Genomic DNA, 72,089 nt, shown 5'->3' with positions numbered 1-72,089 from the left:
TACTGTAGATAGCTATCAACTTAAAATACCCCACAACTAAGTTTCCTAGGTACTATAGATAGCTATCAACTTAGAATACCCCACAACTAACTCCACTTACTGAAACGTACCTAAAGTACTTTCCTAACTAGATAACGTCAGGTAGTCCTAGTTGCATGAACAAACAACAATAATCGTAGCTAGCCTTGTAGCTGTGTTATTGTACTAGCGTTAGTAGTGTAGGACTGAGGTATTAACCAGCTACATGGTTAAGAACTTGTTGTGTTTATTATATTTACTGCTAGTGCAGTTAACTATCGAGCAAATTCATTTCGCTAAATATAGCCTAATTGTTTAATCGCAACTGTCATTATTTCAAAAACTAATGTAAAAACTAGCCAGCTCTAGCCTAGCTAGTTAGCTAGCAAGTTGTTTGCAATGGCTAGCTATCTCAAGTTAGCTGATGGTCTAGTTAATACTTACAGTGGGGACACGACATGCAAGGTATTTACGATAGTCCAAATACAACACGTATGTCGTATGTATGTGACTGTAGTGCTTCAACCATTAATCATCACTATAGTTATTAAATGCACGGCGACAAAGGCATAGAAGCCATATTGCTATCTCCCTGTCTTTGTTTTTTAGCCTACCCGGAGCTCGTCAAAATCCGCCATTTTCCCCCATATTATCCTGGTTATTTGTTCATTCGTTTCGGTTACACGGGCAGCATTGGCGGCTTATCCGGATTCAATCCGGTGAAAACATGGACAAGACAAGCATGTTGTTTCGCTGCTGATTTATCTTCATAATTTTGTATTTTGGTAATTTGAAAATATTTGCAATAAAAATACATAAAGTTATGGCTATAGGTTATACTTCTTCCCTTAACTCCTTATCCGTTTGGCTGACCAACATGAGACATCATAAACCAGTCCTATCAAAACAAGTGGACCTGCGGATTCCCACCACCAGATATATTTCCGGTTGACCCAGTATTTAAACAAACTTCACTTAAGAGAACTGTACCCCAAACTCTTACTGGAATTTCAAGGAATGTTCTGTAATCATGCAAAAACTATGTAGAATCATGCTTTCAGTATAATCTATATTTTGATTGTTAGTGATTTAGAAGATAGACATAAGGTAAGGCAGGTAAGGTAAGTAGGTCTATTATTTTACAAATCAAAGTCCAAGTACTTTCATATCACCACAAGAGGGAAGTATTTTACAGGGCAGTCATAGATCCAGGTAGGCTGCCAAGTGCAACCATCCATCATCATCATCCTCTTACTAAAATGCCAAGAACGTCTGTCCAGTGTTTCATTTACATTTACATTTAGCAGACGCTCTTATCCAGAGCGACTTACAGTAAGTACAGGGACATTCCCCCCGAGGCAAATAGGGTGAAGTGCCTTGCCCAAGGACACAACGTCAGTTGGCATGACCGGGAATCAAACTGGCAACCTTCGGATTACTAGCCCGATTCCCTCACCGCTCAGCCACCGACTCCCACAGAATGTGATTATATTTGTGGCGGTAATTTTTTAACACGTTATGAGTAGCATCACAAATATGTGATCGTTCAAAAAATAAATTGACCACCTCCGTATACATTATTTATAAGCCAATTTATTTTTCGCTAGCTAGCTAGTATATCGGATCTGGCGAACTGCTAACCCAATCAGCATCCTCCTAGTCTCACCTGGCGATGACGATAGAAAAGGCGGCAACATTCATGCGCATGCGACTGTTTCTATGACTGTGTCATAAACCAATTCCAAATGATCAGGCGACGGTGTGTTAAAGTTGAAATGCTGTTCGCATTCGCCCCCCAAATATAGCCCTTAAAAGTATACATCTTTCTATAACAAACTCATTGAAGACTCGGATTCTGCGAAACGTTGCCTCTATCGAAAAGTACAACAGGCCATCGGTCTCTACACCCAAACAAATGAGCAAAAGTGAGAGGAGTAGCTAGCTCTAGCTTGTTGGCCTAATTCTGTGATGTAGCTGCTCTAGACTACAACAACTCACTACGGTTTAGGCCTGTATATTACAGCAATTTGATGTACATGTTAGTGAATTAATGCGTTTACGGCAGCAAAAAACGCTTGAAAAAAGGTAGCACTAATTCCCGAATCATCAGACATCCTGACGTCATTGCAAGAAACTCAACACAACACCATCTGCTGGATGACTGTAAGAAGTACAAATGCAAATTTCAACAAAATAAAATGGAAAGGTATGTTTAAAACATTACTATTTATTTATTATTTAGTCAGTACTGACAGCATACTCATATTTAGTACATATATTTAAAATGCTACATTGCACTGCATTTCATAGAATCATAGAAAAAGCAAATACTTTTATTTAAACAACTTTATTATTTGATTATAATTGTCAGTATTGTGAATCTCTTCAATAGCGCTTGTTAAAAGGCACACATTTTCTTAACAACACATTTTCCCAGGCTTCTTGCTCCATCGTGTTGCTGGCTTCATGGAGGCTACGAAAAGCAGTTTGTCTGTCCAGTTGGAGGTAGGAATACTTTATCTCACAGGCTCTTTGTACAGCACCACGAGACACATGAAGATTGCATAATTGATTGAAACAAATTCCGAAATTGATTGAAACAAACACAAAAACCAAGGGTCAATTTTTTTTCATTGCACTGTATACAGTATTTGCATCTTTAAAGTTTTGACATTTAAAACTGACATGGAGTAGAGTAAAGGTTTGTTACAATCCACGTGCATAAATGTCCACATGTCCAAATGATTGAATCCTTATAAGTTTCCCTTCATCTCTCTTACTGCTCTCTCACTCCAACCAGGCTGGTTCTGTCAATCTTAATCCAGTCCGAGCCTTTTCAGAAGGCAGAACTGTTGGTGTACATGGGGAGGGAGGGGTATAGGGAGACCTTCAGCAGTTCTGTAAACACGGGTGGTCTAGACTGGTAGAATGGAGGTCATTTCTCGAAACAGTCTCCATAGTCCCACATACAACTGTCAGCTCTCAGAGTCTCAAGTGAATCAACATCTGGTCTCGGCAGTTACTCTGGAATTTGAAAGTGAAGCTGTAGCACTGACCCAGAAGGGCTGTTTAAATCTTCCAGATAAACTGACTACATCCAACCCTACTCTCAGTGTTGTCATAGCATCCATTGCCATATCTAAAAGGAAAAAAAACATACTAACCCTTTTTTGGCAGCCACACCGAGTCTATTTTGATGGTGAGCTGTCTCTCAGGGTAACAGTTTAAAGATTAAATTCTCCAGATGCAACGTCAGTAGAGTGAACTAGGCTAAATAGGGGTCAGGTGGCTGAGCGGTTAGGGAATTGGGCTAGTAATCAGAAGGTTGCCAGTTCGATTCTGGCTGTGCCAATGATGTTGTGTCCTTGGGTAAGCCACTTCACCTTACTTGCCTCGGGGGGAATGTCCCTGTACTTACTGTAAGTCGCTCTGGATAAGAGCGTCTGCTAAATGAATAAATGTAAATGGTTAACATCTTGACCCAATTTTGATGATTAGATGATTTTTAATGCACCCTAATGTGTCAACGTCAAGTGATGATTGAGAATCTACAACACTAAATCGTGTGGTTTTCCTCTAAAGCGACTTCACACAGACAGTGTTCTGTATCTGTGATGGAAGGACGCTACTCTTCCAGCTTCTGTCTGTTTGGAATGGACTGGCCTCTGTGTGCTGTTTACTGTAAATGATCCTGTTTATAACCATCAGAGCGCTGGGCACATACGAGTGATTGATGAAAACTCCTAGTGTGCCTGTGCTTCAGCATCGGTGACCAGGGCAACCGCCCCTGGCTGTTCATTAGCTGCCCTTTCCCCTCTCTCTCTCTCTTTCTCTCTCTCTCTCTCTCTCTCTCTCTCTCTCCCCCCTCTCTCTCCCCCTCTCTCTCTCCCCCCCCCTCTCTCTCTCTCTCTCTCTCTCTCACACGCACACGCACAAGCACACCCACATTCTTGCATACAGTACAGTATACACACACACACACACACACCACCAAGCCTCCTGAGAGTACTGGCTTTATTAACCTCAGCAAGGCCTTTATTGTCAGGAGGCCAGACAGAGGCAAGACCCCCAATTATTGCTGAAATCAACCCCCAGCTAGTTTCCTCCTAAAGCAGGTGATGTGAGCTTCTGTGTGGGGCGGCAGAACCCTTGTTAGGCTGCTAAGCGAGGCGTCCTCTGGGACCTGCCTTTTCAGATCTGTCAGTGAGCGTTGCTATACTTGTCCTTAGCAAGAAGCCAATCGAAGGCCATGGATGTTGTTGCTGCCATGCCAACCCTAGGAAACGGCATCATAAAACAGACATTTGTTGGCCTCCTGATTCCAGTAACCTGGGGTTGTTAGGTACAGCAGTGTTTAATCAAGGGGCCTGTTTTAAGCTTCTGTTACATGATGGATAAAGATGTTAGCATCTATATTATACAACATTAGTTCTGTTTGTGAAAACATTGTCATAAAGCGTAAGTTTCATGAGGTAATTCTTTTATTTTTGAATTTAATAAAGTAGGCCAACAGAAATCTCTGGTGTGCCCCATTACACAATTATAAATTAAAGCACAAAGACTGAAACAGTAAGATAATATGTATTCATTCAGGTAATAGCTTTTAGAAAATGACAGCTTCCTCAGACAACAACAATCTTATCAGATAGAAGTGTAACTAATCAACTTCCACAGAAACAGGAAGAGGAGTACATTCAATTATATAAAAACTGCATAGAGTGGCACTGGAAGCAGTCAGAGTTCCAGACCATCTAGCATCTCTGTAGCACAAAATGACAGCTCTTTAGCTCTGTAATGCTTTGAATTAGCGCATGGCAGTATCTAGCTAGATGCTCAAATGTATCTCTATCTTGCTTAGTGACTTGATGCATTCTTCAAGAGTAACCTTTCCACCAGCTAGCTTGTCTCCCACAGGAGGATATGGTTGCTTTCTCAAGGTCACCACCTGTTTCCCATTGGACGTTTTGGTCCAGCAAGACATACCTTTATTGATATTTCCATGATGAAATTAAGCATGTTTGTGTGAAGATCTAAATGCTCTGATAGTCTGTGATAAATCTGTGAGAATGTTTGGAGTGTACACACCTGGCCTTAGGGCTTGGGCAAACACTTGTGTGAAATGACATTGTATTTGTTGTGATTAAGTCAGGGTCTGTCTGGAAGTAGTGTCGTTAAGAGTATTATGGGGGCAGTGGCTGGGAGCTGATCCAGACAGCAGAGGTGATTTTTTTCTGCACTTTAGTTTCTGTATCCGTCTCACAAACCAAAATGTCTTGGGACATTATAAGATTGCCGACTAGTATCGTTTTAGTGTCAACCAATCCAGTAGCTGGTAACATAAAAGGAGGGGGTTGTGTGTGTGTGGGAGGGGGGGGGTAGTAGAGGAAGATCTTATCTTTTTGTCAGCAGAGACCCTGAACATGCTCGCTTTCCTTCTTGTGACCCTCACCCCCCCTCCTCCATTTGTGAGGTGAAACAGGGAGTGAGTGGCAGGTGTGGAGCTGCTGTTAGTGGGACTGTCAGCATGTTGGTGGTCACACATTCATCTGGAGCTGTCACTGTGTGGATCTGTGTGTGGTTTTAAGCACATTTGCATATTAAATGCTTTATATCCTCTCGACCCGAAGCTAGACTCTGAATCGCACTTGTTTTTGTTTTTTTACTGTGCATGTGCAGGTCTTTGCAGGCCTGGTCAGTAGCAGGCAGTAGCTGTGACTGTTCGTGACTGAGTGTTCGGAGCATAACCGAATAATGTCTCAAAAGAATTGAGTTGTTTAACTTGAGTAACTTTTTTGTAATGTATTACAAAATTCCAAAGTAGCTTTGATATTGTGCATGATCTTGGATTACAGAGTAATGGATCACCCAATTCTGGATATTATTATTTATATATTTTTTACAAAACAAAATGTTTGAAAACAAAGAAACAACAACAATACTTACAAACCTAAAACAATATTTTGTCAAAAAGAATTTTTACCCCAATGTTTTATTTTTTTAAACAAATGTTTATTTTCTTTCAAATTCTGATTAGCTTATTTAGCTAAGGATCAAATTGATGAAAAGTTGCCGAATAAAATAAATCCTGTTGACACAGAGGATGGAAGATAATCTGACAATTATTTATTTGTAAATATTGATCACATGCGAGTTGCTAAGGGTAACCATAGCAACCTTAAGATACCATCTTGACACCAGTGTTTGGTGCCACGGAAACTAAAACGATATTGCTGACATCTTTACCACAACCATCAGCACATGCGGCACATTTCTGAGTAGAAAGCTGTTTTAAACTTGACGGTTGTATGTAAATCATTGTTGGATATTATTGTACACACAACCAAAACCTTAAGCTCAGCCAGGTGCTTGGCATAGAAACGACGACAATAGGGAAACTAAAGAGTATATCCACACATTGAATTGATGCCTTAACGCTTAAAGCATCTTTTGTCAACCAGCTACCCCTGGTGTCAAACTAATAATGCATCACCCACCAGTAGAGTATGAAAGCACTTATTCTAGACGACAGGCCTTAGACCATGACCCAGATATCCGTTGGCGAAACATAATCCCATCACTATATATTAGGTCCCACACCTAAACCCTCTTTAATAACTGGAAGGTAGCCCACTCCACCTCCACCTTTTGAGAATTTGTCATGATTTATCTCAGTATTACTCAGACAATGCCTATATCAGACTCCTTTCATCACGGGTTGTTTGTGCTGGTATTAAAAGAAGCATTCACTCTTTGTCTGACTCACTGTCTGACTTCCAGTGTTCCAGTTTTCATTGACTTTATGAAGTTATATTTCCAATGTAAAGCCCAAGAAAGAGACTTATTTAGCATATTGGTGCATTGAAACATAGTTCATGGTGCATATGATCACTCTGGGGAGTGGGTGATGGTTGGTGATGTCTCAAATACTAGTATTGCATTAGAAATCTGTGTGTGGGGGGGGGGGTTGTGTGTGTGACCTCTGACGCCAGACCTTCCTCATAATTAAAGGTGGGGGCAGCATGGACTTATCTAACCAGTGTTGTAGCATGAAAAATGAGCTTATCAGGTTACCTTTGAAGCTACTCCAAACCCCCACCCCTGTGAATTTGGGCCGGCGCAATAAATGTCATCCCAGTTCTGCACTCGACACCACGCCCAGGGGTTAGACTTGACATGAGAGAAAAGAAACTTGATCCTTTAACCAGAAAAGCGCCAGGTTTTGTAATGTGCCAAAGAATTTTCACTCAATGGAATGTTGTGGGTGTTCAGTGACTGAACAAATGATTCAGCTGAATAGTAACCTTTGTGAATTCCTCAATAATACCTACTCGCGCCAAGGTATTTGATTGTGACCAACAGAACAATAGACTGCAGTTGAATGCTCTTTGACAAACAGATGCTCTTACATTGACATGTTCTGTCAGTGCCAGGGGCATTTAGAGACACTGAAAATCTTACCAATGCAACTTCATCCACGCAGCAGTCAAAAATACATACAGACACCCAACGCAATTGACTTCCATTAACTGCCTTTTTTTCTCCTTACATATCCTTCTTTAGATTGTTATGCTTTTGGATAACATGCTTTTGACCTTGGGAGACCCTACCTCAAAGCGCTATATAAAGCCCCACCTCTCTCATCAATGTAACATAACTTTGTGCACCCAGTACAGATCTTTATATTAAAACCCTATGGAAACATGAATACATTGTTAATTCAGCACACATGTCTGTCAAAGCTGAACACCCAAGCAACACAACCAATCACTAAACACAAAACTTAGTTATAAGGGATAAAAAAAAAATCAAACAGCCACAATGGCCATTTTATTAGATGATAATATTCATTAGTCTGCAGTTGCCTGTGATTTGGCCTTCAAACTGCATTGAATCAATGACATTCCTTCTTTCATCTGTATAGCTATTCAATAAGGTTTCCACACAAGAAAACATGTATTTTTCAGTAGGTTCCAATGCTCTTATGGTCTAAAATCCCAATACGTCCTTGAAAAGGAAAAAAATAAAATTCAGGTTGCCAAATCAAAGGCTATGTGCTAAACAACAACGCTTAACATATCCTTTTATCTGTTGACTTTGAAACCACACGCACTATTATAAATGTTGGAATATGGACACATCACAGACCGTCACAACATATATTCTTTTGGTTACGTTCACATCTATTTTCATTAAAGTTGAGTTGATATAAGACAGAGATCGAAGAGTTTTTGGAAATTATTTCTCATGGGGGTAGAAATTGACGGGTAGAAAAATTAAGAAAATTAATTAATATTCCAGTCCTTCAGTTGTGCAGCTATGTGCTGAAGTTGCTAATTGGTATTGACAGAACAGGAGCCAGTCTCAGATCAGTGGTGCAAATCTGCCCTGACAGCTAGGAGGTGATTTTGGTGTGTGGAATTCCACTACAGAGGTGAGAGGTCACCATAGAAATCAATGGCCACTAAAATAGCAGATGGGGGAGACAGCATCTCTGTGTGTCTTATTGATGGGTCATCAAACAGAACTAAGAAGCTTGTAAGCATAAGAAAATGCCTGAGAGCTGTTAGACCCTGGAAACAGCGGGTTTTATTTTTTAAGATTAGAATATAAGTACCACACCAGTAGCTGTTACCAGTCCCACACCAGTAGCTGTTACCAGTCCCACAGCAGTAGCTGTTACCTGTCCCACAGCAGTAGCTGTTACCTGTCCCACAGCAGTAGCTGTTACCAGTCCCACACCAGTAGCTGTTACCAGTCCCACACCAGTAGCTGTTACCAGTCCCACAGCAGTAGCTGTTACCAGTCCCACAGCAGTAGCTGTTACCAGTCCCACAGCAGTAGCTGTTACCAGTCCCACAGCAGTAGCTGTTACCAGTCCCACAGCAGTAGCTGTTACCAGTCCCACACCAGTAGCTGTTACCAGTCCCACAGCAGTAGCTGTTACCAGTCCCACACCAGTAGCTGTTACCAGTCCCACAGCAGTAGCTGTTACCAGTCCCACACCAGTAGCTGTTACCAGTCCCACAGCAGTAGCTGTTACCAGTCCCACAGCAGTAGCTGTTACCAGTCCCACAGCAGTAGCTGTTACCAGTCCCACAGCAGTAGCTGTTACCAGTCCCACAGCAGTAGCTGTTACCAGTCCCACAGCAGTAGCTGTTACCAGTCCCACACCAGTAGCTGTTACCAGTCCCACAGCAGTAGCTGTTACCAGTCCCACACCAGTAGCTGTTACCAGTCCCACAGCAGTAGCTGTTACCAGTCCCACACCAGTAGCTGTTACCAGTCCCACAGCAGTAGCTGTTACCAGTCCCACACCAGTAGCTGTTACCTGTCCCACAGCAGTAGTTGTTGCTGACCTCCTGCAGCGGGTCAGTCAGCAGCAACCTCCTCCAGCAGGAGAGCAGCATCAGCAGGAACCAGCTCAGTCTGACGGTGAATCACGGTCCTCCTCAGCTCCAGCACGCCAAATAATGTAGTCAGACCCAAACAATTTAGGAAAGCAGTGACATGTTCTGTCTCCCTTTGCAGATCTCGTCTACCCCCTTCAACCCAGATTGATGGTTCGCCTTACTTTATAGTAGCGCTATCGATCAGCAACACCATTGTCAGTGGTGCATAAAATTAACACTGTGTTATAGGAGCATGGATTTCTGTCAATCTCTGACAAGATAGCCCATTATTGGACAACCACCCCTAATTTGTTTTTGTTTATTCAGAAGTATAAAGTAACACCGAACGAGCCCTTATAATAACTCAATTACCTGAAACTCCCTGCAAGCCCATCAACGGCCACTAATCTTTGCTGGCACTAATTACATCAGGGTTCTCAGCCTTAATTAACCAATCTTTACTCTATTTTAGCCGCTTAATGCTGCACACATTGAGACATCATTAGTTTAATTGCCTACATTTGCCAAATTGTACTTTGACCTTTGTCCTGCAGAGTAGACAAGTTCTGTCTCTCGCCCCGGCACACTGAGAACACTAATTGGCAATTTGATGTTAAATTCTGACATCTGCATCTGGAAAATATGACCATCCAATCTTTTTATGCAATCTTAGTATATGCCAACATGGGAATTGTCCTGTAATGCTACTAAAAGTATCATGTGACATTAGTTATCTGTTGGACCTGCTATGCATTCTGTGGCTTAAACAGATTTTTACATTTTATTTGCACAAGGTGGACTTGGTATGGATTTCATTACTTCAGGGTGCCTTATTGGGCAAATGAGAAGCTCATGTGCCTGTAGTTTTTCCAATATCTGAAAGTGTTGCATGAATAATCTTTTATTTCTCAGGAAGCTCTCTGTTTCTTATTATATCAGCCATCTTATAATAACATATTTTTATATTATAAAAGTAGATGCAAAACAATCCTCATTGATGTTTACTATATTAACACTTGAATAAGTATGTTGAATCTCCAAATTAATACAGCAAATTCTTCACAGTAAATCTATTTTTAATGTGAAACTCCTTGACCTATACAAAGAACTAATTGAAAAAATAAAAAGCAATCACAATGAAGTTAAAAGCAGTATTTTATTTCTAAATATGCTACAAATCAAAATGGCAAAACAAAACATCTCTTTCACCAGTTTTTTTGTATTTTTTTTAACCCCTGAGCACCACAATCCAGCAGTCCCACTACGCACTGGATTCATCCAAAAGGTAAATAAAAGAAATATTATATATAAAGCTTTATACACAGCGAATAAACTATTATAGTATCTAAATTCTACCAGCATAAAATACAGTAAGTAAACCACATGTTATTTAAGTAAATCCATAAGTGAAAGTTTTTTTTTTTTCTTCTTCTTTATTTTACTAAAGCCAATGCTGATTCATCTCTCTTCTGTATTTGGTTATATTCTTTTACAAAGTGAGCTTAGTTCCTGTTTCTAAGGATCTTTGGTTGTAAGAATGATAGTGATTGCATGTTCTTGTTTCACAGTCAGCAAACTGTTTCACTGTCCAACAATTAGCAACATTTTCAATTGTATTTGCCTTAATAGTGTAGGAAGGGGTGAGGAAATGACAGTCATGAGAAACTGTGCCAGTGCTGTCTTCAAAACAAATAACTCTGATATGTCTATCACAAGCAAAAGGAAACTTTATTGTAAGAGTAAAAATAAAAAATAAAGAGATGTGCGCATCATTTGTGCCCTATGTACTTTTGCACATAAATAGTTGTGCTGAGTCTGTCCTTCAGTAAAATGCATCTTCACAAACAATTATGGATAGTTGGATATTGTGATGTTGTGTAAATTTTGCTACGATAAGGATGGATTAACATATTTTACATTCATGAGAAACATGTATACATTTTTGCAGTCTTAAACTTAATAGGATGCCAACAACAAATCCTGGGATGAAGGAATAGCTCATCCATTGGTGAAGTTGCTCATGAACATTTACGCATGATTAACATGCAAGGTTTGAGATGTGCTAAAACTTAATCAGGATAAGGACCCTTTCCTATTCATCCACAATGTTTCATAGAGAAAGAACGGCTTGTTAATCTATCAACTGTTACACAAGGCAAATTCTGACACACAGACTTAGCCCTGGAGCAAGACCTGAAGGACCTGAATTGAATGTTTTTTGTTTGTCTAATATTAGGCCAAGTGTAGGTAAAAGACCCCTTATGATATTAAAAGATACTCTTTGAGAAAAGGGACACCTGTAGCCAGACTGTCTTTCCTTGGGGGAGTGAGCAGTGATGTCACTGTGCTCGGTGATGTCACTGGTGCTTTCTAGCACCAAGATTCATAGAAAGTCACATATACAACAGAAAATTACCACATCATGACTCTCAGAAAAAGCCCACATAATGACCTGATTTATGAAGAACACATTTCAAGTAAACACTGGAATTAACGAATACAACCACCTTCGATACCAGCACTGACACCTGACATTTTCAATTATTTCCAGTTTGGTGCTTGTCCTCTATTGCGATTTGTGTGATTTAAAAGTTGGACCAAACTTTTGTTACATTTAGTTACATGTGTCATAGCAACAGTAGAATGCCTGCATCGGTTTATATTGTGAATAAATCATGACAAAAAAAAACAAGCAGTGTTGCTTCACACCTTAAATGGTCCACCTACTTTGCTTCAATACATTTTTTTTTGTTTTGTTTTTGTGTTCAAGCAAATACATGTGTATTGACTGTGAAGGCTACACTTAAAAACTGGCAATTAAGTATGTGGTCGTGTGTTGGCACAGTCTATAACGAATGAGGTAGATGTGTGTTCATAAAATATTCCCTTCTTTGGTATAACTATACAAAATATGAAAAAATCCAGTGAATTGTTGAAACACATTGATTTTCAAGTGGCTTTACAATAAAATAATATAAATGAAATATATGAGGTATATTTTGTATTTATATTCTATTATGTATATATACAGTTAGATTTTTGAGGTATCTGTCTGTGATAGAAACAACTCCTTAAATGGATTGAAATAAAGTGGTGTAGATGAATGCAAGTTTGAAGCCCGAGGTCAAACATAAAAACAAAATAAATACAATTTGAAATTATGTTTTTAAAGACTTAATAAAAAGATATATATTTAAAAACTGTTTCCCGTTTCCCTTCATAATAGAGAATGTATCTTAAATCTTTATTAAACAACCCAGAGAATTTGAGAGCAAGAGAAAAAAAGAATGAGAGAAAGAGAGGGTTTAACTTTAGACACGAGTGCATTACGAAAAGAGAGAGAAAAGAACTGGATAGTAATGATGTAAAGCCACTGTGTGGTTGGAGGGTTGTTAAGCACTCTAACCCTGGTCTCTGGCTGCATGGGCCATCTCAACTCAACACGTGGTGAACTGCTCATCATTCCTACCACCGTCAGATTGGCATTGTTTTGCAAAAGACTTCTCCCACCTCATACCAGTTGATACCGGTCTGGATTTGTGCTTCTAGCTGATTGTAAAAAAACTTCCCTAAACTTCACTGGTTATTATTGATTGATCCTGGTATGGGTTTTGGATGCGGATGGAAATGTGTTGAAAAACTTTTGTTAAAAAACGCCATGCAATCTATAGAGCATATCTATCCCTTTTGAGTATAGGTTTTGCAAAAAGCTTTGACAATAACCATTAGTTGAGCATGTTGTAGTCTTGCTATTTAGTACAACCAATAAATGAGAAAGGCATTTAAATTAAACAACCACTCACTTATCTTAAATATCAGTGCCACTCCTGCCTCAGTATCTTGTTCCACAGTTTCAAACATTGTATCCATAGCAACTTAGATATTGTGTTTAAACCTACATCTTCAATAGATAACATCATCATGGTGATATCTTCTCTATATAAGAAAAAACTACAATTCCTTGATTCTGTGGGATATGCTTTGTATGAAATATTAATGAGATATTACTCTAGTTTGATCATTTTGTATTATCGCTCTCTTTTTACGCTATGCGCTTCTCTTAAGATCAACATATAAGCTTCTTCTTTGGTATAAGCTCAAAGCAGCAACATTTACTGATTTGGAAAATAACACAGGTATTAATCAGAGGTCTGTAATATCGAGTGGCAAGACATACTCCCAAAGCCAAGGGGTAACATACCCAGTAGATCAACCAGTTCCTGTTTAGCTTGAGGTCAAAGGGCAAGCTGCCTGGTTGTCTGTAGGCATCACAGCAGAGAGAGTCAGCGTCCTCTTGCCTCTGTGCCAATGTCCTGCTGTTTTTGGTGCCCGAGGTGTCACTGCATCGACGAGTCACTCCACGTTCAATGAAACTGCTCCAAATCGAGCAACTGGTCTCAAGAAACCGAATAACAGCGATTTCATTCGCATACACACACAAAGGTGAAAGGTCCTCTACATACACCATTATTCAGAGCTCGGATGAGGCGCAGAGTACAAACGAGATCGTTTATTTCTTTCTACAGATTTTTTTTCTTCCCTATAAATAAAAACGTTGTTTTCCTATAAATTCTTTCGATTTGGAATAAGGGAGCTTGTGAAAAGGAAGGGAGGGACAGGGTAAAAAGCCAGCTTCGAAAACAAAAAAGTCTCTCTCAAAATATCTTAGACTGCTTGTTGTCTTGGGGAAGGATGGGGAGGGGGGGCTGGGCGGATGGGGGAGGGGGGGCTGGGCGGATGGGGGAGGGGGCTGGGGGGATGGGGGAGGGGGCTGGGGGGGCTCAGGGAGAGGAGTTTCCAAGTCCATGGATCGAGGATGAGGAGGAGGTTGAGGATGCAGAGGAGCAGGGCGGCTGGATCTGTGAGGGCAATCCTGGACTGGTCTTTTCCTGAGAGCTGGTGTGGTTGCCTTGGTGACCGCCTGGCATTCCTGGAATGGTTGGTCTCCGAGCAAACAGGACACCTGGATAATCAAAAACAAATCAAAACTACGTTGAAATAAAAAAACGAGTATTTTTATAAAAACACATGCATATCCACTCGGAGGCGTATGTCAGTACATGATGGGGACTGAACATATAGATAGGTAAAATAACAGTCGACTAAAGATTCTGTCCGAAATCAACCCAAACTCTTTCAATCGGTTTCCTCTCGGTCACATTCCAAGTCTACAGGGCCCTCCCCAAGATTACATTCGGCCTAATTAAAGTAGACGTTAAGTGGGGGGCAAGATCAACTGGATCAAGCTTCACCTCACTGAACACCGGCTTTAGAGAAAAAGCTCTCGACTAAATATGATAGCCACTTCAGGTCCAATGGAAGTTTCCAGCAGGCTTATGGCATGACATGTATTGCCTATCTTTAGGTAATTACCGCTCCTCCGCTCGAAGGCACAAGCGGTGGTTCTTGGGGCTAAACTGGGAGGCCTTCCATCCCAGGCACGTAAGACAATAAGCCCCATCGACCTCAAATCCACAGGCCCCATTTTAAGATATTTAACTTTTTTAACACTATTGGACTGCCACTTCATTACAATGGATTTTATAGCAAAGACATCAAATTGCGTGGAGGACTAGGCACGGGGTGCTGCTATAACTTATTGAATTTCCTGCCTGCAATTACATCAGCAAACGGGTGCTCTATTTACCTGTGTAGACAACTCCATTTATTTCTATTGACATGTTGATGCTGCTAATGCCGTTGGTAGACAGGTTCAATGCGGTCTCTTGTCTATCATCTGTCAGGAGGGGAAGCAAAGAGCGAGAAAGAAAAACTCAATATGAGCATTTAAAAAAGGAACACAAGAAGCAAGAACTAGGGCTCCGAAGCAGTATTGGCGATATCTCAAAGAGTGACAGGATAAGAAGCAGTTTATTAAAGAGTTCTGAGGGAGCAAGAAATGTCAAAAGATGCTGCAGCTATTTGTATATGTTGGTCGTAGGTCAAAGCAGTATCGTGACACATTAAACAAGTGCTCAAAAACTTTGATGCTATCAATATGATATAAAATGTGGAGAAAATACATGAAAACACACTTTCTCTCTCACACACAAGCACAGCCAGAAATACCCACAATTATTTCAGTTTTAAGTTATGATATCAGTATTCATTGACAAAGACTTGGTAAATGGTAGATATATCCAGATAAACATTTCTTTAAATCTACGTGTCCTCAAACATCACATGGACATCTGCAGACACTCTGGTCACTTGCAAATCATAGTGTTTTCACTGTAATCTTTAAATTGTAGTGTCCATGGTGAGTGGAATTAAGATTGTTACTCATTGTGCCATCAAAAGTGAGGTGCAAAGCCCACTATTATTGCTATTACGAGAGAGGCGGTCATGCGAAAAGAAATGTTATCACACATGAGCAAATAGGCCTCTCCTTCTTACTTTGAGCCTCAATCATTAAGTAATGACTTATTGCTTGTCCAACACCAACCTTTCTAGAGCCATCACAATGAGGATAGACACAAGGCAGTTTTACTGATAACATGTCATGGAACTGTATTTCTTCATAGTGTCAGTGGAGTTTATGGCAAATTGCAGATCTTATAATGAGTCATTTGTGTATTAGTGGTATTGCATAAATATATCCAACTCCACCATCTTATGAAATAGCATAACTTAACTTGGTAATACCAGCCATTGAGCTAAACTTCATACAATGTAAGTGGCTGTTTAGGAAAAGTAAACATACTGAAGTTTTAACAGTTGTTGACATACGAGACAGGAAGCCCTGTATAGAGTTTCCGAAAAAAGTATTGCTTGTAGAATATATATATATATATATGTATAGATTTTTCCATTTACTTTTTGTTGCATAAAGCAACATTATTTGAAACTTTTATTTTGGTAAAGGTTGAGATTAAACAGTACGAACTGAGTGTCTGTGTGTGAGAACTTCAGAAAATCAGTGTCATTGATTGGCCAATCAACAACCAACTAAGAGAACCAGGAAGGGCTTAAGTACTTTATCTGACCATTGAACATCCCTTCTCATTAAAAATATCTGCTGTAGCAACCATGTTAACTTCTAGCATAACTGGGTAAAAGTGCATCCCATTAACACAGGGGCTTGGGTTAGAATTCGGCTCCCCTCTCTCTCCCTGCATTCCGGTCTCTACAATTGGCCTATCAAAAAATAAAGCAAAAAAACAGGCAAGAACTCAACCAACAAAATGAATATGCGACCGCCTTTCTCATAATAGCAATTAAAGCGGGGTTTGCACCTCACTTTAGATGGTCCAATGGCTTCAGATCTTGGAAAAATTACTTCCACTCTCCCACAATGCCTCTGGCTTCACCCTCTTGAAAAGGATCCAACGGGTTGTGTGCTTAAACCCACCCCAACAACCCTTTCCTCACCTCTGTTGTTGAGCTTGATGTTCATGGGCAGCTGAGTGGCCATCGCCAGCAGGTTCTGCTGCAGCGCGTTCTGCATCAGCCTCTGCTGCTCCTCCGCCATCCTCATCATCTTCTTCTCTGGTGGCTCTCCGCTCTCCAGCTTCTCCCTGAGCTGCTCCAGGGCAGCTGCCTGGACCGCCGCCTGCGCCGCTACGGCCTGGGCCGCGGCGTGGTGCCCTCCCAGGGACAGGGGCAGCCGGCTGGCCAGGCAGCCCCCCATCATGGGCTCCTCTGCAGGACGGAGCGGAGAGGACAGAGGTCAGATTTCGTATCGTCGTTGTGCGACATGGCCTATAAGTAATGCGCGCGTAATGTTTGGTTCCTTCCTGGTTGAACTGATTGGTTGATGGTCCTAGACAGGAAAATCTATAAAGTTCAAGTTACCGTAGTTTTTTCTACAGCTAGTCCTTGACAGATAATTCCTGTGTCAGTTTAATACTTGAGTATCGTCCAGGAAATTGACCCTAATCAGAACTCAACTGTGTGAAGCAGGAGCTGTGGAATACTGATTAATCTTGTGATTGTACATCGTGTTGTGTTTGTGTTCCACATGAAAAAACAGTCTGCTGTTTTGTATTTTCCCCTCCCCTTATTCCTTGTGGGTCCATTATTAAAAAGACTATTATGCCTCGCTCCACATTCCACTCTCTGATCTGAGGTGGACATTGGCAGTGCTGGTACGAGGAAGTCCTGCCAGACGCTTCCTCTTTGGAGTGAAGAGCATACCACCCACCGCTTACATAAACATAAACATGGCACAGGGGCTGTTGCTATATACTTTCAGACAGGAGAATACTTTTCCTTCTGCTGGTTTGTGAGCGTGTCAAGTATAGAAATAAGAGTCAAAGCTGCACAGATTGCATACCCGTTCAGAGGGCTGGTGGTTTGGACACTTGAATAACCAAAAGCTTTTCATGATCAAATATTTCTGTGCAGCGACTGAGTCAACCTTGAGAATTTGACAAGATGTGGAGTTTTGGGGGTTAATATCTAGTAAAACTTTGTTAAAACATGTTAACAATTGAGCTGCACAAGTCAGCCAATTTGAAAGTGTTAATTTAACACCAGGAGTGTATATTTTACTCGTTGAGTGTTTATATAAGACCAATCTCATGAGATGGACCTATATAAACCCTCCTGGTGTTAAATTAACATTTCGTCTCACTGTGATGAGGATCTGACCATGCCTAGCGAAAAGCATGAGAGACTACGCTGGGGTTGCGTGCTTATGATATCCTTAGATGAGCCTTCTCATCACACCAGTGACTTGTCAGCCTGGTTGGTGGTCAATTCTGGTAAATATCCAGGTAGGTCCCCTTTTCTACCCACTCAGCCGTAGCAGGCTGATGGATCCCCAGAACTCGCCCCCTCACCTTTCTTGATGACCGGGGACTGGGAGAGGTGGCCGCCGTTGGCCATGCTCAGGTGGGACATCTGCATCTTGGGGGAGGAGAGGAGGGAGGGGGTACCCACGGGGGAGTAGTTAAAGATGGCCGATCCGTAGCTCTGCCGACGGCCCTCCCTCCGGTTGCTGTCGATGGCTGCCTGGAGCTCCCCAGGGGAGCTCAGTCCCCTCTTTTCACATTCGTATGGGTAGAGGTACTTCATATACCTGGGGGGTGAGAGGGGTCACACGGTTTGCCTGTAGCCTGTTGTCTTGGCTGTAGTCATGTGCAAAGATTTAAGCAAGTCCATTAAATATTTAAACGGATGTGTGATTTCAAAACCACTCAGCATATTTGTATGATATTGTGTTTGTGACTGGATGTTTTGATGCTGGGTGGAAGTGCTGACCAGGCGACAACATCTGCTTAATAAAAGAGAACTGTCACAAGCACCCACTGTTAAGTAGGGCCAGAATGATTTCATTGCTTTCAATAACAGTCTTTTATATCATGCACAAACAAGCTTACCGTTGTGGTACAGGTTAAATCCTTTAACTACCACACGCCTATAATTATCCTGCCACATACTGGTGTGATCAGTACTATAGGATTCACATGCATCTATCTTGGAAGAAAATGAAAGGTTATTTAGTCTATTAAATGTCTAGGCAAGTCTAGCTATGCTGATCTGATAGACGTAAATATACTGTATAGTCTGCCATAACATGGGCTCTGTCATACACTAACCAGAAAATGCTTCACAGGCAAAAACAACAACAACTCCACCTCAGTTGTTCAATGTTCATAAACAATATTTTAGTTTTGTACTTTTTTTGTACAAAATATATCTTACTGTCTCTCCTCTGTTCATTCACATGCCTTACACTTGTGGCTCCAACAAGCCATGTTGTTTTTCAATTATTATTATTAATTTTTTTCCATGCTTTACTGGAAGGTTTGTAAGTGAAGTGGAACAGGAAAGGCAGGGAGAGAGAGATGCAGCAAAGGGCCAAGGCCAGAATTGAACCTAGGTTGCTGTGGTAAGACCTCAGCCTACATGGTACGCACACTTATCTAGTGAGCTAACAGGGCGCCCATGATCCAAGTAAATTTAGTTACCAGACGGCCGCAGGTCTTTAATCATCTTCTGCCATTCGTACTCACTGTGTTCGGAGAGTGAAAGCTGCACTGGTGATAGAGGTAGGGAGGTTGAGACCTTTGGTGATCTCGCGCCATATTTTCTTATTGATGACCTCCACTAAGCCTCCTTTTTCGGTGACAAGCTTGTAGAGTGTGTAGAGATCCAACACCTGCTTGGCCATGATAGGAATCCGATTCACTGGAGTCCCTGCAGATAGAGAAACACAATATCCACAATCAATGCCATTAACTTTAGACCTCATCGACAGGGCTTCTCAGGGTTCTTATGGGGCTGGTTTATCTGAGACATGTCAGAGGCCTGACAGTTTGTTAAGAGGGAGTATTACTTTAGAAAAACTCTCGCAACTCCTTTTTGTTTTATTGGTCCGCACTGACAAATGAAATCCACATTTCTGTCTATGGTCTCTAACGTCTTGACATCATGGGTAAAAGATTGTAGCATATTATATAACTTAACCTTCACAAACATGTGATATGTTTTTTAACATTTATTTTTGAGGACGCCATCAAGACCAAGAAAAGTAAAAGACGCATTTAAAATACTTCTAGAACTCAATAGAAAAAATGAAGAGGTGACCTCATTGAAGTTATATTCTTTTCAGCCTGATTTTAGCCTTAATTAGCAGAATGAAGGGGACTAGATAATCATTTGTACTTGCAATTTAATTTAAAGCCATAAAGTGTGAAAGCCAACCCTGTGTAGGGATTCTGGAGAGGCTGACCCTGACATAATTAACCTGCATTTTGCTGATAGAGTTCCATTGTGCACATCGGATTTACCATAATAGCAATCAATAGCTGCAGAAATATATTGCAAACAACAGCAAAGGGAGGGGTTGGGTGGGTCTGAAGTAACCTCCGACATGGTAAAAACTCATAAATTAAGACAGGTAATTATGGCTTCATTTTGCTGCAGTAGCATGTAAACGGGTAGACACTATTAAAACAAAAGATTGATCTTCCCTCTGCTTGAGGACAATGATGGCTTTTTTTAAATCTCAAGCAGCGCCGCCCAGAAGAAACACATTACTATCTACAACTTCCTACTAAACTGTCTATATATCACAAGGCACATTGTGGTCTTAGGAATGGGGTGATCTCAGAAAGGTTAATGGACATATTTAGAAAGCAGTCAAATGAAGATTGAAATCATTGATAACCTCTCTCCTAAAACAGTCAGTCTGGAGTTGCTTAGCGCTTTGTAGCCTTCAGATCAGTCAGGTCAGATGCACTTATAAGAATGTGACAGAGACCTACAGAATGAAAAACAAAAGACAAAGAAGCTCCTGTCCCCCCCCTCATTGTCACAGCACCAGGTTATAATGCAGAATACGGAGATTGATCTATAAAACAATTATTTCTGGGAATGTACAAAAGCTAACCAAACGAACACTGGAGCAATAAATAACAGACTTGGGCCCAAAGCCTTTGTCTGACAGAATCTGAACCGAGACAAGCCTCTTAAAACTTGATTTATGCGCTTTCGATACTGGGGGTGATGTATATGTGTCCCTGATTCTGTGAAAGAGATATACAGAATAAAAGAGAAGGCCGACGAGGACAGCCTTTTGTCAGCAGAAACAATCTGATCAGGCCATGGATCATTATGACAATGAGCAATGGTGGACTGCAGGAGAGACACCCTGTACTGAGTCTAACACCAGTCTTCTGGTTAATCGCTTACTTGCTGAAAAAATGGGGGGCTTAATTGAAGCTGTGAGGGGAATCGGGCCTGGTAGCCGAGTAATCATCTTCGTGCTTGGCTTCATCGCTGATGTGTTCACTTCGCACCTACATCCGATAATGGGATAGGAATTACTCCTCCTCTTTGGCTTGCTCTTTTAACCCATGAAAGGAACGATTTAAAGCAGCGACTTGGGGAAAAACAAATGTTTACCTACTAATGCTACTAATATGTACCTAAAGAGGCTAGTAGCGAACTTAGAGTTTGAATTACCACTATTGTGCTAAAGATTTTCTAGAAATGATTTACACTATCCTTCAGGCACATGTGTACCTTGCGACGACAGCTAGGATCAAACATGAAAGGGAACTAGCTTTAAAACCGAAAAACATTGGTTCAGACAAAAACATATTTCCTGATTTGACTGATATCAGAAGTTGAAATACAGAGCAAGCAACAGTATGTTGAAGTAACATGCTTTTGTTGACTTTTTTCACACAAAAATACATATTATACTTATTATTTAGGTGTCCCTTATTCCCCAAGGCTAATAAACAACAAGGGAAAATATAAAAAGAAACTCAAATCTAAAAGACCATCAGTGTGTGTATTATAAGAGGCATAACTATAATAAATCTCCGTCATTCAAGTACTATAAGAGCAGAGCTACACTGCCCACTATCTTTTGTTAACAATACACATTGGTCTTGCCTCAAACAAGATTATTTAAAGGAGGAAAGGAAACAGTAGGAATGCCAGTCTTCTCTGGATGTTTAGTGTTGTAGAAATCGAATACGTTGTCATTCTTTCAGGAAAGCAGCTTCTTTGTATTCCAGGTAATTACATCAGGAGACAAAAGTTGACTTATTTGCAAGAAAGTGCTGATGGTAGTTCTGAGGCAATAATCAATTAATACCCAGAGCCTTAAGGAAACAATAAATCAAATGGGATATTTATCAGTACACAAAAGAGGCTGACACTCATTGTGTGGCCTTGGTGTGATGAGAAGGCGATCAGAGCACGTCCGTCATTCTCCAGCTGCTCCGGAGGTTCAGAAACAAGGCTGTTTCTCTGGCTAAAGGATGAATACTTATATTTGTCAGAGACAACCCTATCTAGTTTCAGTGTATTACAAGAGATTTATAATATGATCTGTACTTAGCAAAGGTCGAACGTGGGGTTCATTTATGAAGAGCCATGTTGTAGTTGTTCTCTTACAGGACAGGGATGATAAACATCAGCTGAATTATTCTTGCCAGAAATCGTTTCTGCTTTGACAAACCCTCAATAAAGCACCATTAAAAGACGTTTATTAATGCACACGGTTATATTGCCGGTACACCAATATTAGCTTGGATTTTGAGCTTCGACTGGCAAGATGATCAACTATGCTCTTTTAATTTATTTTTTATGAAAGGGGATCCCACCTCTTCTGTTCTCAGAAGAACCTGTGAGCTGTGGCTGTTGCTTGGCAGATCATGATTAACGATGGTAGGACCAGAGCACAACCCACAGGTCACCACCCTGGGATCCAAACCCAACCCTTGTGGGCCGAGACCCAGATTCACTAACTAGACCCAGCAGGGGCCAGATATCAAGAACCAATCACAGGAATTTATTTTTATATATATTTATCTAAACATATTTTGGTCCTATTTTGATCACACTAGGAGATTGGAAATGTTTTCCAAAGAAGTCAAAAGATGTTTTGAGGCCTAGTCATGAATGACTATTGTGGCTGAATGTGAAATGCCATGTGTTACAGTCTGCTTTGATGGTTGACAGCTTCTTGTTCATTTGGACTTTGAGTGATACTAACTCATTAAATCAAGATTTTATGACATGATTACAGTGGTGAAAATCAAATATAAAATTATATGTTCAGATATACTGCACCGTAACACATATGGGATCTAAAAACTTTTTAATTTCATTTTTTATAATGGCGCATTAAGAGTTTATGTAAAATACACCAGCTCAACAATTGTTACATTTTTTTTTCTGCGGTCTGAAATACAATGTAGACTCAATGGAACAGGGACTTTCAAGATTCAGTTATTTAAACTAGCACCTAATGGTGTGTGATGAAGGTTAATGTAATATTTCAGACTGCTGGGTAGGTCAAAAAATCTCTGTGATTATAGGTTAAATACTGCTGTCAAATGGTAGTTATTTTCTAACAGGCCATTTGGACATCACAAATGAATATGATTTAGTTTATTATAGGCTTCCCTGCATGTCTGGAAATGACCTGTGCTGCAGTGAATCAATGACCACATACAATGGACTGAATCCATAGCGAGACATGCAGCTGCTTACATGATAATGTGTGGATGTCACCTCACTTTACAGTCTGTTCTCATGTGTGGGTCCCTGTGTGTGAGGGAGGCTGGAGATGTTCAGAACACCGTAACTCTATACTGACACTCCAAAGTTCCCACGTAAATAGCCCATGCACCCCCCCCCCCCCCCTCTTTAGTGTCTGTTTCATTTACATACATCAGGCTCTTGGTGATAAATGAAAAACATTGTGAAACATTAATAGACGTCAAGTATGATTCGAAAAATATTAGTCCATTAAAATAATTTGTATTAAATTAAAATCACTTAAGTTTCCTCAAACATCTGTTCTCACCCCAAAATTTTAACACATAATTTTCTCTACCAAATTATTGATGTCCATGTGCCATGATTAATTCAAACTAAAAACTGAGAAATTGAATCTTTTCAACAGTATCAACTTTCAGCATCCTGACCAACACGGTCTGATTGTTTATAACAATTTAGCAATAAATATTCCCACCCGAGGCTATTCTGTCAAACAATAACACAGGCTTAGGGAAGCTTATTTTGTGATGGAAGGAGGCGTCGATGTCTGTCCTTGGGAACTTAGTACTGCGTCCCTCAGGGGGAATCAACAAAGGGGAAACAGACAGAGTGTGTGTCTGTGTGTGTGAGAGTGTGTGTGTCTGTGTGTGTGAGAGTGCGTGTGTCTGTGAGAGAGAGAGTGTGTGTCTGTGTGTGTGAGAGTGTTGCATGGTGTTGGCTATAGTATATGTTTCTTTGACCCTTTATCTTCATTCTTGCTGTCTGTCTACGGCCAGTAAGTTAAAGGCTGCCTCTTTGGCCAGTAAGTTAGAGGCTGCCTCTTTGGCCAGTAAGATAGAGGCTGCCTCTTTGGCCAGTAAGTTAGAGGCTGCCTCTTTGGCCAGTAAGATAGAGGCTGCCTCTTGGGCCAGTAAGTTAGAGGCTGCCTCTTTGGCCAGTAAGATAGAGGCTGTCTCTACGGCCAGTAAGTTAGAGGCTGCCTCTATGGCCAGTAAGTTAGAGGCTGTAACTCAACAGTTAGACTCGCGGGAAAGAGGGTTATTTTCATCCTGTTTAAGAGGAGATTATTAGACATCAGCTGCAAGGAAGCAATAACTACATAAACTACTGTTTGGTAGGGGGGACATTTTTATCTTGTTACCCAAGTGAAAGGGACTCTAAAGCACTGTGAAATAGCCTACTATGTAGATAATTGACCAGACATACATTCCTCATTTGGTTCATTTCTGTGTTTTCTGGTATGACTATCTATGACAGGAAATAGCTCACTACCTGAGACCAGTCAGCAGTTGAAAATATACTTCCAAAAGTCAAAGAGTGTTAAACAGACAGTATCTCAGAATGTAAGGTCAATTTAAATTTAAATTATCCACACTGCTCTTTACATGAGATTTAGGACAACTTGTGACAGCAACTCATCAGGAAAGTCTAAATATACCGTATCCAAATATCCCCCCACCGCAACACACACATAGCATATCTTTTAATTTCACCTCTAGATGTTTTTTTGGGGGTTGCGGGTTCAGATTCCACTGTAACCCACACTGGGTTAAGAGTTATAAATAAAATGGTGGCCAGTATCATTGATCAATGACCTTTCATCTGCCAGCTAACGACTGAATTTAGACCACACTAAACATGACCCAACGGTCAGTCAAATTTAGACCACCGGCATAACTGCAGCTGGACACTTCACAACCTTTGCTTAATCTGTATCCATCCGCCCACGGTTTGCGAATGGAGAAAGCATAGAGGCTGACTGTGTTTTGCACAGTTCAGACTCACACAGGTTCCCAGTTAATGGACACAAACCTGTTACTTGAGTGGGTGGTAGGAGGGCCACTGCCCAGTGTGTGTAAATCCTTCCTGTCATGTATCAACCTACAGTTTAATACTATTTCAACCCTGGTTGCTAACCATTTCACCTTGTTGCCGTGGTCAGGCTGAGTGAAACGGACTGAGGGGCTGTTGAAATGGAGACAGGATGGCTGAACCTGACACACAACTCGCTGTTCAGAATGTGAGAGTACGTTGTGAGCGGACATGCTAACGGACGCGCTAACGTCCCTCCAGGGCGGACGACGCAACATCAGGGACACGATCAGACCAGTCCCATCACCTGTCACTGTCCCTTCCCGTACCCCGGGGGTCAGCTGTAATATGAATCAGGGGAATCATCGCTCCCCCCACTACAGATGACCTCTTTGTACAGTCCACGTATGTTCATACTCTGAATGTTCCTGTTCATGGACCCACATGTGAAGGAGATGGTTCAAATAGGGGATCTGCAGCTGCCATCTTTGGGCACAAAAGGCTTAATTCATGTGGATGGGTGTGGGTGTCTGACAGGGAGTGTATCCACACTATCAATCAAACACAGGAGAGGGTTTAATTTCCACCTCAAACATCCTTTGTCTCTCTCAGGTAGCATTGAGACAACACTGGGGATGTTTAAATCAACAAATATATTTTGAAGACCAATAAAATATATGCTCATGTTTTCATTTATAAATGAATGTTGTGCTGAAAGGCATATTAACAGTCCAATAGAAAAGTGATGCTGAACCAACAAAATAAATTTAATTCACTTCACTTTATTAATCCCGAAGGAAATTCAAGAAGCCATTGATTTGTGTTACGAGTGTTTGTAGTGTTTTTCATGGGCCACTGTCCTTGAAAGGCACAAAGATAGTGAGGGGCCAGGGGCTAGGGCTTCATGCTGGTACAAGTATTGTCTGGTGGAATTCAAAAGAAGTCAGGCAAGTCTTTTGCCACTAAATAGCCCACACTTTTCTTTTCTTTTTCTTCAAGATTTTTTCTGGCCTTGAACAGCTTTTATCATTGATAAGACAGTTGGAAACAGGACAGCAGTGAGAGAGAGAGGGAGAAGACGTGCAGGAAAGGGCCTCAGGCGAATTCAAACCCAGACCCCTACATTCCCTGAGTGATCGTGTCGACACCAAAGCTCTTTCTACTAGCCATCAACAACTTAATCAAATAAAATGAGCATAAGGCAACCAAAAACAAATATGGATGTTTGACAGAAGTACTGACGTTTTTAGAACCGATGCAATTTATTGTGTTAAACACAAATACAACCATTACTGTCTCAGTGTTATTAAGTACCAAGACATGAGGGAGACTAAATTAAATCTCAGATTTAGAGATATTAAAAGCCCACTAAATGTAAACTGGAACTTGAGACTTTTACAGAGTCAACATTCCGTTGTAGAATGTATACTTTTAACCATCTCTTAATTGGGGATGGAACTGCAAGATGTCAAGTGATGTTTTCAAGAGACATTAACTGGGACAATTAGCTAGTCTGCTGTGATTAAGTTTGTGGAAAACGACAGAGTGCAGATCAGGGTGTTGGCGATCTGCTATGCACTGACAACGTCTCCTGACGCTAACTCCAAAATCAATTACTAATTGAACGTCTCCCGACAACAATCCATACCAGATCTAAATGCCAGTGACCAACTGCACCAACTAGATCATCAACACAAAAACAGGTAGACCTGCATCTGCCAAACATATAGTTTCAGATGATTCACGAATAGTATGGGGATAGTATTGTGCATCTAACTGACAATGAGTGATCTTAGCCTTAAGGTAAAAGCTAGTCACACCTTAAATTCTCCAAGGCATCCATTAATGGATTAAGAACAACATTTCTCCCTCCCCCAAATCCTGTGATGGAAGGTATTTGCAGTTGTTTTGTTTGAGAGGCCAGTGACTAAATCATCTCCACCCTGAGGAACTTCTACCAAGGACGAGCAACAACCAGTGTGACTACCAAACATGTCTAAACTAACGCACATTATCTTTAACAAATTTTACAGCGTCTGTCAGAAAGTTGCAATTGATTTACCGTCTCCGAGGGCATTGATCAGGAATCCAGCTGTTACATTGTTCAGGTGCCCTTTGCTTTTCTATAGTAAAAATAAACATTTTATACAGCTTTTGGACATGGCTTCTTTTTGTTCTTTGGGAGAACAGGAAAACCATTGTTACCTAACTCACAACCAAGTTTACTGAGGCATTTTTTATTTACAACTCCTTCATGGGATGTGGAGACTATGCTGGTAGTGGTGGTTTCTAAACATCACATGACAATCAAGTTTCTTGCTTTTTGATATGCAAGATTTTACTGATATATTGTACTGAAATATATATTACTTTGTAATCTTGGTAAAAAATCCAGGAATGGGACGTTATCTACACAAAACATGTAACAAATGCAGGGTTTCTCGCAGCACTTTTCAGTTAAGGCGGCCGCCTAATCAATCCCCCCCCTCCCCCCCGGTCTGACGGCAAACCCCACCCTACCACCTTAACTAACGCATATTCTGCGGGAAACCCTGGAATGTAAAAAAAAATAATCATCTTAGTATGTATTTGTAATAATGTACCAGTGGATAACAAAAACAAAGTGGCAAGGCCAGAGGCACAGTAGCTAAAATAAATCAGCTTCCAGTCTGAACTACATGAAGAGAACCAACACAACACAACACAAACACCCAAGTCCTCGGCTCAAAATAGTGCTGTCATTGTGTCCAATCATTGTACCTTTATTCTCTCATGGGGTAGCCAACTTCCTCATATTATGCAAGACCTTCAATGCCAAAGCGCCCTCCCCCCTCCTTCTCCTGCCCACCTCCTCCCTACACCAATAAAGAGCTGTCTCTGGCACCAGCAGATTCCTGATGGTGGGAAAACTCAGGGGCGATTTGGCCACCAGCCCAATAAACCTGGGGAATTCCTTAGGCTGAAGGAGCGAGTGAATACCAGGATGCTGCCCTCCCTGCAGTGGCACGGACTTCCTGTCTGTCCTGTTTTAACATCAGCTGGGGGGTAATTATAAATCACACAGACCCCACTGTTGTGATGATGAGAGTGTTGTGCCACTGATATAAAAAAAACCCTGCTCCCTCCTCATGTAGAGAAACCCACTCCTCCCCTCCGCTCAGGAAACGCAACCAGGACTACAACAAACACTTTCTAAACAAGGAGCCACATTCTCCTATTGTTAGAGGAATCAAACGTTTGCAACATCTGTGTTTTCACAAGACTGAGTGTGAGGAACACACACAGATGGGTAATGATGTGGGACAAGAAAGATCAAATGTTTATTAACAGAAATGTATATGATTAACCAAGATATAATCAAATGTTTATATTAAAGGTGTATTTAATATAGTCTAATAATAAACATTCAACTTTTTAGTTTTAGAAACATTTAATCTGATGTTTTATACCATACTTGACAACATTTAATAGTTCTGGTGCATATACCGTATTTCTTCGAATAAACGCCGCCCTCAAATAAACGCCGCCCTCAAATAAACGCTGCACCAAAAATTAACGTTGTGTAATAAACGCCTCCCTCGAATAAACGCCGCACCAAAAAAATCTGAAAACGGTTATTAAATTGGTTAAATTCAACCCCACTATTTATTACACATGTCCATAACTTTCTGCACAGCTTTCTGTTTAAAAGCTAACGTGTATGAACGTTTCGGCATGCTGCTTCAGATTTCTACACAATGTAGAACACTTGAGACAGTTGTACTACCAACACACCTAATTGATTGCCAATGAAAAAGGGAGTTGCCGCACTCATAGACAAACAAAGAATAGACAAGGAGGTCAGCGGTACTAAATGAAACCTGTGTTTTAGGTGCATGATTCATTTGTCACAATGCCAGCAACGAAGTTGTCTGGTTGCACTGCAGCTACAATTCACAAAATCTATCTTACTAATTAAACGCCGCCCTCGAATAAACGCCACCCTCGAATAAACGTACCAAAAATGAACGTTATTTAATAAACGCTGCTGCGTTTATTCGAAGAAATACGGTATATGATATTTTTTTACATCTCTTAAACAGAGCTATGCTAATAAAGTGTTCAGTTCTGTCACATTTGACCAAAATAACCACAACTCACCTCTCTTCTGCATGAAACTGAAGAGGTCATCCAGAAACTCTTTCCTCTTGTCGTCATCATCCAGCTCATACAACTAGAAAAAGACAAAGAATGATTAATATCATAACATATTCATAACATAACTCATAACATAACTTATTCCAGTCAGAGTGTCTGTATCTTTTGATATACACACCCTAAGTCGAAGAAACCTAGTAAATTAACTAAAAGGTTATACAATATCTCTTGAGAAAATCTAACATTTACAAATAAGCAAATAAGCAACAATGACAATTGTGCTCCGAGTTGATTGATTTGATATACAGAAGCAAACCAAAAATACAAAGTGAGGTTTGCTTCACTGTTATTCCACTGCTACAGTAAATGTACTATATGAAAACCGTAGAAATAAAAAGGCAAATGCACTCGACATCAATTGACACAATGCATGGAGATATTCATATATTTGCCACAAGCATTCCTCGGGGTGTATTTTAGGAGCCTTATGCTCCTTATTGGCAGATCCATTATTCTCCTCATCCTGTTCTATTCACTCTACCATGCTTTCAGTAAAGCCACTTCTGCTTGATGGCAATGTGTTCCTCCGACGCTCACTTTCAATAAGGGCCAGGGCCATGTTAGCAGACGAGCCGGATCGATGCAGGGAGACTGAAGAGTGACCTTTAGGAATCAGCAGGAAACCCTGAACGAGGTCCGGAGATAATAACTGATCATTTAGGAGTGTATTAGCTGTCACCAATATTACAGAACCAATGCAGGTCAGCACTCTGAGGGGGACGCCAGGGGGCCAGGGGGCCAGGGGGTGGGGGTGAGGGGGGGTGGGGGACAACTCCCTACAGGCATCACAATATTATTGAAATGGTCATAAAGAAAGCACATGCAAAACAAGGTTAAGTGCAGGACTGAGGAGGTGACATTGATTGTTTTAGGTGGAGAGCAAAGGTTGTGCACCAGTGAGTCTAGTACACACGCACTGTCAGTAAAGGGTAATGATACACACATTACAAACACCATGTGTACTTCTTCTCATGGATCGCAAACCGTGTCAATGTGCAAAAAAAGAATATAGTTTTTTTTTTTTGTGAACCACTCGAATCAACAAAAAAAAAGAATACTTCCATGTTTCTGTTTTTCTTATTTTTACATTTAGAGGCATTGTAGGGAGTTCTGTTTTATAAATACACATAATACTTTACATGATATAGCCTGTAACAAAACTAATTTGTAACTGGTATTTGAGATTATGAACTCTCATACTTTTACTTCACCAGCCTGTTGTGTTGTGGTTGTGTCTGTGCTTTGTGTGGCCTCTGCTGAACACGACTCTGGTCAGAGTGTGTGCTTGTGCCCATCCTGTAACAAACAGTTCTCTCCCACGCACACAAACACCAGTGTGGATGGACCTGTTCCTATCAACAACTTCATCAAAAATAATCAGAATTTAACACTTTGCTGCACTTAGCTAAATGTACTGTACACCTTGAGAGCAACGGCATCTTCTTGATGCCAAGTAAGACGTGCCGCACATGCAGTGCTTGCAATGCTTTCCAGACAAGCACGTTCATGGCTTACAGCAGAGGGAGCTGTTCACAATAATTAGAATGAGCCATTAACAGATTTAATCCACTGTGGGTTGTAGTCCAGTAATGTCCACCTTTATTTTAACGCTTTCCTTTTAACATCTATACCCCAACATAACACCAAACCCTATTTACTATTTCTAAAGACTACATGTCTAAAGACTAGTTATTAAAGACAAGTATTAACTTAATGGCCTTCTTGACATTTAAATCAAAACAGACTTTTTCAACTCTGTCCCTCTATTTGTTTAGATTGTTTATGGTTTGTATTGGCCCCCGTTAGTTCTTGATGCTAGCTTGTCTTTTAGTTGTATTAATTATGCGTGAAAGTTGTGTCTTTTGTATATAGATGATCCCAGCCATGATACAGAGAAGGTTACTACACACAGAAAAACAGTAAAAGAAAAATCAGGGGCGACGGCAGTTTTAACATTGCCCCGCCCCTTTAAATGGTGTCAGAAGTCATCTACAGGCATCGCTGTGAGGACACAGGGTTCAGACGAACCTCTCGGCGTCTCGCTTAGCCTTGTCTCACGTCTTCCACAGTTTTCACCCAGAGGGAAGGTGCTGTCGACATTTCTCGTGAAATTCTGTCGTCTCGCTGTCACACTAGTCTGGCTGGGCGTACGACCCTTTCAGCTGTAAATGTGACTTCTTTTCCCCCAGACTCCTCGGCTGCCTGCTACACTGAAGGTTAGGTTACTGCCTTGCCTATCGAGCCGATAGCATGAAACACTACTTACATGGATCTGACCAACGGATCAAAGATAGTGGAAAAACACCATGTTTTTCATCAAGGAGGAACTGGTCACATTCTTACGAATCTTGTCAAATACTTGGCCCACTTGTCAAATTGTCTGGAAAAGTTCACTGTTGGGAACATTCTTAGAATGTTATAACTGGTTTGGCTTAGTTTCTGGTTAATTTTTACAGGCATGGCTACATAAATAAAAAAATTCACATCCATCTGTGTATACATGCTGAATTCACATGTGGATGTGTGACATGCCAAGGTGGCGTGACATCCAGTTGACACGCACATATCGCATCAGCACAAGACTGTGTGTGTGTGTGAATACTTTCAAAATACTGTACAGCGAGCCAAGTGTCTCCCTTCAGCTCCTAGGAACCCACTACCAGTGTGTGTGTGTGGGGGGGTGTGTTATTGTGTGTGTGTGTGTGTGTGTCATTGTATGTAAGCCCTCTTGCGCATGTGTAGGTCTGTGTGAGCGCGTGTCTGGGTGGGTGTTCGAGTGAATGAGAGTGTGTGTGTGTGTGTGTGAGGGCTGGGCGAGTGACAGAGTACTCAGTGCCAGGCGCAAGGGGACAGAGAGTTAATGAGAGAGTGGTGCTGCTGCCTGGTCATGCTGGCTCTCCTCCAGCTGGCTCCGTGCCAGCGCTATCAGCACTCCTCTAGCTCACATTCCCCAAGTACGCTCAGCCTCCGCTCAAACACACACACACACACACACACACAGGCATACACACCTGCTCACACACTGACACACACACAAGCATACACACCTGCTCACAAACTGACACACACACAAGCATACACACTTGCTCACACACTGACACACACACGAGCATACACACACAGGCTTGCGCACACTGACACACACACTTGACACAAGCATACACACTCACACGCTAACACACACAGACAGTTCCAGTGAGCGTACGGGAGCCCTGGTGTGCTGATGTAACGAGGCTGTGAGCTAACACGCCGAGTCGGCCTGGTCCTGGGCGGCTGGATCCTAATGGGATCTGCCAGACTCTGGAGTTCACAGCCTGGATTAAGGGGCTGCCAGTTCACCTCATGCTGGCTGGCCTCAGTTTTGTTTCCCTGGGCCAGCGAGAGAGGCAGGGCTACACAGTCAGATGGCAGGTGTCAAATCTTATTTTCCTAATATTCTTCTGTGTAACATACATGTGGAATGTTTGTCTTGTATGGCTTAAGCCCAAGCCACATTTTCCACTTTGTAAGATAATAAAGTTAATATTGAGTCTTGAACATGATGGAATTCTATTGAGTATGACTCAACAGGAAATTACATCAACTTTGCTCCAGTGTCAAATCGAGTATCTGCCTGTTCCATTCAGATGATGCTCATAATCAGAGATAATAAACTGGGAAACAAACACCCTCATCATGAAAGGTCCTATATAATACTGTCCAATCCTACATGGCTCCAGCAGAGGTCCAGTAAATCATGCAGGCAAGCCCAGCCATGTCTCAGACCTTTACCACTTCCTGTATAAGGCTGCAGTATCCCATTAAACTACTGATCCTAGTCAAGTAAATGACAGAGATAGAAGATTAAGTGCGGGGGGGATTTAGTGGCCAAAGTATCCTGATTCCCTCTGAGAGGAATACAGATTATCTCCCTTTATTCCCCGACATAAATTATTCCAGGAGAGAGACCAGCCTGATCCCTACAAGATGTCTCTGTCAGCCCCTCATCCTCCATCTTGTAAATCCCACCTTGATATGAACAGATCTTGCCTGAGGCCTGTTGTTTTGCCCTGAACACAAACCTCCTTCAGGAGAGGTGGTAGTTTACCGGAGAACTGTACGTACGCTGTAGGCGGAGGCCTTACCACAGCGTCCTGGGTTTGACTCTGGCCTGTGCCCTTTGCTGCATGACTTTTTCTCTCTCCTTTCCTGTCACACTTCACTTACCAACTGTCCAAAAAAGCATGACAAATGTTACCAAAGTAAATGGACAGAGGTTTACAGTTCACATGGGCAATAGTAGGACCCCAAGGGAAGACATATCCCGTCTTTGATAAGAAACACCTCATTTTTCTACACTGTTGAAGATGTCAAACAATCGTTTCCATCATGTTACTGTTAGTAGCCAACTGTTTTTTTGTTTTTGTTTTTTTTTAAGGAACGGTTGGAAGATTTGTTGAGGCCCGATTTCACAAAACGAGGTGTGAAATAACCAGGAAAATTAGATCAACAGAAAATTCTGTTCTCGACAAAATAAGTGTTTTGTTCAATATCTACAGTACATCATTATTTTCAATATTTTTATGAAAATAAATTAAAGGGGTGTCCATCTTGGAAAGACAGGACATCTCGACAGCTCTGTTCTTACATGCACTGAAACATCATGTTTACCAGCATTTACATTGACATGTTAACTTGTCTGAGTAACTTTTTTTTAATGTGTTGCCTTACAGACACTCAGATCCTTGTCAGTTATTAACAACCCACTTGCATGCTACGCTAATCCACGTTAGGCTACGCTATGCTAGGGGCTATGTGAAGACCTATGGAGAGGGACAGCTTCTATGTAAGACATAAACAAATCCCCTTTTCCCTGAAACCATTCTCTCATTAGCTTATTTATACTTGTCATTTAGTAAGCCTCAAATGTCAGGGTCAGTATGAGTGTGTACACTAACCAAAGGCCCAAATGAATGAGGCTCATTTTCAATTGATCCCCCCCTCTCCGCCCTCCCCTCACTCTCCACACATCTGGTCCTGATAAACTTCTATTACTCGTATTTTTAGATACATTGAAGATTGTTGTGAATCAAATTCTCCCTCTGGGTTAGGGTTCCACTTTGACCTGGTTCATTCCATGAAAGAGCGTGTCTTTAATGACATGCCCCCATAAAGTAATTTACGGATTTTCTTGAAAAATACGCCCTTCTCCCTTTCCCCCCTTTTTAATTATGGCCGAGGTTACAACTCAGCAGAGCTGCAAGCACTGCTGAAGGATGAAGGAGAGCCCTATGAATTATATATTGTGAAGAGGGGCCGTTTTCTATGTCTGTTTTCTATCAATTATTCATTTATATCGCTTGTATCCTTATTTTCCTGCTGTGTCCAACAAGTGCTATGATGAGGTAAAGGTGGATTTTAACAGCTTTGTAAAGCTGATCTCAAGGTGACTAGTTCTGTTGTAGTTCGGCAGAAATAGCAGTTATTAAACTAAAAAGTGTCCCTGCCTTCAAATCAATGTAATAACCACACACAACTTACACACACTGACTACAGAAGAATCTCACCCATTCAGACCGTAAAGTAACTTAAAGCATTTTCTGTTACAACCCAGTATTGAAGGCTGAGGGTTCATGGTGTTCAGGAGCTCAGCTGACACAAGTCCTGCTGTAAGAACTCCAGGCCTCCTCTCCTGTTTTAACACAAACGGCTCCAGATGGGAGGAGACCTTTTGAACTGGCTAACCTCATTCTGTCCAGACCAAGTTAATGGTCTGGGTGAACAGGATATCTTCCTCTAACCCTTATCAGTGATGATCTAGGGAGCCACTGGGATACTGGACAGGGATTGGGAGGGTAGAGGCTGCTGACTGCTTGTTTGTTAACTAGGAATTGTAAAACAAATGTCATATCAAATGGAAACAGCAGTAACAAGCTTGATATTTACACACGGTTGGTGGCATATTTTGTACTTCTAGGCTTAACCATCTCCACTAGTCTGTACTGCTACTGTAGCAGTCCAGTCCAGTGTTGGATCAAATCAAGGCACATAAGCATGTGTACTGGGTATGGATCGAGTTGAACTCTTAATGTCAAACAGAGAGCTTTAGTAAATGTGTGTGTGCATGGGGATGGCAGGTTCTGTAAAACGTACATCTTTATACGTCTTTCTCCCCCTCTATCCCCCGGTACTGTAATACAATGGCCGGGCCTATTATTACAAGCTTTCCAATGTCTCAGTGTAGAGACTGGTCCCCTTCATCTGTGCCACTTCAAAGCTCTCCATGTCCTCCGGCTACGAGACAGATACAACGTCCAATAAATCATTTCCACCACCAGATCGCCTCATTGTCGTCGTCCCCCCCCTCCCCCCCCCCCCCACACAAATCCTTTCATCACTAGAAGCAACCTGTCTGATGCACCTTAATGCCATTAAAAACTTGAATGTGAGGATTGAGTTCCTTCAACCGGCGTCTGGGAGTTATTGTGTTGTTGGGTGTTGGGGTTTCACGTCACAGACAGCTCTCATGGTGGTACAGGAGGTTGTGAAACCTGCTTTACAACATGTAATTCCCCTGTCTTTGTTATTATCTTTGATCAAGATATCTAATCTTGATAGATAAGCAAGGCCTAGACATTTAATCCGTGTGGGATGTGTAGGACAATAGGACCGAGCCTTAATATGATTCAACAGCCTACTGTCAGACGGGACACACATTTCAAAAGAGCCAGGTAGATCCACACGCCTCACAAACTCCAATGATTAACGTGACTTGTGTTGGGTGTGTGTTGATGGATAGTGTGTACTCACTAAGGCTTGCTTAAGCTACAGGTCCCCAACACAGATTTGTAATTAAATGGTCCAAATACTGATCCGAGAGCAGCGGAAAGAAATGGAAACTGAGTGAAGACTGATTTTCCGTACAATACATCTTAAGACATAAAGATGACTTTTAGGCCTTTTTTTTTGCTGATGTCATTGTGACATACGTGCGGTTGTATAAACAACGTGATGACAAGAAAAATGTTTGTTTAAGGAAATCGTAGGTAAATCTCACATTTTTGAATTCTGGGTTGTTCCATTTGAATGTATCCTTTAGGGCCATCGAAAGTGAGACTTGTTGACAGGATGTGTTTATCAACGTCAAGTCAATCCAGCATTCAGATATTCCGTAATATGTTTTCTTACTCAAGATTTGTATTCAATCTGTGCAGCAGTTTTTTTGGAGAGCCACAGTAGGAGCCATGTTATGGCACATTTAAAGACCTAGCACACTTAGCGTTCTGTTTAGCTTTCACCGTTTCCACAGTAGAACACAGTAGAGTCTAAATCTTAGGGTTACATAACATGGTTTTCACTATTTAAACTTTTTACAATAACCTTAAACCAATAAATGCTAACTTCTGAAATGAAATGTTGACATACGGTCAACATGTCCTTATGCACCAGTTGGACCGTGGGACCCAACAGTTAGTGTTCTAACGAGTGACGTTCGAATCTTAAACACAACAAATCATTCAGTTGACCTTCAAAGGCCCAACCCCATGGGTATTCTTCTGGGCGGTGTATGAACATTATACCCAGATTGTTCTACGCGAGTGCTTCACAATAAGCACTTTATAAAGAAATGTTTTTAAAGGTGATGACATTTGTATTAAAGCTGAATGACATTCCCTGGAACAATGGTTTTTACATAATGACAGTCAGCATGCTATGAAAGTGAATGCTTGAGACCCACCTTCTAAATCTTGTGCAATACTGCACATGCAATGATGTTCCCATTTCAACACACAATAGATGTTGAACACGTAAGATGGATTTTTGAGCATTTTGATGATAGCTCTATAATTACATCTGCGTCTTGAAATTCAGAATTCAAAATCAACGCATCAAATGGAAACCACAGTTAACTTCAACATTTATCCTTATTTTTGAATGGTTGATCTTTGTATTAAGTGATTTCTTACAGATGTAATATTTCCTTAAATGATCAAGTAACTTCCTGTTAATAGGACACAAATTGTGGTAAAAGTACAAACTAAAGTCAGTAGACATAAAACCTCAGAGCAAGTATGGCCACACCAGACTGATGACTGGAATGAAATGCAAAGAATTTCACAATCATCATTCACCATCCAAAACTTGTTTTTACAAACTCTTACGGAATAATTTGGCTTAGTTTAAATAAATAAAAAAGGTCACCATACAATCAAACACACACAAAAACACCTCACAATATATTTATCTAACCTTCTCTAGTAAACTACAATCCATACGTTTCTGTTTCTCATTTGACCAAAAGTGACAAAAGGGCTTTGCAATGGTGGATGTTCCAAAACACAGTAACCAAATTTTAACCAAACGTCTGCGTGTGATATACATGTGTGTGTGTGGACCAGAGGCAGTGGTGCTCTGGGGGTGTGGGAGGGTTCAGTATAACTATGGTCCAGTCTCTAGGTTCCCACTACCATCCCAGTCATTAAGATTTTCCTTTCTTGTGTCCGGCCGGGTCCTGTCCTGCTGTAATTGCGTGAAGTTTATCCTTGGAGCCCCAAGGCTGCACTCCTAATTATCCCCACATGAAAACAGGAATGCCCTGCACTGTCATTAAAAATAGAGTTAATACTGAGGCCTGCTCGGAGCCCCAAAACAGGTGTGTTGTGTTCATTAGTGGGCACAACGTCCTTCCACTCCTCCCCCCACCCTCCTCCCGGTCTTCCTACCCCCACACCCCTCCCCCACCCTCCTCCCGGTCTTCCTACCCCCACACCCCTCCCCCACCCTCGTCCCCAGAGGACAGAGTGACTGTGTCCTGCTGCCCTGCAGGACGTCCCCAGAGGACAGAGTGACTGTCCTGCTGCCCTGCAGGACGTCCCCAGAGGACAGAGTGACTGTCCTGCTGCCCTGCAGGACGTCCCCAGAGGACAGAGTGACTGTCCTGCTGCCCTGCAGGACGTCCCCAGAGGACAGAGTGACTGTCCTGCTGCCCTGCAGGACATCCCCAGAGGACAGAGTGACTGTCCTGCTGCCCTGCAGGACGTCCCCAGAGGACAGAGTGACTGTCCTGCTGCCCTGCAGGACGTCCCCAGAGGACAGAGTGACTGTCCTGCTGCCCTGCAGGACGTCCCCAGAGGACAGAGTGACTGCAGACTCAGCAGGATCTCCCTCTGAACGTGTTGGTCATCACATCAAAGCCACGCACGGCCGTTCAGGACGCGGTTTGCGTGGAAACTGCTAGTTTTTCCGCTGACACACAGAGGTCAGGCTAAACTCACAGCAGCTTCGCCTCTCATCAGAGGATTCCACCCTCTCTCAGGGATCGGACCCGCACAGAAATCCACCCCAACAGATCCTTCTCGCAAGGGAATTATTAGGATGGATGTACCTTCTTGAGCGCCTCACCGCTATGCCCACGAGGTGGGGGGCAGTGTTAATGTTTCATATCAGGACCACAGAAGATGAGGCGGGAGAACAATGTCACTAATTTCAAAGTACCCTTCAAGCAGAGGTGGAAAAAGTAGACACATTCTTCACTCAAGTAGAAGTACAGATACTCATGTTTAAAAAGACTCTGGTTTAAGTTGAAGTACTCACAATTTTTTTTAACTTAAAGTTAAAGTAAAGAAGTGTTACTTTTTTGGGGGAACTTTTTTTTTCTTTCAACCTTTCCAAACTTTTTTCCGCTAAAGTAACAAGCCTGGCTTGAAAATGTAAGAAGTAGGAAGTACAGATATTGTGTGTTTTTTTGTTTTGTTTACTACAAACGTTTATACAAAATATTGTGTTTCTGTTTAATGTACAACAAAAAATGTGTCAAATCCTATCAACCTATCAAGGCTCATTAGACTACAGCTTCAAGTTCCACCCTACAACATGAAACACAAAAGTATTTCATAATTTCTGCACCACTACAAAGTACCAAAAAACGTACCACCTTCACGTCGTAACAAGGTGGAGGGACACGGTTTGCACCCACATGAACTGGATCCCAAAACAGATGGGTCCTCACAATGTCCCACCAACCTCCTGGTTTCAAACCATTTGAGCAACTATTTAGGCAATAATAGACTTGACTCAACACCTCCGCCCACCCCCACCACTACCTACTTCCTAGAATCGAATACTTCATCTCAGAATGGGGCTCTGACTTTGACAAGCGTTTTATCATTTCATCCGTTCAACACTCATTCAAGAATTCTTCTCCACTTGATGTTGGAGCAGGCTGGCCTCCGCCCCACACAGGATCTAATTAATGTCCTTTTCAAATGTCTGTGTTTAAAGTCAAACGAGAAGCATGTGACAGCTGGCTAACTCTGGGGCAAGGGTCATTTAAATGGTTAAGCCACAAAGTTGACCAAATGCCATTTCATTTATGGTAATTAAATAAATGCCAAAAGAGGGGAACTGATGCTAAGAACTTTAAGCAATATCATAAATTAAATCTCATTCTCTAATACTCATTTATTTCCTCACTGTATGGGGGAGGTGGGGGAGGGGATGTTGTAAAGGAGCAGTTGAAGGTTGCGTAACCAAAACAAGATCAATGTTAACATCCACTCACTCCTGAAAGCCCAACCTCCCCCATGCCAAGTTTAACTTGAGTAACAAGTTTACTGGTAAACCATCATGATGTGTAACAACATAGCAGTTTCTATGTACCTACAATGCTGTCTATATAGGCCTGTTACTATAAATAGTAGTTTCATGGTAGTTAATGCAACCTTAATGTAAAGTGTAAGTACACTGTTTTTGCTACAGGTATTTCTATGTAGCTACATGCTAGTTCATGTAACCTTTATGTACATTCCCAGTGCCCTGTGTGATGCTGAGGCGGTTGTAAACGGTAGACTGGTTAGAGGGAACACTACAGCTGAGTGATCCACGCACTTAAAACTGAGGATCACCATCGTTGTCTGACCTGCCTGTAGTCTGAAAAGAGTTTACTGTGTTTAAATGGTATTCAGAAGAAGATCTAGTGTCTTTAATTACATTTAGTCATTTAGCAGACGCTCTTATCCAGAGCGACTTACAGTAAGTACAGGGACATTCCCCCCGAGGCAAGTAGGGTGAAGTGCCTTGCCCAAGGACACAACATCATTTGGCACAGCCGGGAATTGAACTGGCAACCTTCTGATTACCAGCCCGCTTCCCTAACCGCTCAGCCACCTGACTTAATGCTGAGATACAGTAGATCTGGGCTGTGTGGGCAGAAGTGTTTGCTTACCTGGCAGGAGAAACGACCCAGCAGAGGGAGGCAGGGCAGGAGGGAGGCAGGGCAGGAGGGAGGCAGGGCAGGAGGGAGGCAGGGTAGGAGGGAGGCAGGGTAGGAGGGAGGCAGGGCAGGAGGGAGGCAGGGCAGGAGTGAGGCAGGGCAGGAGGGAGGCAGGGCAGGAGGGAGGCAGGGCAGGAGGGAAGCAGGGCAGGAGAAACGACCCAGCAGGAGGGAGTCAGGGCAGGAGGGAGTCAGGGCAGGAGGGAGGCAGGGCAGGAGGGAGGCAGGGCAGGAGGGAGGCAGGGCAGGAGGGAGAAAGGAGAAAAAAACGTCAGAACATGAAATAAGAATAACACAACAACACAAACAAATGTTTGTTTAATCTTGACTATTTTACAGGACGCTCTATTGGTTATGTGCTATGAGGAAGGCACTGTACATAATTTGACCCTCAATGTACTTGAGTAGGAATTCATTAATTTAAAGTACAATAAAAACAACAACATGGACACTATTTATGGGCTATAATAGGGTACGATGTGTTTAGGGGAATTGGCTATTAGGACAAAAGTGCAGGGGTTGGCATTTTATCTTAACTATTCTTGTGTCAGCTGTCACTTCTCCTTGGTGTCCCTTTACAGCAAGTGAGATGACACAGTCTACCACCCTGCCACAGCCCTCAGCAAACTGGCAACATCTTTTATAGTTGTTTATCAAGAACAACAGTTGGAAAATAAAGAAGTGGGTTTGGTGAGTGCAAGGCTGGCAGATTAAAGAAGCCACACTGGAACCATCCATTAAACCTTTAAACATTTTCTGTGAGTGTGACTGACAACAGCAGTTTAAGACTTCATGAATGTTCACATGGCACCATTGAACTCACACCAAACTCTGAGAATATAATGTCCACTAAAGCCCCACATGGCTACATCAACTTGTCTTTGCTGTTGTCTTGCTGCTGCTATGTCAAACTCCATTATTTAGTGCATTGGATCAACAAATCAGACAAGCGGTCTTTGTGTAGCAGACAGGTTGGGTAAGATTTTCAAAGGTTACGATAAAGCCCTCTAATTTCAACTCAAGCATATAGTGGCAACCAAGCTGCTCAACCTTTTGTGTAATTTCCTGAGGTTAAGTGTGCAATGCATGAGCCAACTACTGACACCATTATACACCCTTACAAGGACAATGACTGGGCCAGGGTTTTACATTAAAACTGCAGGGTAAGATTACCTTATCATTTACAAAACAGGAAATCATTTACAAGAAACCATCTGTAATGTTAACAAACCATCCAGGTCCTATGGAAACCGTACATGAAGCACTGATGAAAAGACTTGGCAGTAAAGATAATGTAAGACAGCTTGCTGAATATCGAGATCTTCGGAAGAAACCACCAGGTGAACAAATACCAGTCTTTAATTGATGTAAATCCCTATTATGAAAACTGCATTCAGTCTCAAAATAACCCCATTAAGAGCTTGCTTGTCCTCTCCAAAAGGTCAGGTGATTCTCATTATAAAAGTGAATTTTTCACTGAAAACTCACTAATCCTGCTCCAATGTTGCTCCTCTGAATAGTTTCACAAAAGGTCACAAATGTTGAACTCATGTGTGTGCTGTGTCGCAGTCACCTGGGGATGAGCACAGTTCCAGTACGCCACAGGGGTCGGGCAAGCCCTCCGCCTCCACCCTCTACAACACATTCCTTAATGCTTGGGAGACTGTGTTTGGCTATCAAAGCAAGTCAGAGATCACATTATGTGACTTTTCTGGAATGTTAAATGTACATGAAAAATCTCATGAAAAAGTGAAATCTCACTGATACGTCAGTGAGATGCCTACTGCTTCTTCACAATCCAATAAAATAGCTGTTACCTCTTTGCTTACTGATGTTTAGCCTGGTGTATGAGAAAGGCATGGTACTACTTCATTTATTTATTGAAATAGTCATTTTCAACATGACATTATACTTAGTATATCGTTCCCTTTTTAAATAATGAAGAATTAGAAGACTAATAGTTACACTGATCCGCTGTGTGCTCACAAGTTCTCCAACTCCCCGGGACCATCACAGGCTATCAGCCGTCTCCAGTGTGCTTAAGGATCACCAATCATCGAGAACCCTTCAACAGAGGCCTCTATACCTCTTGATTGTTGATGATTAAAATGTAACTCAGAAGTGAGAGACCCTGGTAGTTACTCATTGTAGCACAACCTCATTGACTCTGTCTGATAGAGCAACATCAAAGGTCTGCTAATGCTGTACATATTTGTTCATGAGGGTCCCCTTCTAACCCACGGACACCAAACGGAACAAAAAAAAACAACCTCAACTGCAGACGAGAGTCTGTCCCAGCCTGGGTTCCTTTATTCAGCCCAAATCCTCCTCTTGTATTCTGTCAATTGGCTGGAATGTTAAATATACAGGGGGCTGTCATTGGGCGCCTATAACTCACAAAGGGCCTAACCTTTTTTCTTTTTTTTTCTTCCTTTTAATGACCCAAAGTTTTCCATGATATAGAAGTGCTCAAGTGCCGGCATAGTTTAGTACGAGCACGGTTCACATGTAACCAGTCCCTCTCTCCGGCTCACAGCTATAACTGGTGTAATGGTTAACCGTTCCATCCGAGAGGGTGGTTTAATGTAAAGTGATAAAGGCATTCATTTCTGTGCTTTAATAGACGTCTGTGGACTACTGCACCCAGAATGCACCCTTGACTGACTTCATACTGATATCTGTCTGCACATACTGTCACAGCCGACTCAATGTCACCCTGACTCAGATTCAAACATTAACTTGAGTTTTAATGACAGAGACACTGAGGGGATTGAGACAGTGCCAAGCCAGTGGTCTGGATTGGTTAAAGCGTAGCCATGGCAAGGGTTTGGTTAGATAGGTCAAAAGGTCAGCCATCTGGACCGTAGTAAACAGGGCCTCAATTTAATCACCTCGCATAGCAACCAAGTGTCCCTGAATGTAAGGCACCGTTTGTTTATTAGTTGGTTAACGCAAACTGTTTGGAATGGAGTCTGATCTGTGGCAATGATTGCTCCTCTCTCCCATTTCCTCTTGCTTTGTGTAAAATTCTGTTCAGGTTAAGACCAAACTGATCACTGAAGAAATCTTTCAACCACATGATGGCAGATGGAGTTAAGCTCATGCAAGGGGGAGTGGGTGGGGTGTGAACGTGTTTGTTGATGCAACACAGTCATTTCGCCTCCCAGACCAGTGACCGTTTGGTTAAAATGTGTTTTTTAATGTCTGCCGTATACTAGTGTCGCTTGTATAAGTTAATTGAGTAGGTGTGTAGTATGTGCTCACCTATACAGAACACTAAGAAACATCCCCTCCCCTCTTAAAATAGCAGTAATAGAACATGATGTTCTTTCACCTGTTCTATATTATGTATGTGATAAGACAGCAATCCTTTCTTGGCACAGAATCAAACTACCAGGGAAGCAATGTTTGTCATGGCCTGTTACATAACACAACATGTTACATAACATTGTGAAATTCAATTTAATCACAAGGAAAGGAAAGAGAGGGAGAGAAAAAAAATTATATGAAGAGAGAGAGACAGAGAGGTAGAGAAGGATAGACGGAGAGAGGTACAGACAGAGAGAGGGAGAGACAGAGAGAGGGAGAGACAGAGAGAGGTAGAGACAGAGAGAGGTAGAGAAGGATAGACGGAGAGAGGTAGAGACAGAGAGAGGGAGAGACAGAGGGAGAGACAGAGAGAGGGAGAGACAGAGGGAGAGACAGAGAGAGGGAGAGAAAGAGTTAGGGTGAAAAACCTCTCAGACTTGGCAAGACTTTGGTGTGTGTGTCAGAGTGTGTGAGTGTGAGCGTGTGTGTGTCAGAGTGTGTACACAGCGGTAGAAGTGCTTGGTCCAGTTGGCCAGTTTCCCAGGCCTCCACACTGGGGGAACATCACTGAGTCAACACATGGCCAAGACACAGCCAGACCTTAACATGACACTTCAGTTCCCCATGATAAACACTCAGGCATGTACATACTACAGCAGCTCCTACAGCAGCTCCTATACATCTGGTGAACACGGTCTGCTACACCAGTTTCCCCAACAAGACAATTCCAAAAAAGTGAGCAAAAATAACTTTACAATTCAACACACCGAAACACATTTGGGAAAGTATAGTGCAATAAATATACATGTATTATCGTAAAAGATGTGTTTGGTTGCATTGTGATTACAAGTAAGTTGTGACAGTCATTGCGCATCATTGTGTATCTGATCTACAAATTATTTGAGTGAGGAAATGAAATTGCCATGATATTCTGAGGGCAGATTTAAAGCACAACCACCAGATTCAGATTCTAAATTCTGCTCTTTCTTCTGGTATGCAAGTGTTTTGCTAATGTACTGTACACAAATGGTATATTTTGGCAATATATCTTCTATATACCGTAGACAATGGCCACAACATAATGAAAACACTCCACAGTCTGATCAAACACCGCACATTACCGACACTTCAAGTCTACAAACAATATATTACCAGCTGTTGAGGGGATCTATACAGGCACTCGTGTTTGCCTCTTAAACACTCTTGAGCAAGAAATATTTCCCAAACACATGGTACGGTTACATAATAATTATAACACCCAATTAAAATAGTATATAATGAGACAGGGTTAGAGCAACACTAACTAGAGGCAGCTTGTGCAGGGTCCAGGGTTGGTGGACGAACGTTCAGCACATTGCGCACATTGCTCTGAAACTGTTTACCACTTCTGTTTATACAGGAATACCCAGAACAAACAAATCCCTTATTAGAGCCCAGATGATATCTTCTGCAGGCACTGGAACCCAGTCTAAAGGCCATAATGCCAGTCCCCATTACTCTGCTCCCTGTCTGGGACTGGACCGTATTCACTTCCAGTGGGTGTGGAGTGCTGGGAATGCTACTGTGGACATCTGCAGAAGGTAGACTACCCCCCTTCCCCCTTCCACAACCCCCCAGCCCCCCCCTTTCCGTCTTCACACCCTTTTTTCCAGATTGTTTCAGTTTGGGAAGTTAGTTCTTGTATCTTGTCTATGTTCTATCTTACTTTGTAGCAACAACCCAAAAAATATAACAACCACCAATCCAAATCACTTACATTCTAAATAAATCCCACACGTGAAGCCTATTAATTAACGAGGGCAAAGCAATATCACCAAACTGTTTCCTCAACTAATCTTTCTGCTAATCATACAATGGTATCACTGACTATGTCCTAGTCCAGTAATATATCTTTGGACACAGATTATGTCGATTAGCGTTTATAGAATGTTTAACATGATCCAGGACTTGCTCCAAAGGTTGACTGAAACAAGTGGACTTTCATACCGGCCTCATTTTGTCCAGTAAGACAAATAACAAATGTTTGTATTTTATGAACGTCATTAAATCTTTTAAAGCAAGATACAGGAGCACAAATTAAAAACTACTGGACACAGGCCAAGACTGATTCTCTCAACAGTAAATGTCTTATCTTAATTCAGTTGATACAAACATATCTTCAAATTCTTTTTTTTTTTTTTTACTAAAAAGGTTGAAATAATCTTTTGCCACCAGACATGACTGTAGGCATTGCATTTTGAGTGGTCGGAGTGGTCTTAAAGCTTGAGCAGAAACATTGAAATGTTATCCAGCCTGTCATTCGCTTCAATCACTTCCACATGCGTAGACTTTTCTAGACTTAATTGACAAGAATCATCTTTCACCCTTTGTGATGGAATCTCCTCAGATATTTCTTTCTGGGAACATTCAGAAGCAGGGGAACATTCTAAGTCTCAGATAAGGACTTCAGTCTGAAGGGTGGAAGGAGAAAGAGGTTCTCAGAGAAGAATGCTTTACCAGTCATGTCCAGCATGACCTTCATTGGCCAAATAGAGTTCCTCAAACCCACAGGACAGCACAGCCATAAAATATGGGTGCTGTGTTCTGAATTCTGGTGCTCTCTCAGACCAGGGCCTCCACCACAACCCCCACCGTCAACATCACCACCAGTAACCACACCTACCAATTGAGACAAGCAAACACGCCCTTCAGAGCGCGCTCCTATCCCCCGTCTGGGGTATGAGGTGCACTGACTTGCCCCACATGCCTGGCTGCCCCTCAATGGTGACTTGAGACAAGGATAACAGAGAAGTCAACAGGCAGGCTTCCAATCATCCGGGCTTTTAATACAGATGCTGGCCTCCATTTTGATAGTTATCTACCCTGTGTAAGTGTCCATTTTGGGTTCCTAACAGGGGTTTTGTAAAATGGACGGTGGATTTTATCACTCTCATAATGGTTCAAGTAGAATTGTAGTGCTGGTTAATGGATTAGTGGAAATGTGGAAGTCACAGGCTAATAGGACAGAAAAAACTCAAAACACAGACAACACAGATATTAAGTTAAAGCATGATTAAAATAAAGATACAAATTGATATTGTTTAGGTAGAAAATACTTTTAGTATGTAAAACCATACTTTTGAAAAGGTAATTGCAAGCAGTAGGACCCACATGAACATGTTCCAGTTCCCTTTAACAACCCTGTTAAAGTTTGTCAACAGAACTCCACAAATGTGGAACTCTTTCCCTCATCCTTTCTGCAACGGCTCCCAAAGTTGACAAAACGTGTCTGAACACGTCTCCCCTACGTCACATTAAAGCACATTAAGGCACTTGGATGGAAGCAGCCCCTTCACAACTGAAGCAAACATCCACCTCCCCTCCCAAGATGGAGGCCAGATAATGAGGGTCTTTGATGCTCTACAAATGAGGCCAGACCTGAGAGGAACGACTTATTTATAAAATGTTGACGGGGTGTCTTAAGAGCCCAGGGGGAAGGGCAGGCAGTAAACACATGGTTTAAAACAGTCTTGTTTTCAGAACAGTCTTGTCTATGACAAATTATATCAAGGACACGACATCCAGCGTGTTTGGTTACAGAAGTCCGCACACGGACGATTTGAAATGTTTGTGTGTGAGGTTTTGTGTGGACTCTGCTAGCTCTGTCAAACACAGGAGAGTGACTGCTGGGGACGAAATTGACACTTCTATCAAATTCTCTGGGATTGTATAAATATTTAAACTCTCTGAAAATGTCCTTGAGAGAGTTCCTCTCTGTTTGTTATTTTTTGGGCAGTAACCGTCGATCGCAATACTGTGCATTAAACAGAGCTCACTCGAAAAAAAATCTCTATCTTCGAAAGAGTGATCCTCTGCTAAATAAATTAGTGGAGAGGTTTAAAGCTGTATTCCGGTCGTGGAGAATGCCTGCATTTACAGCTTAGGGAATTGTCCCTCCAGCAGGGTAGGGGGTGGAGAGGCCCAGCAGACCAAAGGAAATCCCTTTGTTTGAAAATGTAAATGCAATTAGTGGCTTAAATAAATTCTATGACTGTGGAGGCCAAGAGCAATCGGCAAATTGCCTGTGTAGGATGAGTGATGTTTCATTTATCACTACACACTGGGGTACAATATACATGCACATGGGTACACAGTGTTTGGGTGGGCAAGGTAGGTGAGGAAAAGCAAGAAACATGAAAAATCGTGAAAAAAGACATGTACACCAACAGGTATAAAATGTTTTGGCATCACACAAGTACAACCTTACAGTTTCTCCATAAGAAAGCTTATGGTTCTGTGATCAACTTACAGACAATGTCCTTGTATAGAATAACCTACATTCAGTTCTGTTCCAATTTGGTAAAAGAGAATTCCCTCCTTTCCCTCCCTCCAGAAAGCTTTACGCTATGAAAAGGAAGTCGAAAGTAAGAATTTGAACCTTCACAGTCCCATAAACCTGTCTCATTGTGTCTGTGGTCCCTAGTCCTGTTAAGGCCTCTTAATAAACCATGTGTGAAGGTCCAGTAAATGTTTACTTCATAATAAATAAATAAAAGTGCTTAGGTCACTCTTCCTCCTCACCAACACTTTTGGGAATAAAAACATAGTGGCCACATTTACTTGCACTTATTAATTTAACAACTGCCAATAAGGAGCTGAACGCTTTAGACTTGTCAGATTTCAAACGCTTACGAATTCTGTAGTGTTTCAATGTCTTTCGATTTCGATTATCTGCAAAGAATTGTGGGATTATGAGTTTTTCTGCTAAAACCCATCCCCAACCCGCCCTTCTGATGTACTCTGTTACCACGACAGCGTTCCCTGACCCTTGACACACCACCTCCCCAATCATGATATTACTGGGAGGTGTAAAGGCAGAAAGTCAATGGGAGATTTGTTCAATTTAACCCCTCTGACCCTTCCTGGGTTACCCTCCAATCTGGCAGCTGGACCCTCCTCTCGCCCCAACTGGTCCAGCCAAGCAGAGGCAGGAAGTTAGAGACAGGAAGTTAGAGGCAGGAAGTTAGAGGCAGGAAACCAGTGCCTGGAAGTCAGAGGCAGAAAGTCAGAGGCAGGAAGTCAAGGAGCGCTCCCTACCCAGTGAGCCACCAGGGCATGGAGCGCTCCCTACCCAGTGAGCCACCAGGGCGGCGCCAACATCCTTCACCTCAACAGAGATGAGAGGAGAGGCAGACGGACTGAAAGAACAGTTTAAGTTTAAAGAGAACTTCCAGTAACCAGGAAGAATAGAGGAAAATACATGTGGAATTCCCTCCAAAACTGCCCCCAGGTGGAGCGTAACACAGGGATGTCCTCCTCCGGAGGGGATGCAGCGTGTGTGTACATGTTCCTCCAGAACCAGACGTCACCTCCTCCTCTCTCTGCCCCAGTGAGAACAACAGGCCCTGTGCCAACGGGAGCACATTATCAGCTGTGCGCTTGGCTCGCACACATGGGTGAAAACATGCTCTTCTCTCTCACACACACACACCTACACACACACTCTCACTGAGAAACGTGCACATAGTGATCTACGCACATGCATGCCCCCACACATACACACACACATACACTGCACGCACACAAACACACACACTGTACGCACACATACTCTCAAACACAGGGAACACTGTTCCTCTCGATGAAAAGTGAGTAATCTGTCTTGTCTGGCCTAGGTAGTGGATCTTTGTTAAAGCCAGCTGGACCCCGGCCAAGACAAGCTCTGGCAGGTCGGTCAGCAGGCTACAAGTGAGAGAGCGCTACGCGGAGGGTCAAAGAGAGTGTGGCGTGACTCAGCCCGTGGCAGACACACACACAGGGTTAGGAATGTAAGTTTAGGGGATGTGGGAGGGTAGGGGGGGTCCATCTTGCGATCACAGCTTCCCCAGACTTCTAATCTTTTACCCCGGTGACACTGTGGATCGACCTCATACCCCTGGACACCCTCTGAGGTGAAACATTGTGAGAAAAAAAAGCACATATTGGATAGGATTTTACCTCGCAGACTGAGTCTAGAACCACTGTGGATTACTGGTTATATACATGTACATAGCACACAGACAGATGTCGGCAGGACAGTGGGGGAAATGGGATCCAAAAAGCTAAGATTTGACTCCTGCTCTGATAGTTTTGTTTGCAGAAGTTCAACACACAATTTTTTTTTATCTAAATGGAGTTCTAACTGCATTGACACAGTACATGCTATAAGCTTACAAAAATCATCGTTACTTTCAAGTATTCTTCTTTGTATTTCACAACTTGTCAAATGTCATTCACTTATCAATATATTTAGCCTGAGCAATGGACAAATCTTAAACTTTTTCGGAAGCCTTTTGTAGTTGTAAAACCATTTTAGAGTTCATTCTGAGCGGGCTGTTTCAGAGGTGAAAGCATGTGGCAGCAGTGTGTGTAAACCAGCTCCACAGAGACGAGACATTAGCATACTCAACATAGCTCTGGCCGTAACTGGGCTGGGGTGGGGGTGAATGTTTGACAATGTGTAGCTACTCGTCATGGAAAATCCCCACAACAACGTATAATACATGTTCTTTTAGAATCCACCTAATTGTTTGACATGGACTGGTTTTGTTTGGTTCACTTCGACACGAGGAACAAAGGCTGCTTAAACACACATGAGACACTGAATAAAAATGGCTTCACATTGTAAATGTGCTCTTAGTGTTCGGTCATGCGTTGACATCATTGTATATCCTGTTCTTCATTGTGTATTTAAACGGCTTGTCCATAAGATTCCACAAAATTAGTGTATTTGGCTGGAAAACATCTTAAGCAAATATATAATGCAAATTACAAGGAGACAACTCAAGGTAGAGCTTACAACCTGCAACAGATGCTTCCTAAAGTACAGGACCCCACCCCCTCAGAGACATCGCATACTTCCTAAGTCACGGCCCACAGTGGACTCCAATCTACCGTTCTAAACTCTCACTGCCCAGCCCACCACAAGACCTGGCCAGACCCACCCAGCAACAAGCACAAGAGGACAAGACCCACAGAAAACAGTGTCTCAGCCCACAAACAAACCAGAAGAGTGAAAGGGAGGGAGCTCTCTCCACCCCCGACAGGAGGATGTGGACTGAGTCAGCGCAGGAGACAGGAGAGAGGCCTCATTAACCTGCCCAGCTGTGCCTGGAGCTTCACAGAGTCAACAAGCCGACCCTCAGCGCACCCGCCTTTCATGGGTCCTGACAGGCAGACTCCAAATGGCTGCCATTCCCATGATACCTTTGTTTTTATAGAGTAGCCAACAAATATCAGCACACACACACCAGTGTTGTGCTGCAGTTGTCTCCATGGAGGTTAGAGAGTAAGCCAGTTTGTGTTTATGCTGCTGGTTTGGGTTTTTATGAATTGTGTGTAGTCAATTTAATGGTGAAGCAGTTACATATAGGGTATATATAAATATATAAGGTGGGTGACAGTACAGTGACTGAAAGTGTGTTTTGACATTTAGTTATGTGTGCTGTAAACTGCACATTGACAACAACAAAAATCTCTGGTAAGAATGAAAACATTTGCTTATGTGTTGTCATGGTTTTCTAATACAAGTTATAATCCTGTATCAAACACTTTTACGTTGCTAGGAGAGATACAATGAACATTAAAACTCGAGTTTTAATTTTATCAAGTATACTTTGAACAACGTGTCTTAACAGTAACACCATGAAATAACCAGAACCAAAACTGTTCGAGCATATGTCTTATTTCAGTCCCTCCATCTACCAATACAGCACCAGCACTTCTACAGCTTGGTTATTCTGCCGACATAGATTTGAATTAGATTACCATAACCTAATTTATCTAATAGATGGATGTAAATCAGGCCATAAATCAAGTGACATATGGAACAGGGCCTAAATGGCAGGAAATCACTGACCTGGGCCTTTTGTTTGGAGACACATTCTCTATATCACAGACGCAACAATTAAAACCAAAACTAAATCACATTAATGTAGGGGGGAGTGTGAACACATCATACATGAAAACACAAACAAACCACGAACCCCAGACTTGTATGAGACAAATTGTTGAGTTTTCTTTTTTTGTTTGTGCTATTCTAAAGGGCACCAATGTATGGTATGTAACTGGTGGAGGACAAGAGAGGGGGAGGCTGAGTAACTGGTCAGAAGGGGGGGGGGGGGGGGGGGGGGGGTACATGTATGACTCACTGCCACATCATCACAGAGGTTTTTCCAGACAGGCTCCCAGTAGACAAGGCAAGCCACCATCGTGTAGCAGATGGACAAGAAATAACCACAAATTATGGCTCTACTTCCAAAATAATATGGAACCCATACATACAACATATCTGTCCGTTTAGTTATCAGTTCTTATCAAAAGTAGAACCAAACATCTCAACTCTTATGTTATGACATTTGTTTCTCTATTTTATCTGTTGGTGACTCACGAGGAGGAATAATCTTAAATGCTTACCACAAGTAACAGAATATGCTCAAACCAAACATGCAAACCCACAGCTTTTTCACACTGTCCATTTCAGTGTGATATTGTGCATGCTAGAAGATCTCAACAGTGGTTTTGAGTAACTGTTACTCAAGTAGCTACAGTACTTTTAGCTTGCACTAAATAAGAACCACAACTCAAGTTTAAACTCTCTTTGTACATTAGCATACACCCCCTGAGTGTTTAAAAAGAGATTAACTGAGTGGGGATTTTGATTTCCAGAAACCACAGATTGTTGGGTGTACCATACTTTTGAAGAGAAGTCTCCTCTGAGTGTCTTTAGAGAGGAGAAAAGCGCTATGGCTGCTCCAGTCACAGCTGCTTCCAGATTTCCTCCCTTTGCAAACATGTCAGACAAGTATCCAACAACAACATTGCATGTATGCACACAAGACTGCTGCGTTCCTGGCTGCACTTCAGCGCTCCTGTATGAAGTCATAGATCAGCTGCATTTTCAACATCTTTAAGCGTGGATCTGTGAGGGCTTGCTTGTTTCAACCTGCTTTCAACCTCTTGTTTGGCTTCGGATGAAACCGTCTGGATGCACTAAGAGAACACCCACTTATCAGTGTTGACCCTAGCCTAGAAAACGTAAAATACCTCATACTTTTATGAAAAAACAGTAGTGTCTGTTTTTTCCCAGGCCCAGGCCCAGGCCCAGGGCCTTTGCTGCATGTCTTCCCTCCTTTTCCTGTCACACTTCACTTAAAAACTGTCCAATAAAGCATGAGAAATGCATCAAGCTTTGCGTTTAGGAAAGTGATTAAAGAAGGTGATTGATACAGTAATGTCCACTACAATACCATGACAAATCAAACTGAAATTCTTAGTGCCTCAAATAAAAGCAAAGATATTTGCTCATCAACGGCTCAAAGCATTGAATTATTGAACAGGAAAACTGGTGTATCACTGTCTCAAGGTGAGGCCAACCACCAGAGCAACAGCAGTGTCAGTGTGGACTAGGATTAGCACAGCACCACAACGCTGTGGGCAAGCTGATAAGCTTCCATCAGCATATGGACAACAGCAAGGTCTCGTATCAAACGACACCACGAGACGCCTCAGCTCTCATCCTTACTTGCCCCTAATTTCCTAACATAGGGGTACTTAATGGAGTCATCCACACAGGGATTGTGGGGGGGGGAATGCAAGACACCATCCCTGCATAGTAATCCAGAGACCTCATATGATCACTAATCTAATCTGCTGTTTTAACACCTTGATCCCCCAGTGATCTCTGACCAAGTACGGAAGCCAGGATGTGTCGGCACCACGCTATTGGGCAGGGGCCGTAAGTAGGTCAAAGGTGGCTGGCTTGTGCTCATGCCAAACAGAAACAAAGTGTCAGCAAACCTATGTTAGATTTCACAGAAGTGGGCGTGGATCAAACAGGATCACATTACATAGGACCACATTCTTAAAGCTGCAGTGTGCCGTTTAAAGAGATTTTGTGTGTATATATATATATATAGGGGGGGAGACCAACAGAAAATGTGTTGTAAAACGTATTGTTAGCATGAGGAATGGCCACCACATTTTTGGAGGCTGCGAGAATAGCTTATAACTCAGAAATCTTTATCCAAAGACCATGTACATTTTAGCTTGTAGAGTAATTCCTTTACAATTAATTAGTTTTGTATTATTATTTGAAATGTTTCAGGATTCTTGAATTGAAAACCTTTCAATATATCAGCAAATGGAGTCAGGTGGCTGAGCGGTGAGGGAATCGGGCTAGTAATCCGAAGGTTGCCAGTTCGATTCCCGGCCATGCCAACTGATGTTGTGTCCTTGGGCAAGGCACTTCACCCTACTTGCCTCAGGGGAATGTCCCTGTACTTACTGTAAGTCGCTCTGGATAAGAGCGTCTGCTAAATGACTAAATGTAAATGTAAATCATAAAAAAAAGATCTCATTAGCTTCCTTGCTTTGAGTTCAGTACTTTGCAGAAGCTGATGCACCTTAGTTTTGAGGTGTTCACCAGCTTTGCTCACCTTAATGTGGGCATATCTCTAATCTTCCCTACAGATTCTCTCAAATTCAAACAGGAAACTGAGGGATGACCTACAGTCTTCAGCAGGCCTTTCACCTGAGGTTCTATGGGGTTCAAGTTTAGGTTTTGGCCGAGCCTCACAAGTACGTTCACAAACGTATTCTCCAGCCCTGCTTGCGTTGTTTTGGCTGTGTGCTCTTGAGTTATTTCTGAAAGGTGAATCTTCGCCCCTGTCGGAGGGGGAGATCAGGGCTTCTTTGAGGATCTCTATATGTGGTTCCATTCATCATCCCTCAAGGCTGACCAGGTGTTCTCTGGACTGAGCTCCTGCAGTTTAGACCAGCCAGTTACATTTCTACAATCTTTTCCCCTTATTTACATTCTTACGTGTTATTCCTAGAGCTCCTCCAGCAAGAGTAGGTTTGTTTTCAAATGTGGGTGGGACAAAGATTTTTAACAACTAAGAATGTGGCTGTTTAATATGATTTTCTTAATAAAAAGTGTGTGTGGGACACACACACTTGATCTGACAGGTATTCAGGAGGGCTTTCTGTCCGGCCACTATAGTTATGATTGATGCAGAGAAGGTTGTCCTTCTGTAAGCTTCTCTCATCTGCAGAGCAGACGTGTAGCTTTGTTTGTGCGGCCATTGAATTATTGTTCGTCTCTCAGACCAAGGCTCCTCTTCCCCAGTTACTTAGTTTGACATAACGGCTCTATGGAGAGAGGATGTGTGTTGGTCTGAACTTCGTTTCACAATGATGGAGACCATTATCCTCCTATTTCATACGCTTTAGAAATGTTTTATAATCTTTCATAGATCTGTGCATCAACAAGTCGTTCTTTGAGGTCAACAAAGATTGTCTCAGACTTCGTTCCTTAAGCTTGGTTTTTGCTATGGCTGTCTTTCTTAGTCATGTCCAGTTACTTTCCACATGTGGATTCTGATACCGAAACATCCCTTTATCATTTTGCTGGTGCGAACGAGGCTCAGTCTCACCTCTCCATCTCCTGTTTGATGCCATGTTGCTGACTCCCTCACAAATTATATAGGCCTCTTCTGGCTTCTTTCCAAAGAGGTCAATATTGATTTTTCATCCCACCATGTGAGTGAGTCTAAATCCCCCTTCCCCCCAGCAGAACATTCTATATTGAGACATTTGTCAGAGCCGTTGATGGGCCACGGATGAAATTGGTAAAGAAAACATATCCATTACCTTGTCAAAGTTGTATTTAACGTCATTACTTCTTATTCAAGGGGATAAGGGGATAATGCCATCCGCTGATGGGATTGGCTTCATCTAAGAGGCACAATAAATGATGATTGTCCATATCTAGTTCAGCCACACTATTATTTTTAAGATGTACAGGGGATAGACGGAGAAAAGTAAATCAAGTGTGGTTGTGTTGCGTTTGGGAGAAAAACATGAAGAAGTAACATTTTGTTCCTGATTCCCTCTCTGATGTGGTTCAAATCAAGATAGTTATTTCCCAAAGGTGCCCCCACGAGCTGCAGATAAATTAAACCTTCTCACAGTAGAAAATCTGCCTTTATTTGTGCAGTGTGTTTTCCAAGCATTCTCACCGTGAAAAAGAAAGAAAGGAAATCCTACAGTTTCCTTTTTACCACCACGGGATCCATATAGCGCATTAGGAGTTAGATCTCATTTGTGTTGATTTCCACTACACTTCAAAGTACATTTACTCATCGCTTCCCCGACACCGACGGAAAAGGGCAGAGCGGTTAGCTTTGAGAGGATTTATATTTATTACAGTTGAAATGAACACGGATATGAGTTTTAATGATCTTAATCAACCAGGGTCCTCCCTGTCTCTCCCCCCTCTCACACTCTTCAAACAGACAGTACTTGTATGTAGGTGTTCATAGCATGTCCAGACAAAGTACCTGGGCCCGCTGAAGGCAGGCAATTTCCGTCTGCAAATAAGGTTTGGAATTCCAGTGGGATCTTGTCATAAACAAAAGGACATACTGATGCATAATCTCATCTGCAGGAAGGCTGGGGTGTTTACAGGGATGGATTGCTATCCAATGGAATAAAAAAAAAAGGAGACAGGAAATGCCTTGACCAACACGGGGGGAAGTTGGTATTGTGTTGCTAAAGCAACACAAAGCCCTGCTGTTTGGTGAGGAAGGCTGGCCGTGCCAAGATGATCTTTTATAATCATTTCTGAAGATCTGAAAAAGGTTTTACTTCTTTTGCTACGTTTCAGATTGATGCATTGGTGACCTCCATGGAATATGATTGATTCTATCTCAAAAGGCGAACAGGGTTGACAAATACAATAAAACTATTAAACTTTTCCAATTATTGGCTACTATGTTTGTGTGTACCAACAGACATATTGTGGTGCTATTTTTTCCTTCAGTCCACATGAACTAAAGTATTATTTGAAATCATTGCTCTATGAAGGTCAGTGACCACCATTGTTGTGACTGTTGGAATATAATGACACAGGAAATGTCTTGGCTTCTCATTACGACATTTCTATCAGAGTTGTGTGACATCCATCTACTGTACTTGTCACAGAAAGTGAGATATTTGAAGCAGATAATCCTGTAGAGTGCACAAGGTGATCTATTCTTTCTATTATTGATGGCAAAGCAGGAATTTAAACCTACCACAGAAGAAGAAATGTCTAACTTGTTTTCTAATCTAGAGAGGAAATGCTATATGCCTATACTATGCCTGATCGCTCTTACTATCAAAAGTATAGGGGCGCCCCGGTGGCTTACTGAATAAGTGTAGACTGAGGCTTTGTCCTAGCAGGGTTTGAATCTGGCCAGGGCACTTTGCTGCATGTCTTCCTCTCTCTCCAGGGCACTTTGCTGCATGTCTTCCTCTCTCTCCAGGGCACTTTGCTGCATGTCTTCCTCTCTCTCCAGGGCACTTTGCTGCATGTCTTCCTCTCTCTCCCTGCCTTTCCTGTCACACTTCACTTAAATACTGTCCAGTATAGCAGACCAAATATGTCAGTGAAAACGTGTGCAGTGAGTGTGTTTTGTGGAGCGAGGCCTCCGTGACGCACTCCTAATCTCCCTCAATGTCCCCATCTTGAGAACAGACAAGATAAATTACCAAGCAATTCCATCACTGCCAGTCAGCATATGAGTCATTTTTTGTCTGCTGATCAGACTTTTTTTTTCAAGAATTGATAAAAGTCGTCAGACCAGTCTGAAGGGGAACAAGGCCCATCTCAACAGTCTTGTTGATCACGCTGACGTGATGACAGGATGGATGTAGCAAAGCATGACGCCTCTGACTGTCTTAGTTTGATCACGTGTGTGTGTGTGTGTGTGCCTGAAGAGGGTCGCAAAATAATCACGTTCAACTATGAGCGAAAACAAATCAGAGCATTGAATTATCAAGACTATTATACCTTATCTATGTTGCATGTTTGTGTGTATGCCTACCATAAAATAAAACTTGCCGTCTAGCCATACAACAAAACAATAACAACACCAGCTACAAAAAAAAAAGAAAACAAGTTAACTTGTGTTTTTTTCATTTGGAATACCTCGTATTTCCCCTCTGACTGTATAAGTCATCCTGACTGCCGTGGGAGGACTGACGGTACACAGGAAGTGCTAAGTCAAGGAGCTCCGCTCTGGAAACCAACACACCACTGTTTTACCTATTCATTACCAGGCTGCTCATCCACAAGCAGATCCTCACATGTAAGGCAGCTAAACCGTTTACCATGTGACTGTTTCAGGCCCTGTTTCACCCTTGACACTTGACGACTAGTTAGAGGGAAAGGGGGTGGAGGGGTTAGAGGGGTGGAGGGAAAGGGGTGGAGGGGTAGGGGTGGAGGGGTTAGAGGGGTGGAGGGAAAGGGGTGGAGGGGTAGGGGTGGAGGGGTTAGAGGGGTGGAGGGAAAGGGGTGGAGGGGTAGGGGTTAGAGGGGTAGGGGGTTGGTCTCGTTCTCTCCAGGTGTGGTTTTTGGTGGAAAGGTGAGGAATGTCCCTTCACAGGGTGATGGGATTCTGAGACTGATAGAAAGTGGGACTCTGATTAGTCTGTCGACCATTAATAGAATCCCTCTAGTGTGGGGCCCGGGGATCCTTTTGATACAATTCAATGTTTAGTGTCGTATTTATCATGGACAGTGATGTCAATGATCATTTCAAATGTGTATGTTTCATTTCACATGAGGAATGAGAAAGGAATGAATTATTGTGAATCCAGAAGGAGGCCTCTATGTTTAACGCAGTATGTAATGTGCTGTAAGGCAGGTGTTACAGCAAAAAGAAACAGCAGTTCTGTTAATAATGACAGTGTATACGTGAACAGCATATAACACATTTATCTACAATACTATGCTTTGCATTTAAAACCCAAGTAAATATGAATACATTAACAGGGCGTAGCCTTAGATCAAATAAGATTCCGACCAATTTTGACTGGGTGAGTGTACAAAAATTATAAATCTTCCACGCAAAAATAAGGATAGCAAAATAATTAAGAAGCATTAGCAAACTCTATTACAATGCCACTATATTTATTTCACTGTGTCAACATTCGGTAAAGAACACAAACAACCTAAATTAACGCTTTTCAATTTGTGCCATCCTCATGGAACCACACACTTACACTGAACTCTTTCATGGATTGCACTTGATGATTAGATTGGACAAGACTGGGATAGCTCTCCTGTCAGGCTCTCTCTAGCCCATCAGCCAGGAGCGGAAGGTCTTTCGCAAGCCCCACTAGTCAACACACGGAACACCCGGGAGTCAGGTGGCTGAGCGGTGAGGGAATCGGGCTAGTAATCCGAAGGTTGCCAGTTCGATTCCCAAGGCACTTCACCCTACTTGCCTCGGGGGGAATGTCCCTGTACTTACTGTAAGTCGCTCTGGATAAGAGCGTCTGCTAAATGACTAAATGTAAAATGTAAGCACACAAGCCTCTCCATGGAAACATGACCCGCCAGTTAGCTATGAGTAGTCCCCTCGGCCACACTGTCTAAAGGGGGCGGGGCGTCAGGCAGCAGGAGACGATTGGGTGGGAGGGGAGGGGTTAAAGGTCAAGCTAGATAAGGGGCGGGATTACTGACCTCCTGGATCAGAGATGAAGAGCCACCAGCGATGCCGGCACTTGAGACTCCCAGCTTCCTGTCTGTCGCGCTGCCTCTTCCTGACTGAACACATGTCAGAGGACACAGGTGACAATCTCTTCTGGGGCAACACAGGAAACCCTCAACATGGCAGCTGACAGTTAAAGCAAATATTATAGACATTTGTTTCAGATACGACAGCCGACTTAACTGGACAAAAGAAAAGTTACAAGTGATTATTCTGTGGGGGGAAGGTGTCACAGTGTGCGATGTGGAAACAGTGATGCACAGGGTGGGGGGGAGATGAGAATAACAAACACAACATCATCCATCAGCATGACAGTACTGTCACAGGTGGGACTAGAAAGTCAAACAATAAATATGCATCACACACCACAGTGCCCATCTATAGGGAGCTGAACATGCAAAGTCAAAGTAAAGAGAACATGGGCTATTTCATGCAAATGACATACAAAAGGTGATCATGCTAGTTGGCTTCACATACAGAAAGATTATAACAGGCAAGGGGTGTGAGTGCTCTGCATCCGATGAGCTACAAGGAATTTGCATTAGATCGCCAAAAGATTTGCTCTGTCTGTCGCTGTCTCTGTCCCCACCTCTCTAGTCCTGTCCAAAGTATCTCTCAACTTCCTGAATATTTTCTGACCTCCATCCTCACATTTCCTCTCTCTCTCTATCTCTCTCTATCTCTCTCTCCCTCCAGCTTGTCGCCCTGTCCCTCTCTGCTCCGGTCTCTCCGCCACACTTCCCAGATCAGATACAGCCGGCTCAGAATACCCTCAATCTCACATCGAGTGGGTTAAGAGAGGGGGAGGGGGGAGGGGATAATGGTGTAGGACTGGTACAATAGACACACACGAGTACATGAGGTACATACACATACAGAAGAATGTCTGTAGTTCATGTTCTTCTGATCACGCTTGATTTTGAATGTCTGTAAGCTGCTATTGAGACACAGTGAGATCACTGAAGACTGTCCACACACACCCATCACATTCATTAATCCTCAACACAACCTCCAACACGCATTCTAGGTGTGTTTTTGAGTGTGTCAGCCCTTCACCAGTTCTACATGTCACCATAGCCCTCCCTACCCCTCTCAGGTCAAGTTTCAAGACCGCTCAAGTTTCCAGTGAACACTGACCCCAGCCCCCCCTGCACCTTTCCATCCTCCAAATGAGATATTCATTAACCAGCACGCCTGCCGGGCCTGAAATACCCCCGCCCACACACCACCCACCTCCTCAGTTGCTGGGGAGCAACAAGCATAGCTAGCCTAGCTCCCCCTGTAGACAGCTACACACACAGAGCCGACCAATCACAGACAGGGATTGGGGGAGGGGAGGGTTGATTGCAAAACACTATCAGCATGGCAGGGTGGGGGAGATTACCTGGTTTATTGACAGACTACGCAACCTGGGTTAATCCCAGAACAGGAACATCTAGCGCTGAGCCGAGGTGCTCTAAGACGGCGTGGTGATGGACCACGGCGCGTCAGCGCCAGCGTAGCTCCTGTCCACTCCTCCCCCCTAATGAATGTTGACACGTGGAGCCATCTGCTACCAGCCTGACATGTGCCTGCTGCCCCACAGCTCTGCTGCCCCACAGCTCTGCTACCAGCCTGACATGTGCCTGCTGCCCCACAGCTCTGCTGCCCCACAGCTCTGCTGCCCGCTGGAGACGGGCTGAAAGGTGTTCAGACACTCCACAGCCACGACAGGGTGAAGACAGACCTTGTTGTTACTGTTAGGCTGGAGAATGCAAAGTGTGACTGAATCTTGAGTTTGGGGGTCGGCCGAATAACCCTTTAGTGGATGGGTGAGCCGCTGGGTCGTGTGTTGGGTTGACAGGTTTGTGCAGTACTGGATGTGTCTCGGAGGAACAGCCATTTTATTTGTGTCACTTTAACACCTCAATACACGAGAGAACGTGACAGACACTACACTTCCTGTCAATCATTACTCAATATCGTTAGAGCACCCAGGCAGCACATGGAAATGTCCCATGTGCCGCCTGAACAGTTTAGACTACATTGGGGAGGGGCAGGGTTTGAATTACGGGGGGGTTTGACCCCCCTAATTAAGACTTGGATCCCCCCCAAAAGAGGTAAAAAAAACAGGTTTGGGGGGTTGATACATTTATATATCGTTCGTACCTGTAATCGTAAATATTACTTTACGCCCTTGAGAAGAAGTTGACCCCCCCATTTGTCAGTGTATAATTCAGTGGGGGAGTCAGGTGGCTGAGCTGTTAGGGAAGCGGGCTAGTAATCAGAAGGTTGCCAGTTCGATTCCCGGCCGTGCCAAATGACGTTGTGTCCTTGGGCAAGGCACTTCACCCTACTTGCCTCGGGGGGAATGTCCCTGTACTTACTGTAAGTCGCTCTGGATAAGAGCGTCTGCTAAATGACTACATGTAAATGTAATTCGCACTCTGGGGAGGGGTGTGTCCACAGAACCCTATCGGTGTGTGTAGGATTCTCCAGGATTGCAGATTACTTAATGAAATCTGAAGTAAGAAGTGCTCTTTCTTAGCTGCTAATGTGGATGACTGTTACACATTGATACCTCAACGATCTCCAATATATATATTTTAAGATGTATTTTCTGGCAAGTGTGACATGCATCAAAGGGCCTGGATTCTAACCTAGGCTGTTTGTCTGTGAACAAAAGGTGATCTTCACACAGGACGTTCTCCCAGGTGAGACGTGTTCAGTATTGTGACTTATCTCTCCGGAACGAGGCCTGCATGCCTAGCAATGCAGACGAGTTCTCAGTAGTGTATTTCCATCTCTGTCACATAACTGCGTTTGTGGAACCCTCCCGTGACGTCCGATTTCCCCCTTCAGACCTACCGACCCTGACAGCTGCATCTGCCAGGGGAGAGACAGACCCAGCTCACACCAACCAGCACAAGCTACGCTAATCTAGCTAACTATGCTAATCTAGCTAGCTATGCTAATCTAGGTAGCTACGCTAATCTAGCTAGCAACCTCCTTTTCTACCCTGAGGGCCCACTAGGAGCCCCTGGGTAATGACCTGAAACATTTCACTCCACATCCCCCCCCCCCCCCCGCAAAAAAAAACACTCGATTCACCATAACACCTCCACCACGGGTGCATACATACAGAGGGTGACTGTATCTACTGGCTCTGGTCTTAGTGGCCTTGCCTCTGGTTCAGCCGCTGGTGAACCAGGACTGGGAGGGCAGCAGAAGTGGCATTGTGAGCCTCTGTTTGCAGAGCGCTCGTAAACAATGCGGGGCTTTTGCAAGCAGCTGCAGAAATTCCAGGCTTGTGTGATTAAATTGTAACACCCACATTGAGCAGGGGGGGGGAGGGTGTTTAAACAACTTGGGCCTGCTCCTAATGAAAAGAGAGGCCATTTGCAGACAACACAACCACACTTCAGACTCACACTGTGTTTAGTTTGTGCTTTATTGTTGCTAACGCGTGTTGTGAGCGGAGAAAGAGAGAGAGTTCCCTGCATGTCTTCACTAGCGCTGCCGCTGAGGTGAAGGACGAGTATGGGCACCTCACACACACACTGCCCCCCTCACACACACACACACTGCCCCCCCTCACACACACACACACACTGCCCTCCTCACACACATACACACTGCCCCCCCTCACACACACACACACACTGCCCCCCTCACACACACACACACTGCCCCCCCTCACACACACACACACTGCCCCCCCTCACACACACACACACACTGCCCCCCCTCACACACGCACACACTGCCCCCCCTCCCACACACACACACTGCCCCCCTCACACAAACACACATACATACACCCTTTTACTTCTTCATCCTGAAGCTCTTTCCTACGACTCCCCCGGCGACGGAGCACGGCTCCCCCAGTGACGGAGCACATTTATAAGAGAAGCGCAGCTGTCAGATACTGACATGGTGGGACTCCTGTCTCCAGGGGGCGGGGGGACAGAGACCCCACAAGGAAGTAGGAAAGGGAGTAACAGAGGTGAGGGGGGGGAGTTGGTTGGTGCATGGAGAAATCAAGCTCTTTGCCAGATGGAGAATTTCACTTGCATGCATATGTTTGAACTTCACAGGGGACATGGCATGCTGAGGCCTTATTGGATTTCCAGCCTCTCTGTGTCCAGCACTGCCTGCGTCCCCGGTGGAGGGGGGGGGGGGGGGGGGGAGAGGTGAGGAGAGAGAAAGGGAGGGATGGATTTGGGAGGGAAAAAAAGAGAAAAGGTATTCCTGTTGTTGACATAAGAGTTCCAGCGTTAGCATGTGTCTCTTTCAAAGCTCCCCCGGTTTTTATGTGCACATCAGGGGGTGTGTGTGTGTGTTTGTGTGGAAAGGGTGAGTGTTATTTGAGACAGAGATGGTTGGACAACTTGCTCCGATGTTTCTGTCTGTCTAAAACAAACCTCTTCTCAGCTGCTATTAATACAAGTTTTTGTTGGGAGTCTCCTTAATGTAAGGGACTAGTACCTGATAAGATACCGACAGCCAGAGGGGATGTGAGTGTGTGTGTGAGTGTTTGTGAGTGAGTGCTTGTGTGAGTGAGGGTGTGTGAGTGAGGGTGTGTAAGGGTGTGTGAGGTCTGTGAATGTAGGCTTGGCTGCCATGCTGTGTTTATTTGAGCTCCAGCAAATGAAAACGTTGGTTTGACTACTACAACTACTCTGTTTGGCCTTCCTGTAGGTAATCTGAAGCGTCTGTCTTCCTTTCTGTGATTTCACAATTGCCTCATTTCCTCCTTTTCACTGTTGTGTTTTCCTTGGTCTCTCGGGCCTCTCCAGATTAAATTAGGTCACTTGTGTTAAGTTAGAGTCCGAACCCTACCACTGCCTGTATCTCTGGTCGTGTGATGTTCCTAAAGGAGACACTATCTCCAGGAAATTCCCTCCTGCTCTCTTTTTCTGTGACAGATACTCGTGTTTTGGAAAAGAGGAGAGGAGCAACAGGAGTGGAGTCTTTGAGAGTGAAAACATACACCAGTAGCTGTAACCCCCACTCCTCTCTCTCTCTTCCTCTCTCCTCCCCTCCCCCACTCTCTCCAGTTGCCCAGTAAAGGAAAGGCCGTAGTAAAAAGACACCCTGTGAGTTTAGCTTTTTATACAGTAGTTGGAAAAACAAGGTTTAGGCAGACAGCAGGGAGCTTAACTGGGCTTTTGCCACTGGGTTTCCAGTTAAGACCCCTGAGCATAGTTACTGTACAGCTAATCATGGTAATCATGTTAACCGCAATGTTAATTTTGTGTTGCATGTCCTCAATGATGCTCATAATTCCCTTATTGTGTCTTTCTCCATATGCCAGTCGTAGATTAATTACTGTTATATTCCCCTTTATTGAAAGGTGGTTATTTGGTTAGAAAATTCAGTATATTGTACAGCTGTCCTTTATCAACGCTGGGTCAACAACATGCAGTGGCCTTCAAAGAGAACATCAGCAGGTCTGAACCAATTTATGCTACCAGATACATAGCATAAAAAAGTGCTTTGTGACCTGACTCATTCTCCAGTTGTTGTGTATCTGTCAGTGTGTGTGTGTGTGTGTGTGTGCGCGTGTGTGTGTGTGTTACAGCATGTGTGTGTGTGTGTGACAGCATGTGTGTGTGGGTGACAGCGTGTGTGTGACTGTGTTTTATTTTTTTTGGAGAGAGAGAAAACGGCTGGGCGGTAAGAGCACGCGATTATGTTTCCGTTTCGTAATTGTTTGGCTGCGAGCCGACAAACTCACACACACACACTCACACACTCACAGACTCCCTGCCAGAGAGGGAGATCCCAGCGTGTGTGAGAGAGCCAGACTGGAACTCCACCAGATCCTGTATCCTGCCATTCCTGAGCTGCGGCCAAAACTCCACGCAACTTTGCATATTTTTTTTTCCTCCGCTCTCCCCGTCGTGTCAGCGCTGTCTCAGGTCTGCCTGCCTCGGGTCTGCCTGCCTCGGGTCTGCCTGCCTCGGGTCTGCCTGTCTCGGGTCTGCCTGCCGCTCCTGGCCTGAGAGCGGCAGGCAGACCTGAGGCAGGCAGGTGAGAGCAGCAGGCTAACACACACACACCAGAGGGACTTCTAGAACACTGACTTCTGTTTATGTTTGGCTGTATATATTTTTGTTTGTTCACATCAAGACAACAATGTTGTGGTCTCCTCAGCCTCGTCACCCCAGGTCATCCTGACCCTCCCAACGATGCACTTACTGCCTTTAAATGTGCTTCTGTTGTGCGTCTCTGAACATGGCCCGCTCCGCCGGCTCCACTCAGTCTGCCAAGCAGCCATAAGCATCCTTTTATTGTCCTCTGACCACTACACTCAAACTACACACAAATGACCCCTCAGTCAGGAACCATTCAGAGGAATTTTTGCAACTGTGCACAGAGCTAAAAACAAGATTTTACACAGCAGGTAAATTGAGGAGAATGTTTGTCTCTAAATGAAAGGCCTTTCAGTGTGACTGTTACAAAACATCTTGTAACATATATAATAAATATTCCTCGTATTTCAAACAGTATCTATCCACAGAAAAATAACATGGGAGTTCTCTCCGTGTTAAATAACACAAAACATATAGATTGTTGTACACCATTTGTAAAATAGAGTACATCAACAGTAAAATTATAATTTTACTGTGCGATACGATGTCCATAAATCCATCAACAACAAAAAAAACATATATGCAAATATACCAAACTTGTTTCAAACACGCCTTGAACTGAACATTCTAAGCACACAGAAGTCAAATGAAGACATTGTTTTTCCACAACCTGATCCCCTGCTTATCCCTCTATGAACACTATTTCTGTTCTGCCTGCCTCAATTGCATTTACATGCATTGGGTTACTTAAATGCATGCACTAATTCAATCCCTAATGTACACATCACATCTGGGGATGGTTCTAAACGATCTGTCATAAATAAAGGATGACATCTCCATCCATGTATGCACACAAACACTCAGGAGATATAGATCTGCCTTCACTTTGGAATCTGTCTCTAGTGTATTAGAATAATCCAATACTGCATGTAATTGTGTGTATGAATATTTTGATGGCAGTAGTGATATGGATAGGCCATTGAAGATAACTGCTAGCATCTAATACTACGGTCTACACAATACACAACTTCTTGATTACAATATACAATCTACTCTATTTCACAAAAATATTGTTCTTGATTATCTGTCTCTTTTCGACTGTTTTATGTAACTGATTGACACACTCGGTTGAAACAAGCTGAAGGTTTGGTGAAGGAGTAAAGTCTCAAATCCTGTTTTCAACCATATTGGTTAATAAGGACGGTACACAACTGTACCATGACACGACTCAGTGCAGACACGTCTGAGCTGTCCTGCTCTAACAACACAGAAGCTCATCTGTACAAGCAGTGCTCCACATCAGACCTGTATGGACTCAAATACGCTTTAACTGAGAACTTCCATAAGAATACAACATTATGTTGATTCATTGTGGACTCATATCTGTTCTTGTTTTCGAGCATGTTAAGTTACAGAAATCTTAAATTGTTACTATAGATATTTAATGTTAGAAAGGATTAATTAAACCGGTAAAAGATATATACTGAAGCTACAAACTTTCAAATGGTGTCATCCATGGGTTAGTAGTGCATTGTGAAAACTAAGAACTATGTCCATGATCATATAATGATTTCTATAAAAACATGGACAATGCATGTGGTCTCAGCTTGCAGAGTCTAATGTGTAAATGATAGCACAGTGATCAATTTGACTGCAAGACACTAGCTATTCTGTGGTTTATAATACTTTGCTTAAAAAAAAAAATGCTTGGGTGTTTAAATTTCACAGCTAAAAAGCGGCGTATAGGTTGTTATCGCGAAATAAGTCGTTTTAGTAGGGCTAGTACTACAGATACATCCATCAGATACAAACAAATGCCACCTTACTTGTTTGAATTGCTCCTCGTACGTCCACTCGTGGTGCTGAGATTGTGCTTGCGATGCCAACCCCCCAGGTGACCCGGACTGCCGGGGCGCCGGGAAGGACGGCGGGGCTCGGGACAGCAGATGCGCAGCGGTGCTCTTCGGAGAGTGTCCCGCGCCGGGATGCATTGGGTGGCGGGACTGATAGTGGCTCAAAGCCCCCTCCATGTCCTCATCCTCTTCCTCATCATCTAGGACCCCCTCGTTTTCCATGTCATCTCCCTCGATGTCCCGGTGGTTATCGTCGATGCCTCTGGTGCCTTCTTCATCGTCCATGTCTGAGTCGTCAGCTCGCTCAGAATGCCTGCGAGCGTCCAGGTGCGGGAGAGCGAGCTGCCGCTCGGTGGTGCTCATCCCCGAAGACGAGTTTGCGACGAACGCACCACGAACTGCTGCCTGGTAGTGACGGAAGGCGAGGGCTTGTTGGTGTATCTGCGACTCGACCATGGAACGGATATCTTTCTCTTTCTCTGCTTGTCGAAGCTTCTCTTCGAGCGCCAGCCGTGCCGCCTGTTGTCGCTGGAGGTTTTCCATGACCGCCTCGAGCTTCATGCCGCCGCTGGTCTGATGGGCCTGGGATCCGGAGAAGGGACTGTGTGTTGAGGCAGAGGAGACGAGGAGCGGAATGTTGCTCGCGGAGAACGCAGCTTGCTATAAAGTAGAGATGGAGTGTGGTGCAAGAAAAGCATAAAACTGTTAGAACAACGTTTTACAAACTTTTACAAACTTGTTGCTAATGTAAGAGCGAAACACATGGACAAGACTGACGTGGTTATTGTCAGCACAAACATTTAGTCCGTCAGATTGTGAGCAAAAACGTAGCTTGAATCCCTTAGAAGTCAGCTCAAAAGCGCTCAGGATAGAAGTAGCCTACTCTAACTGAACGTGAATTACCGTAACAATATCGTAAAGGTGGTGTAATAGAGCGCCACGTTATCCAATTTATTCCGTGCGCTAAAGCACAATATTATCTTACACTTAAACTGTTAGAACGCGTGAAAGGTAAGTAAGTGTCGCGGTAATTTTACAAAATGAGCCAAAGTGAGCAAAAACATTATACAAGCATATAGAATCATAATGGCAATCGACACGACCACAAAAACATGATATACTTACCAAAGCAGATTTTGTAGCTATACTGTTATCAACCATGCTTTTCCTGTCAGATGAATCTAAATATCAAAACAGTTCAAAACTATGTCCTCTTTATGTCAGGGAGAATTCCTGATTCAACATCGAGGTGTGCGTCTCGATTTAAAAGAAATAACCCGTTGAAAATGTATTCGCTGCGAGTCTTGAAGCCCCGAAGCTTTTGGCAACAAGTGGCAACTGTAGACAGAATGACCTCTTTAGGCGAGAGATCAGCCCTTGTGCTACCATTTGCTAACAACACGTCAATGGAATGGTAAATATGGAGGGCAGGGTCGACTGACAGACAAGAAAATAAAGTTTAACATTCAGAGAGAACGAAGGAATCCGACATCCAAGGTTTCCGTTGCCACAATTTCTAAAACATTAAGGGTCTATTTCTCAAATTGTAGAATTACATTTATTGCAGTTAATGTTTACCGAATTGCTTTATAGCCAAGCTAAATCCCTCCAGGTGATGCTAAAATTGCCCCTGTGACTGCTGCATATAAAAAGCTTGTTGATACACGCTGTTATAGTCTAGGTTAATTGACAATAGGTTCAAACATAAGCTTAATGTTAATGATTATGAAGATTATTGAATAGCTAGGCACTTGTTATGTTAAATTAGCAAATTGCGCCTTCGGGTCTTCGCCCGTAAATCGAGCCTAGGAAACATATCCTAGCCTAGGCTATGTGTTAATATTAAGTTACAAAAAACTGTAAAGACAATTGTATATTCTCATAGTCAATTATAAGTAAATTGATGTAAAAAGCGCTTTCTATTCAGACCTCTTGTTAATATCGGATAGCTTCATTAACTCAAGTTCCAGCTCAGAAGGAAATTGTATATTAAGCGTTGTCGCCCTTACTTTCATGATCACTTTACAGACAAAACTGGTAGTCCTTGAAATAAGCTAGCCACATAGATTAAAACAGTCTAATTTGATAATGTGTACATCTGCATACAGTAAGTGGCCTGGCACTATGATCTTGAGGTTGAACACGTAGGCTATGGCATTTAATAATTCTGACTGTATCATATAAAAAGAAGAATGTGTTGGAAATGTAGTTGAGATGATGATGCCTGTTTCGGTTACTCTATTTAATTCTTCATGGGCACTGGTACATTTATATTCATTAGTCCCATTGTGACCTCATCTGGCAGAGAAACCTGAGACTTCTTGTTAGTAAGGGTGCATGCTGGACAGGAGGGAAAGAGAGATGCTTTCTTTGTGAGAAGTGATGCACAAAGACACAACATTTTTGTTATTATACTGATGTTGTAGGTGTATTTCTCAAGGCAGAAACTCGCTGTATGGCAACAAAATATATATGAAGGACAGACATTTCTTGTAAATAACCAACCATTTAAGTATAAACCAAAGGGTCAAACATGAAGTGAATCCAAGGATAGCTTGTGATGAACTCATACAATGCAGTGTATACAGATCCCTTGGTACATTTATGTTATCACCTTTTTAAAAGATAAATTGTGTAATGTCACACAATTTATCTTTTAATATAATGGTTCTTAAACTCAGGTCCTACAGGGACGACATGAAAATGAACCACACTAAATGGTATCGTTCTTTGTATACATTTACACTTGGGCACTTCTCTTTGTCTCTTATGCAATATTAGACCATAATTAATGTAAATTAATTAATTGAATACTTCTAGTGTTGAAGGAGCAAACTGTACTGTGCATTTCAAAATTCAGCTTTAAGAAAGATGTCATTTTTTGAATGTACAGTACATTTAGTTTCCAAATCCTTTTAATTTACTTTGAAAAACCATCAGAGACTCCAACAAAATAGCCTTTTAACTTATAAAATTACACCCTTAGTGGATGGGATGACATGGTGAGCTGTAGATATATATCTAGGCATCTGTGGGATGTATAATTGCTATAAACCCTGCAATTACCCTGTATTTACCATAATGACTCCACAATTAAAGCTACAATCCTTATATGATTTGGGAACAAATTGATAATCATCAAAAAGGGGTTTGGTAACAAGCCTCTGCTCAAGAGGGGAAAGATATCTTGGTTGTTCAGGAGCTCGGGTTTGCTTTTTGAAAAATGTTTTGTGTATTATTTGTTGCTGTTTTGACTGGGGGATACTAAAGACGGCTGGAGGCAGAATTACACAAAGCGTTTAAATGTTTTACATTTAGCAGACGCTTTTATCCAATGCGAGATACAGCACGATCATTGTGGACGGTGTGTGTAATTAGAAGTTAAAAAATTCACTTCCAGTTAGAATCTTTTCTCTGCCTCTACCCAGCTCTCTTCTAAACCGCATCATCTTAACTCTGACAGGGCCTCTGCACTGATCAGGGAAATAACTCTACAAATGTATGTGTGATAAAACAGCCAAAGGCTAGAACAAGATATCTTTCAATGTACGGTATATAAATCATGGGTATATTAGAGTTTTGTAACCAAAGGGCTTGAGTCTTGAAATGAATCACAAGGCCAGATAATGCCAGTGAGAACAGTCTCTTAATGAGCATTGTGATTTAGTTGTGAAACCTGAACAACCATAAGCTGTCAGTCTGGTGACCATTACAGGATTTTGCACACAGCTCAAACCTATTCTGTGACTAATTTATAATTGAGAAAAACAACAGCTATAAATTCCATGCAATGCCATGTTTTGAATAGGAGTAACCATGGTTACTCCCCCCCCCCAAACACACACACAATTTAAGGAGGATTCACCTTTGTGTCATGTGTTAGGGCAAGCAATTCCATTAAGTTATTAGTATCCAGTGAAGCTCGTTGAGCGGCCTGTCGTAAATATGATGTCTCTCGCAAGCTCACGTGGCCCAGAGACAGAAGCTGTAATCTCCCTGATACTGGATCATGACTTGATCCATGACCTTCTCGCTGCTATTTTGAAGCTACGCCCTAAAGTAGACCTGTATTACTAGTCTAAATTCATAAGCACGCTCAACAAAGTGCTAGTAGGACTAGCACTGAAGGAAGAATTGTGCTTTTTTTATTATAAAGATTTTAACCTATGTCTGATTGATGCTTCCATGTGTACGTAGATGTGCAGCTGTACACATATACGCAACTCCTAGTTCTGATTTCTGATGAACTGCACAATGTTGTACTTGGTAGTTTCATAAGCAGTAGCAGGTGTTGATCATGAGAGCCACAGGCAGGATGTGTCTTCCTCCAGAGAACCCGCTCTGGTTATGGGTTTATACAGCCGTAGAGATATTAACAGACATATATGATGCTGAACTGGACCTCAGTGTTTTCTGTTCATGAGGACTCTTTGAGGTACGACTAACATTAGGAAGCCTGCATAGCAAATCCAGAGGAATTGTTTAAGTAAATCATTTTGTATACATACTCTTTTCATTTGTGTCCAATGAGTTAGGTGGTATTTGATTGTATCTGCGCAAATGTGTGAAACAAACATTTACATATAGATTTCATGAACACACACATAACTGACAAGTGACAAGCTTTTTATTTACTCAATCGTTGTCTCCCAGATTCA

General features: G+C 42.6%; 2 protein-coding genes across 4 annotated transcripts in view; both read right to left on the bottom strand.

Moving 5' to 3' along the window:
* The window catches only part of pias2 (protein inhibitor of activated STAT, 2), a 6,097-nt gene extending 5,467 nt beyond the window's left edge, over positions 1-630 (bottom strand). For both annotated transcript variants that reach the window (XM_067228340.1, XM_067228341.1), the window contains exon 1: positions 463-630. The gene's annotated coding sequence lies outside the window, so the exon portion shown is untranslated. The remainder of the gene's footprint in view (positions 1-462) is intronic.
* A 13,499-nt stretch (positions 631-14,129) lies between these two features.
* arid3c (AT rich interactive domain 3C (BRIGHT-like)) lies at positions 14,130-68,725 on the bottom strand. 2 transcript variants are annotated; one of them, XM_067228324.1, is made up of 9 exons: positions 68,557-68,725; positions 67,405-68,091; positions 59,474-59,557; positions 29,328-29,400; positions 19,367-19,550; positions 18,191-18,429; positions 16,779-17,048; positions 15,055-15,144; positions 14,130-14,370 (listed from the first exon to the last, which is right to left on the bottom strand). In XM_067228324.1, the coding sequence occupies exons 1-9, from the start codon at positions 68,590-68,592 to the stop codon at positions 14,189-14,191; spliced, it is 1,845 nt and encodes a 614-aa protein (XP_067084425.1). In that variant the 5' UTR covers positions 68,593-68,725; the 3' UTR covers positions 14,130-14,188. The 2 variants fall into 2 exon arrangements, with proteins under 2 accessions (XP_067084425.1, XP_067084426.1); XM_067228325.1 differs by lacking the exon at positions 59,474-59,557.
* Between the last annotated feature and the right edge of the window lie 3,364 nt (positions 68,726-72,089).

Source organism: Osmerus mordax, chromosome 24, assembly GCF_038355195.1.
Source record: "Osmerus mordax isolate fOsmMor3 chromosome 24, fOsmMor3.pri, whole genome shotgun sequence".
In the NCBI taxonomy this organism is placed as follows: Eukaryota; Metazoa; Chordata; class Actinopteri; order Osmeriformes; family Osmeridae; genus Osmerus; species Osmerus mordax.
The sequence above is the reverse complement of the archived record's forward strand: the minus strand, read 5'-3'. Positions and strand labels throughout refer to the sequence as shown.

Bases quoted from the DNA above. Each gene is read 5' to 3' on its own strand.
- arid3c (XM_067228324.1), bottom strand. From the start codon at position 68,592: ATGGTTGATAACAGTATAGCTACAAAATCTGCTTTG. The intron at 29,401-59,473 runs GTCAGTAATCCC...GTCTTTTTCTAG, and splicing joins CTTCATCTCTGATCCAGGAG to TTGTATGAGCTGGATGATGA. The intron at 17,049-18,190 runs GTGAGGGGGCGA...TCCGTCCTGCAG, and splicing joins GTCCCCGGTCATCAAGAAAG to AGGAGCCCATGATGGGGGGC.